The sequence below is a fragment of the Danio aesculapii genome, chromosome 4 (genome assembly GCF_903798145.1).
Source record: "Danio aesculapii chromosome 4, fDanAes4.1, whole genome shotgun sequence".
In the NCBI taxonomy this organism is placed as follows: Eukaryota; Metazoa; Chordata; class Actinopteri; order Cypriniformes; family Danionidae; genus Danio; species Danio aesculapii.
The window spans coordinates 46313688-46385776 of record NC_079438.1 but is presented as its reverse complement, the minus strand read 5'-3'; the positions used below and the strand labels follow the sequence as shown (position 1 = coordinate 46385776).

At 36.6% G+C, this 72089-nt stretch overlaps 2 protein-coding genes, 2 long non-coding RNA genes and 1 pseudogene across 14 annotated transcripts in view; 1 reads left to right on the top strand and 4 right to left on the bottom strand.

Moving 5' to 3' along the window:
• Positions 1 to 16224: 16224 nt before the first annotated feature.
• On the bottom strand, positions 16225 to 22091 carry LOC130222539 (uncharacterized). The gene is made up of 3 exons (XR_008836499.1): positions 21955 to 22091; positions 21273 to 21362; positions 16225 to 16295 (listed from the first exon to the last, which is right to left on the bottom strand). It is a non-coding gene; the product is annotated as an uncharacterized LOC130222539 (long non-coding RNA).
• Positions 22092 to 24300: 2209 nt separating this feature from the next.
• Positions 24301 to 29373, bottom strand: si:dkey-6a5.3 (uncharacterized protein LOC100034415 homolog). Its single transcript, XM_056455833.1, is given in 5 exon segments — positions 24301 to 24661; positions 24663 to 24733; positions 29085 to 29126; positions 29129 to 29154; positions 29277 to 29373. Coding segments are annotated over 5 exon segments (267 nt in total). The 5' UTR covers positions 29297 to 29373; the 3' UTR covers positions 24301 to 24553.
• Positions 29374 to 33816: 4443 nt separating this feature from the next.
• LOC130223537 (pseudouridylate synthase PUS7L-like) lies at positions 33817 to 54016 on the bottom strand (annotated as a pseudogene).
• On the top strand, positions 47924 to 52073 carry LOC130223114 (uncharacterized). 2 transcript variants are annotated; one of them, XR_008836579.1, is made up of 3 exons: positions 47924 to 48167; positions 49353 to 49453; positions 51243 to 52073. It is a non-coding gene; the product is annotated as an uncharacterized LOC130223114 (long non-coding RNA). The 2 variants fall into 2 exon arrangements; XR_008836578.1 differs by lacking the exon at positions 49353 to 49453.
• Positions 54017 to 62750: 8734 nt separating the features above from the next.
• The window catches only part of grip1 (glutamate receptor interacting protein 1), a 351292-nt gene continuing 341953 nt past the window's right edge, over positions 62751 to 72089 (bottom strand). For 5 of the 10 annotated variants that reach the window (XM_056455827.1, XM_056455822.1, XM_056455826.1 and 2 more), the window contains 6 exons: positions 70767 to 70805; positions 70376 to 70487; positions 70182 to 70226; positions 65665 to 65898; positions 65435 to 65581; positions 62751 to 65357 (listed from right to left, as the gene is read on the bottom strand). In XM_056455827.1, coding sequence (XP_056311802.1) covers positions 65094 to 65357; positions 65435 to 65581; positions 65665 to 65898; positions 70182 to 70226; positions 70376 to 70487; positions 70767 to 70805 — 841 coding nt within the window. In that variant the 3' untranslated portion in view covers positions 62751 to 65093. The remainder of the gene's footprint in view (positions 65358 to 65434; positions 65582 to 65664; positions 65899 to 70181; positions 70227 to 70375; positions 70488 to 70766; positions 70806 to 72089) is intronic. The other 5 variants (XM_056455824.1, XM_056455832.1, XM_056455829.1 and 2 more) reach the window with 3 other exon arrangements.

Here is a 72089-nt window from a genome sequence, read left to right as displayed (position 1 = left end):
CATTATCCTTCATCAACATAAGATGACATACAGTATAGTGTCTATTTGACAGGTACAATATTGAAGACTGCAGCTCTACTAAAGCTCACTAATTGACTTTTAAACAAGGATAAGTGCAGATTTATGCTGCTTTATAATATAAATATCACAATATTCTCTCTCAAATAAACTATAAACATAAACTCTATCAGCGACATTAGCAGGAAACATGTAAACAATCAGATAATACTTCATTAAGCTGAGGAAAGCTTCATTCATGCTTGTTTGTCAGACTCCACTGTTGAACATGTTGAAGATTAAAGACAGCATCAACATCAGCTCTGATTCTTACAGTGTTCAACTCATTTCATCCATCACAACAGAAATATCCATCAACTGACAGACGAGCTGTATTCATAACACCAGAAACTATTAATCAACGCTCTTTATAAAGCGCAAAAGCTGTTTCTAGAGCCCGTGTCAGTCATTTTACAAGCAGAAAGAGAACTTTATAGGAACTGATACTTACAGGTGAGTCTCTTCAGTCGATTCCTGCACTTGATCGCAGATTCTGCTGCTTTAATCTGTTGTTGAGCTGGAATATGTGCTGTTTAAACACATTAAGAGTCTATCGCTAAGCTGTCATCTGTAAATGATGTATTTAAAACAAACTGCAGATGTTTTGTTTTGGTGACTGTCATCTGTCATCACACGCTGCTTCCTTGTTGTCAAACAAACACCTGAAGCTGTGAGTCAGACTGAACGTGAAGCCGCTTCCGCCACCTAGTGGAGCGGATGAAGAACTGCAGTTTACTAATTATAATTGTGCACTCAAAAATGCTTCAGATTGGGTCACTAACTATATTATTAAAGTCGCACATGCTTAAACATTTTAACACTAAAATATCAAATTCCATATCACAAAAACAGAGCAAAACAATACTAAATTGTACAGATGTGGTGTTTGAACCCCTAACTCCACCACAGCCTCATTTTCAACCAAGGTATGTTTGTCCAGTGGAGCCACACTCACTACTGCAGGTTAACACACTTTGCTGGATGTAATACAGCTTGTTGGCTTTAACATAAGCTATAATGGGACTTGAACCCAGGATATCTGAGTTTTAAACAATCTCTTTATCGCACACACCACAGAGGATGTGAAGATGTTTTATATTTTGATGTTTAAATGTTTAGTTCAGCTTCAACACTGATAATAATTCAACATCAGCAACAGCAGGACTTGAACTCAGGACTCTGTGATAAACACACAAGACTTTTATCAGCTGAGCCACTGAGTCTGACACATTCTGCTGTTTTTCTGTCTCAGTTTTATCCTGAGATTTGTTTTCATAAACAATAATGTGAAAATGCAGGATTGTAAATCAGACTTTGATGATCTGCAGACGAGCGATCATCCACTGAGCCACAGACATTTCAGTAATTTGCTTTTTTATTATTGTTAGTAAGTCCAGTTTAGCTAACACTGATAATAATTCAGCATCAGCAATATTGAGAGCTGAACTCTGGTCTTGTTGACTTTCCTGCTGCGCCACTGAGATTGAGGCTCTCAGATGTTTTAGACTCAGGTTTAAGTTTGGTCATGAGACTACATTGAAGAGCAGCTGAAAGACTGATTAAACACATGAATAACAGGAACACACGAGAGCAGATCAGTGTGTTGATGAGCGCCACCTTGTGGACAATAAGTCTATCTGCATTTATACATGAAAACAGCAGGACTTTTAAAAACAGCTGTGTGATCCTGATCCTGCTGAGCCGCTCTCCTGAGTTTAGCTGCAACCCTAAATAAAACGCAGCAGCTGCAGCTAATCAAGGCCTTCAGCATCACTAGAAACTCCAGACTGATGTGCTGCATTGTTTATGACAAAGAGAATATTGATTATTTACTTAAAAATCATTTTAATAAATAATGAATTGTTAACTTATTATGTTTGTATTAATTGCCATTTACACATGTTAAAATCTTGAGTTTTACCAATTTATAATACTGTATAACTCAGATCTCTTGTTTTAATACATTGAATAATGTTTTCTTCCTATATCAGTTTAGTCACTCAAATCAAAGCTGAACTGAACCACTGTCCTAAACATCATTAAAATAAACACATCAGCAGTCCAGTAGCGTGAAGCTGGATTAGCTGGCTTGATGGTTAACTTTCAGTTTAGTTTGCACAAATTTGGGGTTTTAGGTAACATGAAGGGAGCTTGACCTTATTCTGCTTTTTCAAAATGAACAATACAGAACATCAAAACTTAGCAACAAACAAACTAAAGTAAAACTCACACAGTTTATAAATCAAATACATAAAACAATCATAAATAAACATATAAGAAGGGAGGAGATACAGTATAAACCAATGGGGGAAAACAAAGACAATCTTTTAGATGCAAATAACTAAAGAATTCTTCATTGGTCATGTTATATTTAGGCAGCTCGACTTCAATCACTCTTTATTGTCATGATATCATGAAGCAGCTGAGCTGAACTCCCTTCATGGCACCTAAAACCCAGAATTAGTGCAAACTAAACTGGCTAGCCACTCATCTGGCTTCACGGTACAGGCTCCACATCTCCACAATATGAGTGAATGCTGTGATGTGTTTGAGATGGGGATGATGGTGTCTCTCTGAGCTCTAAAACCGTGTCCAGAAGGGTTTCTGCTTTTGCCTGCAAAAAAAAATTGCTCCACTATCTCTTCACCAGATGTTTAGGTTCTCATTAATCCCTTTCTAGAGCAGTGACTCTCCAAAAAGTAAACGATAGTAACGACATGTTGAACACAAAAACACAAGTGAGAAATGTTAGCTGTCCATCATTGCAGTGCATGTCTGTCCACATGCTTCTGAGTCAGACGCTCCAAACACATTGCTTATTCTGCAGAGAAAACACAGGAGGAAATCAGATCATTACTTCAATTTACTGTAGAGAAAATGACTAGAAAAATAGACTGAATATAAAAAGGTGAGGGTTAGTAAAAGATTACGTAGTAATTGTTAGCTAAAAATCAAACTGAACCCTTAACACAGCACAACTGTGAAAAGTGTCTATTCCTATCAAAGCATTTGTTTTGTATGAAGTGGTTAAATTAGATCTCATGTCTTGTTTTCTGCAGAGTTTATAGAGAACCGTCTGCACATGTTGTCAAACAGGATGTGTGTCAAACAGGTAATTTTGTCCTCTGAAGGGTACTTTAAAGTAAAATAATCATGGTCCCCATACTGAAGTATTTTCCTAAATGGAAGTGCTCCAAACAGGCCACTTCAGAACTGATGGGCCAACATGATCCTGTGCACAGGCTCGTACCTTACCTATAGATGTATCTAGAGTGACAATGTTATCCATCACCCCTGCTGAAAGAAAGCATATGCAGATGAGGTAAAGGTTTTGAAGCTGGTTTATGCTGGTTTTTTGCTTGTCAGGACCAGCAGATGAACAAGCTAACATCTACCTGACCTATCTTGCACTAACATCAACAGAAGGTGCGAATAGCTGAGAATCAGTTCCCTCTTGTGGTCAATAAGGTTATTATCCACATCACAGTTTTTTACAATTGTTTTGCCACAAATTTCCGATCTCTGGTGTCAATTTTCAAAACTCTAGACACAAAATTCACCATTGTCAAAGTTGCACATTTCTGCAAAACTCTCAACTCTTTTTTCAAGTACTTGGATACAACACACGCAAGTCAAAGATACTTTGTTCATTAAACTAAGATCACCTTTTCAACTGAACACAATTAAATATCAAATTGATCCTTTTCAAAATGCAACTCACACATTACATTAGAAATAAATGCGTATTCATTTACTTAACATGATGTTATTATCAACTGATACAAGCACTCAAACTGACAAATAACTGTTGTATTACTCTTGATGAAAACTGATGTACAATATTACATGTTTAGATGATGAACGTTTCAGGATAGATCAAATGACATCAGTTACCACATCAGTGACCCAACTGGACTACATTATCTATAGATTTTATCTTCATCCTCATTTCATATTTATGGTTTCTTTGTTCTATCCATGTACCACTTTTACAGACCATGTTTTCATATTTGACATTACTGTACTGTGTGTAAGAAAGCCCAATCACAGCAGATCAATGTCAGGCCTGGATTCACATTGACAGAAGGTTGAGTAATGAAAACGCCACTGTGATGTAGAGGAGAACCTGTGACCAAATCCACAAGACCAGACTGATGGAAACACAGATCCCAAAATAGAAATCTGATATATGGAAATATATGGAAATTACATATGTGACATAATGAATTTTACATATATAATATGTCATACATGTCGAAATATTGCCATTTTTTAAACTATTAGAATTACAAATATGTAGATATGTTACGTAAATATATTATCTATATATTGCCCCTACAAATGTATTACCTATAATTTGTATAGGTGTCCATATGGCTGTACATGAACACACACACACACACACACACACACACACTGTATATGTATTATATGGTTGAAAAAATGTACACAGTGATTTTTGCACTATTTTGACAAATTATGGACAATTATGAGATTTTATTTACAGTATGTGGAATCCAATTGTAATTTGCATATGTTGTCATATATCATACCATATATCAGCTATATGGGGACGTGCAGTGAGAAAAAAGTTACAGTAAACCTACATTATGATGGAATGAATAAAACTAGTTCAGTGTATTCACTGTCTGTACTGTTCCCTCTACACTGATGTATAAACCATAATAATGAAACCTGAATCATACATTTTAAACAACAGTATTTAATGATTGTTAAAGATTGTGTATTGAAATGATGTGCATCTTGTGTGCTGGTGATCTAAAGTTCTGTTCCTGTAGTATTTGTATGATAAAAGGATCATGTGAACCAATGATCCTGCAAATGCAAGACTTCGTTAAGATAACAAAGGCAGCATGCAGAGTTTTTAACACTGGAGAGCCTGTGTTAAAAGTAGTGACTGTTTAGAGTTTTGAAAATTGACTTTAGGGTTCGGAAATTTGTGGCAAAACAATTAAAAAACTGTAATAGCCTACTGGGAAAAGCAAATCTGTGGCTTAATCCTCATAACTTCTTCACAACTTTTCTTCTTCAGCTAACCCGTGTTTAACCATGACAGTCAGGTTACTTGCTTGTAGTTGAATGTAATGTAACTCATACTAAAATACCAGATGATTTCAGCATTTGTGGCCTTTTCTCTTTTTTGACAGATCCTGATTACTCAAATAACTGTCAACTTTTAACTCAAGACTAAGCAGTTTTTTTCTATTTGACAATTACAATCCTCCAACAGCACTTAAAGCATCCAAAAGGACAGTTAGAAGATCTTGTGTCCAGTGTTGTGTTTGTCCAGATGACTCTCTAAATGCTAGCCATTTTAGCAACCTGTCTTAACCCAGTTCCTCTGAGAGCTCATTACTGAAACAGGGTTACCGATAGATTCTATGCTCATCTAATAATTCAGATGCTCGAAAAACTGACAGATTCATTCAGTAATAAAGAAGAAATAATTGGTGCACGCTCACCTGCAGCAGAGCAAAGCAGACAGCCACTTCTGCTCGAAGATTGATACACTTGATGACCACAAGAGGGACCCAGGGCAGATACACTCTCAGAAAAAAAGGTCCACGGTGGTACAAATAATGTTCCTTAAGGTTTTATACTTTTGTAAAAGGTTTACCTTATATGGTACAGAAAAGGCCTCTTGTTATTCTGTTCTGTGCCATTCATAGGATAATTACAAAAGTGTTGGACAACTCCTTTATTACAATATCTGAAAATTATTACTGGAAAGACAAAGTGATATTATGAATAATGTCTATAATAAAACATGAATCATCATTTAAAATCATATGCTTAAAGGAAACTCATGAACATTATTTATTAAATTCTGTAATACAAAACTGTTAAACATAAAACTATAGGTACTCTCAGAAATAAAGTTACATGAGCTGTCACTGGGGTGGTACCTTTTCAAAAGGTACACGTGTACTTAAAGGGTCTATATTGGTACCTCAAACGTATTTATTAGTACCTAAAAACTTTGAGGAACAATTTTGTACTTTTTAGGTACTAATATGTACCCTTGAGGTATTAAAATAAGGTACAAATTTATACCTTTTGAAAAGATACCACCCCAGTGACAGCTCATCTACCTTTATTTCTGAGAGTGAAATAAAACTGAAATTTTGATAAATATTCGGTGAGTATTTTCGGATAAATACAGTTTCATTATTGATATCCACACCTTTAGGCAGACCTTTTACTATTCTAAAACTAATCAAACATTGTGCATACTCTCATTTCAGTACTCTTGCATAATTATATTCCTATTTTAAAATTAAGTTAACCTTTAAGTATTACAAAGATATTGTGTGACAAATGGAGAACAAAAGCGTGTTTTATTGTACAAGGGAGAATGTATTTCTGAAAAAGAAAAAAATTAGGAAAAAAAACTTGAAAAGAAAAACAAAGAAAAAAAGGTTTACTGAAAATATAGCGACACATTTTGGATATACAGTAGCAAAAGGTCTTTAAATAGTTCTTGCAGGAACACATTTGACACTGTTAAGGTACAAGAATAAAGGTCTAAAAAATAAATAATCTTTTTCTGCTATAATGTGAATATTGCAAGTGTAAGATTTGATGTGCTCTTGATTGTAAAATCTTTAATATTCTTTTGATTGTAAAATGTTTAGCATATGTAATAAAAAATGAGCGCAATAGAAGCAAGCATATAAATACGAACAGTAGGTGGCGACATGTACCAACCCGCCAGTGAAATAAAAAAGTAGAAGACCGATCGCAGAACTTTAACTGCAGTTCTTCATCCGCTCCACTAGGCGGCGGAAGCGGCTTCACGTTCAGTCTGACTCACAGCTTCAGGTGTTTGTTTGACAACAAGGAAGCAGCGTGTAATGACAGATGACAGTCACCAAAACAAAACACCTGCAGTTTGTTTTAAATACATCATTTACAGATGACAGCTTAGCGACAGACTCTTAATGTGTTTAAACAGCACATATTCCAGCTCAACAGCAGATTAAAGCAGCAGAATCTGCGATCAAGTGTAGGAATCTACTGAAGAGACTCACCTGTAAGTATCAGTTCCTATAAAGTTCTCTTTCTGCTTGTAAAATGACTGACACGGGCTCTAGAAACAGCTTTTGCGTTGATTAATAGTTGCTGGTGTTATGAATACAGCTCGTCTGTCAGTTGATGGATATTTCTGTTGTGATGGATGAAATGAGTTGAACACTGTAAGAATCAAAGCTGATGTTGATGCTGTCTTTAACCCACAGTACTCAAAAAGGGATATTTGTTGTTTAACAGTTAAGCATGTATGAAGGTTTTCTCCGCTTCTATAGAGGATTTTCAGACTTTGTTTACATGTTTCTTGCTGAATTCACTGTCAGACATTTAGAAGTAATTAATTGTTGGTTTTTGCTTTATGTTTAGTTTTTGAGCTAGTAGCATTCTGATATATTAATAATAAGCATGAAAAAACTTTTGTTAAACGGCACTGTTTTTTTATTGCACTGAATATTTTATTAAGATGACTGTGGATATGTCATCTTATGTTGATGAAGGATAATGTTGGTGAACTCTGATGAATTCTGCTGTTTCAGATGTGCTTTTGTAGTAAAGTCTTTATTTGTGTGTTTCCTCTCCAGAATGAAGGTTGTGTTTGGACTGTACAGCCAAGAGAAACGGAGCTCTGGGACATTTGACAGCCATGGACTGTAAGGACGGACGTCTGCTGCTGGACAGGTGAGACCCGCATCTTGTGTTTGAGGTTTGGTGTATCGGTTACTATCCTTTTCTTTCTGGAGGGTCGTCCCTCTGGAAAGGAAATGATAGTAACCGAAATGGGAGGAGAAGGGACGGGGGTCCAAAATTTTATACAGCCAAATTTAATTTTGTAGTAAAAAGCAGCATAACCCCTGCTGTACACGGCCTCGTAGGTCAGGGTGGGACCCGACCCATCCCACCCCTTCTTTCACACATATCGCAGCGATCTGGCTGGGATTGAACCAGCGACCTCTTAACCCACAAGGCATTGCTCTACCACTGAGCCACAGATCACATACAGAGTGATGTGCTGGAACTTATATTTGACTATTCAAGTGAACATGAAAACATTTAAAGCTTGAGTGGGGTTTGAACCCAGGTCTCTTTGATGAGAGCACAACAACCTTCCCCACAGAGATCACGTGTTCATCCAGTGGCACCACTGTGTCTCTCACAGTTACCTGAGGAGTTTAGGAAAGTTTGTCTGATAAAATGGCATTTATTTCATGTTCGCAATAGTGAGATTTGAACACAAGTCTTATTTACAACACTGCAACGCTTTAACCACTGAGCCATAGATCTCCTTACTGCACACATGCTGGAACTTATATTTCACCCTGATTTTACTAATATCCTGTTAAAACTACAACTGCAGTGGGATTTGAACCCACAACTCCATCAGGAGAGAGCGTATGTTTAACCACATGCACCACAGGGACTTTCACGATTGTGTCTGGTGTTTCAGACACTTTGTTCTGTTTATCAACATCAGAAGTGGGGTTTAAACCCATTACCTCCATCATCAGAGAACATGTTTAATCATTCGCACCACTGTGACTTTTCACATTTATGGGTGTTTTTTAGATATTTAGTTGGATTTAAGATCATTTATTTATCACATCTAGAAGTCAGATTATAACCCGCAACTCTAGAGACAGAGAACATGCGTTTACCAACATGCACTACTGTGACTTTCACACTGACAGCAGCAGTTTTGGACACTTTGTTGCATTTATTGACATCTTTCATCACATTTAAAAGTGAGATTTAAACCCAGGACTATCAAGAGTTGGATTTAAAAGTGTAGTTCAATTTCCAGACTTCAGTAAAGACGGTGTGGGAGACTTTAATACTCTTTTTCATTCAGTTTGTGTTTCTGCATCTTCATAATTCTTCATTTCAGCTTTAGTTTAGTCAAATAAATGTTGTATTATTATCTGAATCACAGAGTTTGTCATTTGCCTTGAAGCTTCTTGTTTGCTGAAAGTCCTTAATGAACAGCCTCAGGTGTTTCTAATCAGGTTGCAGGTGAACTGGAAAGTGGCTCTTCAGGATCAGGATTTTCCTAAAGGAAAGCTCTTTGTGTTTCAGTCTTCATGTGTTTATGCAGATCCACTGATTGTCCACAAGAGGGAACTGAAACACTGATCTGATCTATCAGCTTTTCATTTTAGTTCAGTTCAGTCTTTTAAAACTGAGACCCTCCTTTGGTAAGTTATTAAACTGGATGATGTGCCATTGAAAGAACCACACAGGAAACAAAGATGTTAAAATAAAATATATTTACAGTCATTTTTAAACATTTTCAATAATAATATTGTTTTGTGTTGCACCACTCCAAACAAGCTTTAAAATACTTATCAAATCTAAAATGAAATCAGTGTTTCAGTTCCCTCTTGTGGACAATCAGTGGATCTGCATCAACACATGAAGACTGAAACACAAAGAGCTTTCCTTTAGGAAAATCCTGATCCTGAAGAGCCACTTTCCAGTTTACCTGCAACCTGATTAGAAACACCTGAGAGGGGTAATTAAGGACTTTCAGCAAACACGAAGCTTAGCAATTAACCAGCAATTAACCAGCAGTCAACGTGAAAGTCACTGTGGTGCATGTGGTTAAAACACATGCTCTCTCATGATGGAGTTGTGGGTTCAAATCCCACTGCAGTTGAAGTTTTAACAGGATATTAGTAAAATCAGGGTGAAATATAAGTTCCAGCATGTGTTCAGTAAGGAGATCTATGGCTCAGTGGTTAAAGCGTTGCAGTGTTGTAAAGAAGACTCGTGTTCAAGTCTCACTATTGCAAATATGAAATAAATGCCATTTTATCTGACAAACTTTGCTAAACTCCTCAGGTAACTGTGAGAGACACAGTGGTGCCACTGGACGAACATGTGATCACTGTGGGGAAGGTTGTTGGACAGAATTGGGTTCAAACCCAGCTCTGCTTTCTTCTTACACAGAGAGTACTGAAATAATAGTCAAATATAAGTATCAACATGTGAGTTATCCTGAGAAATGTGGCTCAGTGGTAGAGCATTGTGCTGTGGGGAAGGTTGTTGTGCTCTCATCAAAGAGACCTGGGTTCAAACCCCACTCAAGCTTTAAATGTTTTCATGTTCACTTGAATAGTCAAATATGAGTTCCAGCACATCACTCTGTATGTGATCTGTGGCTCAGTGGTAGAGCAATGCCTTGTGGGTTAAGAGGTCGCTGGTTCAATCCCAGCCAGATCACTGCGATATGTGTGAATGTGGTGTGAAAGAAGGGGTGGGATGGGTCGGGTCCCACCCTGACCTACGGGGCCATGTACAGCAGGGGTTATGCTGCTTTTTACTACAAAATTAAATTTAGCTGTATAAAATTTTGGACCCTCGTCCCTTCTCCTCCCGTTTCGGTTACTATCATTTCCTTTCCAGAGGGACGACCCTCCAGAAAGAAAAGGATAGTAACCGATACACCAAACCTCAAACACAAGGTGCGGGTCTCACCTGTCCAGCAGCAGACGTCCGTCCTTACAGTCCATGGCTGTCAAATGTCCCAGAGCTCTGTTTCTCTTGGCTGTACAGTCCAAACACAACCTTCATTCTGGAGAGGAAACACACAAATCAAGACTTTACTACAAAAGCACATCTGAAACAGCAGAATTCATCAGAGTTCACCAACATTTTCCTTCATCAACATAAGATGACATATCCACAGTCATCTTAATAAAATATTCAGTGCAATAAAATAACAGTGCCGTTTAACAAAAGTTTTTTCATGCTCATTATTAATATATCAGAATGCTACTAGCTCAAAAACTAAACATAAAGCAAAAACCAACAATTAATTACTTCTAAATGTCTGACAGTGAATTCAGCAAGAAACATGTTAACAAAGTCTGAAAATCCTCCATAGAAGCGGAGAAAACTTCATACATGCTCAACTGTTAAACAACAAATATCCCTTTTTGAGTTCTGTGGGTTAAAGACAGCATCAACATCAGCTTTGATTCTTACAGTGTTCAACTCATTTCATCCATCACAACAGAAATATCCATCAACTGACAGACGAGCTGTATTCATAACAGCAGAAACTATTAATCAACGCTCTTTATAAAGCGCAAAAGCTGTTTCTAGAGCCCGTGTCAGTCATTTTACAAGCAGAAAGAGAACTTTATAGGAACTGATACTTACAGGTGAGTCTCTTCAGTCGATTCCTGCACTTGATCGCAGATTCTGCTGCTTTAATCTGCTGTTGAGCTGGAATATGTGCTGTTTAAACACATTAAGAGTCTGTCGCTAAGCTGTCATCTGTAAATGATGTATTTAAAACAAACTGCAGATGTTTTGTTTTGGTGACTGTCATCTGTCATCACACGATGCTTACTTGCTGTCAAACAAACACCTGAAGCTGTGAGTCAGACTGAACGTGCAGCCGCTTACGCCGCTTAGTGGAGCGGATGAAGAACTGCACTTTACTAATTATAATTGTGCACTCAAAGATGCTTCAGATTGGGTCACTAACTATATTATTAAAGTCGCACATGCTTAAACATTTTAACACTAAAATATCAAATTCCATATCACAAAAACAGAGCAAAACAATACTAAACTGTACAGACGTGGTGTTTGAACCCCCAACTCTATCACAGCCTCATCTTCAATCAAGGTGTGTTTGTCCAGTGGAGCCACACTCACTGCTGCAGGTTAACACACTTTGCTGGATGTAATGCAGCTTGTTGGCTTTAACATAAGCTATAATGGGACTTGAACCCAGGATATCTGAGTTTTAAACAATCTCTTTATTGCCTACACCACAGAGGATGTGAAGATGTTTTATATTTTGATGTTTAAATGTTTAGTTCAGCTTCAACAATGATAATAATTCAACATGAGCAACAGCAGGACTTGAACTCAGGACTCTGTGATAAACACACAACACTTCTATCAGCTGAGCCACTGAGTATGACACATTCTGCTGTTTTTCTGTCTCAGTTTTATCCAGAGATTTGTTTTCATAAACAATAATGTGAAAATGCAGGATTGTAAATCAGACTTTGATGATCTGCAGATGAGCGATCATCCACTGAGCCACAGACATTTCAGTGATTTGCTTCTTCATTATTTTCAATAACAATAACAAGTCTAGTTTAGCTAACACTGATAATAATTCAGCATCAGCAATATTGAGAGCTGAACTCTGGTCTTGTTGACTTTCCTGCTGCGCCACTGAGATTGAGGCTCTCAGATGTTTTAGACTCAGGTTTAAGTTTGGTCATGAGACTACATTGAAGAGCATGTGAAAGACTGATTAAACACATGAGTAATAGGAACACACGAGAGCAGATCAGTGTGTCGATGAGCGCCACCTTGTGGACAATAAGTCTATCTGCATTCATACATGAAAACATCAGCAGGACTTTTAAAAACAGCTGTGTGATCCTGATCCTGCTGAGCCGCTCTCCTGAGTTTAGCTGCAACCCTGATTAAAAACAGCAGCAGTTAATCAAGGCCTTCAGCATCACTAGAAACTCCAGACTGATGTGCTGCATTGTTTATGACAAAGATAATATTGATTATTTACTTAAAAATCATTTTAATAAATAATGAATTGTTAACTTATTATGTTTGTATTAATTGCCATTTACACATGTTAAAATCTTGAGTTTTACCAATTTATAATACTGTATAACTCAGATCTCTTGTTTTAACACATGAAATAATGTTTTCTTCATACATCAGTTTAGTCACTCAAATCAAAGCTGAACTGAACCACTGTCCAAAACATCATTAAAATAAAGCACATCAGCAGTCCAGTGACGGGCCTGTAGCGTGAAGCTGGATTAGCTGGCTTGATGGTTAACTTTCAGTTTAGATTGCACCAATTTTGGGTTTTAGGTAAACAGGAAGGGAGCTTGACCTTATTCTGCTTTTTCAAAATGAACAATACAGAACATCAAAACTAAGCAACGAACAAACTAAAGTAAAACTCACTCAGTTTATAAATCAAATACATAAAACAATCATAAATAAACATATAAGAAGGGAGGAGATACAGGATAAACCAATGGGGGAAAACAAAGACAATCTTTTAGATGCAAATAACTAAAGAATTCTTAATTGGTCATGTTATATTTAGGCAGCTCGACTTCAATCACTCTTTATTGTCATGATATCATGAAGCAGCTGAGCTGAACTCCCTTCATGGCACCTAAAACCCAGAATTAGTGCAAACTAAACTGGCTAGCCACTTATCTGGCTTCACGGAACACGCTCCACATCTCCACAATATGAGTGAATGCTGTGGTGTTGTTTGAGATGGGGATGATGGTGTCTCTCCCTGAGCTCTAAAACCGTGTCCAGAAGGGCTTCTGCTTTTGCCTGCAAAAAATAAATTGCTCCACTGTCCCTACCCCAGACGTTTAGGTTCTCATTAATCCCTTTCTAGAGCAGTGACGCTCCAAAAAGTAAACGATAGTAACGACATGTTGAACACAAAAACACAAGTGAGAAATGTTAGCTGTCCATCATTGCAGTGAATGTCTGTCCACATGCTTCTGAGTGAGACGCTCCAAACACATTGCTTATTCTGCAGAGAAAACACAGGAGGAAATCAGATCATTACTTCAATTTACTGTAGAGAAAATGACTAGAAAAATAGACTGAATATAAAAAGGTGAGGGTTAGTAAAGATTTATTAGTAATTGTTAGCTGAAAATCAAACTGAACCCTTAACACAGCACAACTGTGAAAAGTGTCTATTCCTATCAAAGCATTCGTTTCATATGAAGTGGTTAAAGTAGATCTCATGTCTTGTTTTCTGCAGAGTTTATAGAGAGAACCGTCTGCACATGTTGTCAAACAGGATGTGTGTCAAACAGGATATTTTGTCCTCTGAAGGGTACTTTCAAGTGAAATCACAGTATGGTCCCCATATTGAAGTATTTTCCCAAATGGAAGTGCTCCAAACAGGCCACTTCAGAACTGATGGGCCAACATGATCACGTGCACAGGTTCGTACCTTACCTATAGATGTATCTAGAGTGACAATGTTATCCATCACCCCTGCTGAAAGAAAGCATATGCAGATGAGGTAAAGGTTTTGAAGCTGGTTTATGCTGGTTCTGACAGGACCAGCAGATGAACAAGCTAACATCTACCTGACCTATCTTGCACTAACATCAACAGAAGGTGCGAATAGCTGAGAATCAGTTCCCTCTTGTGGTCAATAAGGCTATTCACATCACAGTTTTTTACAATTGTTTTGCCACAAATTTCTGAACTCTGGTGTCAATTTTCAAAACTCTAAACACAAAATTCACCATTGTCAAAGTTGCACATTTCTGCAAAACTCTTAACTCTTTTTTCAAGTGCTTGGATACAACACACGCAAGTCAAAGATACTTTGTTCATTAAACTAAGATCACCTTTTCAACTGAACACAATTAAATATCAAATTGATCCTTTTCAAAATGCAACTCAAACATTACATTAGAAATAAATGCGTATTCATTTACTTCACATGATGTTATTATCAACTGATACAAGCACTCAAACTGACAAATAACTGTTGCATTACTCTTGATGCTTGGAAACTGATGTACAATATTACATGTTTAGATGATGAACGTTTCAGGATAGATCAAATGACATCAGTTACCACATCAGTGACCCAACTGGACTACATTATCTATAGATTTCATCTTTATTCATCCTCATTTCATATTTATGGTTTCTTTGTTCTATCCATGTACCACTTTTACAGACCATGTTTTCATATTTGACATTACTGTACTGTATGTAAGAAAGCCCAATCACAGCAGATCAATGTCAGGCCTGGATTCACATTGACAGAAGGTTGAGTAATGAAACCGCCACTGTGATGTAGAGGAGAACCTGTGACCAAATCCACAAGACCAGACTGATGGAAACACAGATCCCAAAATAGAAATCTGATATATGGAAATTACATATGTGGCATAATAGTTCATATGAATTTTACATACATAAAATATGTCATACATGTCGAAATATTGCCATTTTTTAAACTATTAGAATTACAAATATGTACAGATATGTTACGTAAATATATTATCTATATATTGCCCCTATAAATACATTACCTATAATTTGTATAGGTGTCCATATGGCTGTATATGAAAAAATGTACACAGTGATTTTTGCACTATTTTGACAAATTATTGACTATTGTTAGATTTTATTTACAGTATGTGGAATCCAATTGTAATTTGCATATGTTGTCATATATCATGCCATATATCAGCTATATGGGGACATGCAGTGAGAGAAAAGTTACAGTAAACCTACATTATGATGGAATTAATAAAACTAGTTCAGTGTATCCACTGTCTGTACTGTTCCATCTACACTGATGTATAAACCATAATGAAACCTGTATCATAAATTTTAAACAACAATATTTAATGATTGTTAAAGGTTGTGTATTGAAACGATGTGCATCTTGTGTGCTGGTGATCTAAAGTTCTGTTCCTGTAGTATTTGTATGATAAAAGGATCATGTGAACCAATGATCCTGCAAATGCAAGACTTCGTTAAGATAATGAACGCAGCATGCAGAGTTTTGTGTTAAAAGTAGTGACTGTTTAGAGTTTTGAAAATTGACTTTAGGGTTCGGAAATTGTGGCAAAACAATTAAAAAACTGTAATAGCGTACTGGGAAAAGCAAATCTGTGGCTTAATCCTCATAACTTCTTCACAACTTTTCTTTTTCAGCTAACCCGTGTTTAACCATGACAGTCACGTTACTTGCATATAGTTGAATGTAATGTAACTCATACTGAAATTCTCTCTTTTGACAGATCCTGATTACTCAAATAACTGTCAACTTTTAACTCAAGACTAAGTAGTTTTTTCTATTTGACAATTACAATCCTCCAACAGTACTTAAAGCATCCAAAAGGAGAGTTAGAAGATCTTGTGTCCAGTGTTGTGTTTGTCCAGATGACTCTCTAAATGCTAGCCATTTTAGCAACCTGTCTTACCCCAGTTCCTCTGAGAGCTCATTACTGAAACAGGGTTACCGATAGATTCTATGTTCATCTAATAATTCAGATGCTCGAAAAACTGACAGATTCATTCAGTAATAAAGAAGAAATAATTGGTGCACGCTCACCTGCAGCAGAGCAAAGCAGACAGCCACTTCTGCTTGAAGATTGATACACTTGATGACCACAAGAGGGACCCTCAGATAGACTCTCAGAAAAAAAGGTCCACGGTGGTACAAATAATGTTCCTTAAGGAACGGTTTTATACTTTTGTAAAAGGTTGTACCTTATATGGTACAGAAAAGGCCTCTTGTTATTCTGTTCTGTGCCATTTATAGGATAATAACAAAAGTTTTGGACAACTCCTTTATAACAATATCTGAAAATTATTACCGGAAAGACAAAGTGATTTTATGAGTAATGTCTATAATAAAACATGAATCATCATTTAAAACCATATGCTTAAAGGAAACTCATGAACATTATTTATTAAATTCTCTAATACAAAACTGTTAACATAAAACTATAGGTACTCTCAGAAATAAAGTTACACGAGCTGTCACTGGGGTGGTACCTTTTCAAAAGGTACACATTTGTACTTAAAGGGTCCATATTGGTACCTCAAAAGTATATATTAGTACCTAAAAACTTTGAGGAACACTTTTGTACTTTTTAGGTACTAATATGTACCCTTGAGGTATTAATATAAACCTTTAAGGTACAAATTTATACCTTTTGAAAAGATACCACCCCAGTGACAGCTCATCTACCTTTATTTCTGAGAGTGAAATAAAACTGAAATTTTGATAAATATTCGGTGAGTATTTTCGGATAAATACAGTTTCATTATTGATATCCACACGTTTATGCAGACATTTTACTATTCTAAAACTAATCTAACATTGTGCATACTCTCATTTCAGTACTCTTGCATAATTATATTCCTATTTTAAAATTAAGTTAACCTTTAAGTATTACAAAGATATTGTGTGACAAATGGAGAACAAAAGCGTGTTTTATTGTACAAGGGAGAATGTATTTCTGAAAAAAGAAAAAATTTAGGAAAAAAAACTTGAAAAGAAAAACAAATAAAAAAAACAAGAAAAAAAGGTTTACTGAAAATAAAGCGACACATTTTGGATATACAGTAGCAAAAGGTCTTTAAATAGTTCTTGCAGGAACACATTTGACACTGTTAAGGTACAAAAATAAAGGTCTAAAAAATAAATAATCTTTTTCTGCTATAATATGAATATTGCAAGAGTAAGATTTGATGTGCTCTTGATTGTAAAATGTTTAGCATATGTAATAAAAAATGAGCACAATAGAAGCAAGCATATAAATACGAACAGTGTAGGTGGCGACATGTACCAACCCGCCAGTGAAATAAAAAAAGTAGAAGACCGATCGCAGAACTTTAACTGCAGTTCTTCATCCGCTCCACTAGGCGGCGCAAGCGGCTTCACGTTCAGTCTGACTCACAGCTTCAGGTGTTTGTTTGACAACAAGGAAGCAGCATGTGATGACAGATGACAGTCACCAAAACAAAACACCTGCAGTTTGTTTTAAATACATCATTTACAGATGACAGCTTAGCGACAGACTCTTAATGTGTTTAAACAGCACATATTCCAGCTCAACAACAGATTAAAGCAGCAGAATCTGCGATCAAGTGCAGGAATCGACTGAAGAGACTCACCTGTAAGTATCAGTTCCTATAAAGTTCTCTTTCTGCTTGTAAAATGACTGACACGGGCTCTAGAAACAGCTTTTGCGCTTTATAAAGAGCGTTGATTAATAGTTTCTGCTGTTATGAATACAGCTCGTCTGTCAGTTGATGGATATTTCTGTTGTGATGGATGAAATGAGTTGAACACTGTAAGAATCAAAGCTGATGTTGATGCTGTCTTTAACCCACAGAACTCAAAAAGGGATATTTGTTGTTTAACAGTTGAGCATGTATGAAGTTTTCTCCGCTTCTATAGAGGATTTTCAGACTTTATTTACATGTTTCTTGCTGAATTCACTGTCAGACATTTAGAAGTAATTAATTGTTGGTTTTTGCTTTATGTTTAGTTTTTGAGCTAGTAGCATTCTGATATATTAATAATAAGCATGAAAAAACTTTTGTTAAACGGCACTGTTATTTTATTGCACTGAATATTTTATTAAGATGACTGTGGATATGTCATCTTATGTTGATGAAGGATAATGTTGGTGAACTCTGATGAATTCTGCTGTTTCAGATGTGCTTTTGTAGTAAAGTCTTTATTTGTGTGTTTCCTCTCCAGAATGAAGGTTGTGTTTGGACTGTACAGCCAAGAGAAACAGAGCTCTGGGACATTTGACAGCCATGGACTGTAAGGACGGACGTCTGCTGCTGGACAGGTGAGACCCGCACCTTGTGTTTGAGGTTTGGTGTATCGGTTACTATCCTTTTCTTTCTGGAGGGTCGTCCCTCTGGAAAGGAAATGATAGTAACCGAAACGGGAGGAGAAGGGACGAGGGTCCAAAATTTTATACAGCTAAATTTAATTTTGTAGTAAAAAGCAGCATAACCCCTGCTGTACATGGCCCCGTAGGTCAGGGTGGGACCCGACCCATCCCACCCCTTCTTTCACACCACATTCACACATATCGCAGTGATCTGGCTGGGATTGAACCAGCGACCTCTTAACCCACAAGGCATTGCTCTACCACTAAGCCACAGATCACATACAGAGTGATGTGCTGAAACTCATATTTGACTATTCAAGTGAACATGAAAACATTTAAAGCTTGAGTGGGGTTTGAACCCAGGTCTCTTTGATGAGAGCACAACAACCTTCCCCACAGCACAATGCTCTACCACCGACCCACATTTCTCAGTATAACTCACATGTCAACACTTATATTAGACTATTATTTCTCTCTGTGCAATAAGAAAGCAGAGCTGGGTTTGAACCCAATTCTGTCCAACAACCTTCCCCACAGAGATCACGTGTTCATCCAGTAGCACCACTGTGTCTCTCACAGTTACCTGAGGAGTTTAGCAAAGTTTGTCAGATAAAATGGCATTTATTTCATGTTTGCAATAGTGAGATTTGAACACGAGTCTTCTTTACAACACTGCAACGCTTTAACCACTGAGCCACAGATCTCCTTACTGCACACATGCTGGAACTTATATTTCACCTTGATTTTACTAATATCCTGTTAAAACTTCAACTGCAGTGGAATTTGAACCCACAACTCCATCATGAGAGAGCATGTGTTTAACCACATGCACCACAGTGACTTTCATGTTTGTGTCTGGTGTTTCAGACACTTTGTTCTGTTTATCAACATCAGAAGTGAGGTTTAAACCCATATCTTCATCATCAGTGAACATGTTTAATCATTCGCACCACTGTGACTTTTTGCATTTATGGGTGTTTTTTTAGATATTTAGTTATATTTAAGAACATTTATTTATCACATCTAGTAGTCAGATTATAACCCGCAACTCTAGAGACAGAGAACATGCGTTTACCAACATGCACTACTGTGACTTTCACACTGACAGCAGCAGTTTTGGACACTTTGTTGCATTTATTGACATCTTTCATCACATTTAAAAGTGAGATTTAAACCCAGGACTATCAAGAGTTGAATTTAAAAGTGTAGTTCAATTTCCAGACTTCAGTAAAGACGGTGTGGCAGACTTTAATACTCTTTTTTTATTAGGTTTGTGTTTCTGCATTTTCATAATTCTTCATTTCAGCTTTAGTTTAGTCAAATAAATGTTGTATTATTATCTGAATCACAGAGTTTGTCATTTGCCTTGAAGCTTCTTGTTTGCTGAAAGTCCTTAATGAACAGCCTCAGGTGTTTCTAATCAGGTTGCAGGTGAACTGGAAAGTGGCTCTTCAGGATCAGGATTTTCCTAAAGGAAAGCTCTTTGTGTTTCAGTCTTCATGTGTTGATGCAGATCCACGGATTGTCCACAAGAGGGAACTGAAACACTGATCTGATCTACAAGCTTTTCATTTGAGTTCAGTTCAGTCTTTTAAAACTGAGACCCTCCTTTGGTAAGTTATTAAACTGGATGATGTGCCATTGAAGAACCACACAGAAAACAAAGATGTTAAAATAAAATATATTTACAGTCATTTTTAAACATTTTCAATAATAATATTGTTTTGTGTTGCACCACTCCAAACAAGCTTTAAAATACTTATCAAATCTCAAATGAAATCAGTGTTTCAGTTCCCTCTTGTGGACAACCAGTGGATCTGCATCAACACATGAAGACTGAAACACAAAGAGCTTTCCTTTAGGAAAATCCTGATCCTGAAGAGCCACTTTCCAGTTTACCTGCAACCTGATTATAAACACCTGAGGCTGTTAATGAAGGACTTTCAGCAAACAAGAAGCTTAGCAATTAACCAGCAATTAACCAGCAGTTAACGTGAAAGTCACTGTGGTGCATGTGGTTAAACATACGCTCTCTCATGATGGAGTTGTGGGTTCAAATCCCACTGCAGTTGAAGTTTTAACAGGATATTAGTAAAATCAGGGTGAAATATAAGTTCCAGCATGTGTTCAGTAAGGAGATCTATGGCTCAGTGGTTAAAGCGTTGCAGTGTTGTAAAGAAGACTCGTGTTCAAGTCTCACTATTGCAAACATGAAATAAACGCCATTTTATCTGACAAACTTTGCTAAACTCCTCAGGTAAATGTGAGAGACACAGTGGTGCTACTGGACGAACATGTGATCTCTGTGGGGAAGGTTGTTGTGCTCTCATCAAAGAGACCTGGGTTCAAACCCCACTCAAGCTTTAAATGTTTTCATGTTCACTTGAATAGTCAAATATAAGCTTCAGCACATCACTCTGTATGTGATCTGTGGCTCAGTGGTAGAGCAATGCCTCGTGGGTTAAGAGGTCGCTGGTTCAATCCCAGCCAGATCACTGCGATATGTGTGAAAGAAGGGGTGGGATGGGTCGGGTCCCACCCTGACCTACGGGGCCATGTACAGCAGGGGTTATGCTGCTTTTTACTACAAAATTAAATTTAGCTGTATAAAATTTTGGACCCTCGTCCCTTCTCCTCCCGTTTCGGTTACTATCATTTCCTTTCCAGAGGGACGACCCTCCAGAAAGAAAAGGATAGTAACCGATACACCAAACCTCAAACACAAGGTGCGGGTCTCACCTGTCCAGCAGCAGACGTCCGTCCTTACAGTCCATGGCTGTCAAATGTCCCAGAGCTCCGTTTCTCTTGGCTGTACAGTCCAAACACAACCTTCATTCTGGAGAGGAAACACACAAATAAAGACTTTACTACAAAAGCACATCTGAAACAGCAGAATTGATCAGAGTTCACCAACATTATCCTTCATCAACATAAGATGACATACAGTATAGTGTCTATTTGACAGGTACAATATTGAAGACTGCAGCTCTACTAAAGCTCACTAATTGACTTTTAAACAAGGATAAGTGCAGATTTATGCTGCTTTATCATATAAATATCACAATATTCTCTCTCAAATAAACTATAAACATAAACTCTATCAGCGACATTAGCAAGAGACATGTAAACAATCAGATAATACTTCATTAAGCTGAGGAAAGCTTCAGTCATGCTTGTTTGTCAGACTCCACTGTTGAACATGTTGAAGATTAAAGACAGCATCAACATCAGCTCTGATTCTTACAGTGTTCAACTCATTTCATCCATCACAACAGAAATATCCATCAACTGACAGACGAGCTGTATTCATAACAGCAGAAACTATTAATCAACGCTCTTTATAAAGCGCAAAAGCTGTTTCTAGAGCCCGTGTCAGTCATTTTACAAGCAGAAAGAGAACTTTATAGGAACTGATACTTACAAGTGAGTCTCTTCAGTCGATTCCTGCACTTGATCGCAGATTCTGCTGCTTTAATCTGCTGTTGAGCTGGAATATGTGCTGTTTAAACACATTAAGAGTCTGTCGCTAAGCTGTCATCTGTAAATGATGTATTTAAAACAAACTGCAGATGTTTTGTTTTGGTGACTGTCATCTGTCATCACACGCTGCTTCCTTGTTGTCAAACAAACACCTGAAGCTGTGAGTCAGACTGAACGTGAAGCCGCTTGCGCCACCTAGTGGAGCGGATGAAGAACTGCACTTTACTAATTATAATCATGCACTTCAATATGCTTCAGATTGGGTCACTAACTATATTTTTAAAGTCACACATGCTTAAACATTTTACCTCTAAAATATTAAATTCCATATCACAAAAACAGAGCAAAACAATACTAAATAATAGTACAGACGTGGTGTTTGAACCCCCAACTCTATCACAGCCTCATCTTCAAGTTAGGTTTGTTTGTCCAGTGGAGCCACACTCACTGCTGCAGGTTAACACACTTTGCTGGATGTAATGCAGCTTGTTGGATTTAACATAAGCTATAATAGGGACTTGAACCCAAGACTCCACAGTCTTAAGCAATCTCTTTATCTCGCACCACAGAGGATGTGAAGATGTTTTTATTTTGATGTTTAAATGTTTAGTTCAGCTTCAACACTGATAATAATTCAACATGAGCAACAGCAGGACTTGAACTCAGGACTCTGTGATAAACACACAACACGTTTATCAGCTGAGCCACTGAGTCTGACACATTCTGCTGTTTTTCTGTTTCAGTTTTATCCTGAGATTTGTTTTAATAAACAATAATGTGAAAATGCAGGATTGTAAATCAGACTTTGATGATCTGCAGACGAGCGATCATCCACTGAGCCACAGACATTTCAGTGATTTGCTTCTTTATTCTTGTTAGTAAGTCTAGTTTAGCTAACACTGATAATAATTCAGCATCAGCAGTATTGAGAGCTGAACTCTGGTCTTCTTGACCTTCCTGCTGCGCCACTGAGATTGAGGCTCTCAGATGTTTTAGACTCAGGTTTAAGTTTGGTCATGAGACTACATTGAAGAGCAGCTGAAAGACTGATTAAACACATGAATAACAGGAACACATGAGAGCAGATCAGTGTGTTGATGAGCGCCACCTTGTGGACAATAAGTCTATCTGCATTCATACATGAAAACATCAGCAGGACTTTTAAAAACAGCTGTGTGATCCTGATCCTGCTGAGCCGCTCTCCTGAATTTAGCTGCAGCCCTAATTAAAAAGCAGCAGCTGCTAATCAAGGCCTTCAGCATCACTAGCTCCAGACTGATGTGCTGCATTGTTTAAGACAAAGATAATAATCAAAACAATTTATTTCAACTGTTGAATTATTGATTATTTTTTTATTAATTGTCATTTACACATGTCAGTGTTCTGGTTTTGACTTTGATCATATATTTTACTGACCATGTTTATAACACTGTATAACTCAGACACTTGTTTTAATACATGGAATAATGTTTTCTTCCTATATCAGTTTAGTCCCTCAAATCAAAGCTGAACTGAACCACTGTCCTAAACATCATTAAAATAAACACATCAGCAGTCCAGTCAGGGGCCTGTAGCGTGAAGCTGGATTAGCTGGCTAAACCATTATGTTTAAGTTTAGTTTGCACCAATTCTGGGTTTTATGTAGGGCTGCAGGATATTGGGAAAATCTGACATTGCAATATTTTGTTTTTCTGCTATATATACTGCAATAAGAATATAATTTCACACAATAAGAATAATAATTGTTTTCCCCATGTTCGCGTGCACTATAGGTGAATTGGGTAAGCTAAACAGTCCGTAGTATAGGCCTATGTGTGTGAATGAGTGTGCTTGGATGTTTCCCGTGCAGCTTTTAGCAGCTGGAAGGGCATCCGCTGCATAAAACATATGCTTGATAAGTTGGCGGTCCATTCCACTGTGGTGACCACAGGTTAATAAAGGGACTAAACTGAAAAGAAAATGAATGAATGACTAATAACTTGAATCTGGAACAATTTTGATTGTGATGATTTTGTCGGGGAGTGAATCTGCATAAAATATAATAAACATATGACAAGCATAAACTATTAATATAGAAGAAATATACAAATGATATAAACAGTGCTTTATTGCTTTCTGGAGAGTCTAACAGTACTGAGGGACAGAAATTAAAAGATCAAATGTAAAATATTGCTTTATAAGGTAAAACCTTTCATTAAAGTTATCCTTAAACTATTCAACAACATCCCATCTTGTCTTAGGAACATTTTGAAACACTTTTCTGATACACTTCAAACATTGACTCCTTTAGTCTTCAGTATAAAAATAATTCAATGCAATTATTCTTTGTTAACGCTACACATTTGATCATTTGAACTCTGTTTTCTGGTTAATCACAATCCCGACTCAACATAGAAAATCCTGTGATGTCACTATAGCAGATTTTCACATTGCGATGTCGATGCTGAAACAATATAGATTTAAGTAACATGAAGGCAACTGGACTTCCATCTCTCTTTGTTGGCATCATGGACCAGCCGAGCTGAGCTCCTTCATGGCACCTAAAAACAAGAATTGGTGCAAACTAAACTGAAACTGAACTGGCTAGCCACTAATCTGGCTTCATGGCACAGGCTCCACATCTCCACGATATGAGTGAATGCTGTGGTGTGTTTGAGAAGGGGACAGCGGTGTCTCTCCCTGAGCTCCAGAACTGTGCCCAAAAGGGCTTCTGCTTTTGCCTGCAAAAAAAAAAAACAAAACAAAAAGTGCATTAAACAATTGCTCAGTCATCTCTTCCACAGATGTTTAGGTTCTCATTATTCGCTTTCTAAAGGACTGACCCTCCAATAAACCCAATAAAGGGGGTTGGCGAGCTCTGATGTACAAAGGGACTAAAGCTGAAGGAAAATGAATGAATGAATAAATATAATATTTTAATAATAATTATATAAAATATTAACTTTTAAAACAAACACAAATTAATCAGATGATTTGGATTAGTTTGGAAATCACCCACATGTCAATGTCATGCTTTCACATGCCAGGTGAAATATTCATGTAGCAGATAATAATAATGTAAAGTTCACCCGGTTGGCCCAATGGAGGTGTCCACTGGTGGATGAAGGTTTACTGCGTGTTCGGCCTTTCCAGTGCACAGTGTTGTTTCAGTTCAACTTTAACTCATATCTGACTCCAATTTGAATATGAGGTGGTTTAGAATATTAATATATTGATCTTTCGTTTTATCTGACTCCAATCAGAAAACAAACCTTTTGTCTTCACTCGTAACTATTACATTTGTTAATTCGAGTGCTCATGTCGCTCAGAGCAATCGCCCCCAGCCGACAGCATCCCTCACGGTCACACTCTCGTCAGTCTTGATTATTAAACAGGTAATTGACTATTACTTTTAGACGGCCGCTCCTATGCTTGGTCATTCTAAAATATTTTTGATTAGTCCCCCTTGGATGTACACCCTTGAGTAAAGACAATATTTTCTAATCAGAGGTCAAGGTCATTATTATAAACGTAACCGACTACTGTTCTCTATAACAGTTTTGGATTAGCCAAGCTCAAGCTTTCCCATGTACACTTAATTTAGAATAATATTACTTTCAAACAAGGGTTGGGTAACTTATCCAGGTTAGTTGTGCAAGGCCTTGTTCCCCTAGATGGAATTAACCCACTTTCCACCTAAATACACTTGAATCAATATCAAGAGTCAGTCAGATCCCTAAAATACAATTAGTGTGCCCAATGCTCCATCTCAACTGGATTTCAGTCCGTCTACTGAGAACAGTCTACTGAGAGCAAGAACTGCAGAAACAAGGATACAGCGTAATCTACTAAAATAAATAATTACTATTAATAATTATTAAAATAAGTGCGCTCAAACATAACAATTTAATAGTCAGGTAAATATGAAACAATCAATACAAGACATCAAATTCTCATAGATAGATCTAAGATCAAAAGATGCATACCTGACTTCAAGATATACATAGGATAGAGCATGAGAGCTCCACACTATGGGCTGGTCTGGTTACAGAATCGACCCGAACGTTTTGAAGCTTTCTCTTAAGTAGTCAAACCAAGGGTCTCGTTCAAGGTGGGGTGTGTGTGTGTGTGTGGGACAACAAAAGGCATTTGCATTTAGTGGCATGTTAGATCTGACGAGTTTCTGCCTATAGGGAACAAATTAATTATAGTGAACATTCCCGCATTTCCACCTTGTGAGGTGTAGAGCAGATTCTCTATGTGTTTCCAGCCATGCTTGTATTGTCAAAGACATCAAAGTATCTGTGATATCTCAAATCTTACAATATATAAATGGTAAATAATCCTGTAGCAGTTGCTTTTATCCTAAACGTTTTTTTTAAAGTGAGAAAAAAATAACCTATCCATCCACATAAGGAGAAAATATTTTATAAATAAAGAATTAAGAGCACACATAAGAATCTGAGCATTGTGCTTAAGTGTTGATAATGCCGTTTGTCACAGAAATAATGATAACCATGAGGGCAGCACGATTCTTTCTCAAATTTTACATTAATTAATTACATGAATTAAAAATTCACATTTTTTCTCAATGGGAACTGAGACTGCGGTTCTCTCACACAATTCTCGAATTAACAAAGTGTTCTTGTTCATGTACACTAACTATCAACATTTAAATTTTCCCATAGAAACACAGACTCGTACAATAGAGATTTATAATTGATTGCTGAATAAATAGTGGCTTGTTATTGTGTGATCGTGACCAATAAAACAGTGATCCAGCATGATCTGAAATACATCACCATCATTCAGGCCCATAGCCAGCCTGGTTAAAAGGTTGGTTCTTTTTTTCTCAAAAAGTGGACATTTTGCAGTTATTCGCCTTATGTTCTACTTAATTATGAGATTTAAATACTGCATTTTAGAGACATTTTAAGAACTATTTTTAGCTGGATTAGCTTGTCGGATTGTCATCATAACCACACGTTTTTAGGTACCAAAAACATTTGCTAAATATATAAAATAATGAAATATGAAAAAAAAAATTTAAATACTAATTTGTTACATCATATATCATTAGAAAAAAAAGGAGTTTTTGTAAGCAAAATTACATTTTGAAAGTGCATGGATAACCTAGCCTAAATAGCCTAAAAATGAACTTTAATATGGGCCGCTTGTGGAGCTTCAAACTTTTCTATTGTTTTTTTTCTTTCTAGAATAAGGTCCAAGATTCAGAATAAAATATTCTCCTGCACAACTCGATGTTGGACTTATGAAAAATAATTGTTTGCATTTAATAGAGGCCTTTGATGGGTTATTTTCACAATATATGATGTCACAGCAGTCAAAAAAGACAAATGAGCTCATGTATGGGGTTTCCAAATATGTTGATATTCTGAGTAACTGTACATATTGTAGTAAGGATGATGAAACTTTAATATATTTATTCTGAATGTGTGAATTTGTTCAGAGATTTTGGTTCGACCTATATCATTATTCAAACACCCCTCCTACCTTTACACAATCTTTCGTTTAAAAGATATTATTTGTTATTACTCAGAATCTTGACATAAATCTAAAGAATTTATCTTCAACGTTTTTATCTTGTTTGGATTTTTTTTTTTTTTTAACATAAACAAAAATGCATGGCTGCAATCACTACTTTTCGATTGAAGTTGACTCAATGCTCAAATCTTTTTGTATGTGCAACAACAAAAACTGTCAGATTCTTGGTTCTATATGAAGAACTGTTGTCTGTTGACTCTGGTTTGACTTAGATAGCTTTCTTGTAATGCTCTTAAGTGATTTATTTTCATACACTTTTATACAGTTGTAATTTACTTACCCATTTCTTTGCTTTGTTGGACTTTTTTCTTTCTACAGCTAATGTAGCTTGTATTTTCCCTCTTTTGTACCTCTCTTATATTGAGTATTGAACCTTTTATTAGTGGAGGGTGGGTTTTTTCGAACCACCCAAACACCTCCTGGCTACGGGCCTGTCATTACAATGGGATCTCATTCAGATGGTGATTTTATTTTTATTTTTTGTGATAAATATTAGATATTTGTAAAAAAAATAATAATAATGTAACAATGTTATCTATCACCCCTGCTGAAAAAATAATATGTTGATAAGGTTTAGGTTTTGTTGCTGGTTAGGACCAGCACATGACTATGACCAGGTAAAACCTACCTTCCTTCCATTCTGACTTATCTTCCACTAACATTGACAGTAGGTGAGCTTCAGTTCCCTCTTGTGGTCATTGAGTTTATCCATTACAACTTCTCTTCAACTAACCTGTGTTTGACCATGGCTGTGACATTCCTAGCATATACACTTATACTGATACTTACATTGGTGGCCTTTAAAACTCACGTCATAGACATTTTAACTCAAGGCTAAGCGTTTTTATATTACATTTTATAGACACTAAAACAATTGAATAATAAAATAAACTAAATTATTTGGAAAAAAATAACATCTTACATTATTAAACTTTTAAATTTCATCTGTTAAACAGAATTTACAGAAATAATGTGTGTGAATGATGTTCTTGAAAAGCTGCTTTGCAAACAGACAGAAGTGCTCAAAACACCACATGCTGGTGACAGAACAGTGTTCAACACCTCTCTCTCTCTCTCTCTCTCTCTCTCTCTCTCTCTCTCTCTCTCTCTCTCTCATTATTGGTACAGCGTATTGCCGCTTTAAGTCAATCGAAAGCAATGAATAAATGTATTTATTTACCTTCATTTCGCGGAGTCATGTCATTTGACGTGAGGAAAAACATTAAAAATCAAACAAAACAATGTTTATGTGGGTGCAAAAAAGTCAATCACAACACTCCAACAATAATCATACCACCCAAAAGGAGTGTTGAAGATCTTGTGTCTCGTGTTGTTTGTCTGTGTTTGTCCACATGACTCTCTAAACACTGGCCATTTAGCGACCTGTCTTACCCCAGTTCCTCTGGGAGCTTGATTACTGAACCAATATTTTACAGATAGTTTCTACGTTCATCTAATAATTCAGACGCTCAAAAAGCTGACAGATTCGTTCAGTAAATAAAGAAGAAATAATTGGTGCACACTCACCTGCAGCAGAGCAAAGCAGACAGCCACTTCTGCTTGAAGATCGATACACTTGATGACCACAAGAGGGACCCTGCAGATACAATGCGTGAGAGAATGTTTGTTTGTTTATTTACTTACTTAGAAAAAAATGTTAATCACTAAACACATTCAGTCATATGCAGGAGGGCCTATTCAAGCTAGATATTTAATGACAGTCGATAACTGGAAGTCATTTTCCGTCTGTTCTGTAGAAAGTGTGCAGTTCTTCTTCCGCTCCGCTAGAGGCGCAAGAGACCTCACGTTCAGCACGAGACTCACCTTTGGCTCTGAAATTAACACGACGCTTGACCACAGTCAAAACAAAGCTTTCTGACCGTTTTAAAGATATAAAAGTAAATTTCCTGCTGGTGACGGTCAGTGAGAGCCTTTAAATGTCACTTAACAGCACACATTTCAGCCCTTCAGGCAAAAACACGCAACTATCCCCGGATAAAGTGCAGGAATGCCGGACACTCCATCACCTGTAAGTAACTCTACACTTCTGTCGTTAAAAGATTATATAGCAATGCTTAATTTGCATTTAATCGTTAATGACGTTTGTATTGAGGTAATTCCTGTAAAGTTTATCATGTAGAATAATAATATTAAGCAGTAGTGCTGTTTGTTTTTGCATGCAGTCTAATGAATTCATGTTTTCACCTGCATGATACCATCATGACATCTTTATTTTTTAAGCTTCTGGTTATTATTCATACAGAATTATTGATTTGTATATCCAGTTTCATGTTATAAACTTTAATATATACTGAAACATGTTTAAATTGTACAAATTTTCTCATCAACGCAACTGCATTGGTTAAAATTAAACCAAGCACTGTAAACTAGTTACCATTTGATTGTGTTATGTGGCAATATTATCTTCTTCTTGTAAACCATGTTGTGAATGGTACTAAAAGAAACATAATATAGAAAAAAATATTTGAATAGATAAAAAAAAAAATCATGTAATACATAGAGCCTTTAATGCTTGACACACCTGAAACTTGTCTATAGCACTTGTTCACTACTGCTCTTATAGTTTTGTAAATTGCTTCCTTGTCCTCATTTGTAAGTCACTTTGGATAAAAGCGTCTGCTAAATGACTAAATGTAAATGTATTTCACTGCTTGAAAATAACAAAATAGGCACGCAAGTAATGAAATGGATCTAAAATAATAATAATATAACTTTAAATGTAATAGTGCTGATATGCAATATAAAAAATATACAAATAGAAATTCTTAATTTTATTTATTTATGTATGTATTTCTCCTTTAATAAATACATAACTTCAAATATATAGTGAAATAATGTTTTTTTTCCCTTGCAGAGTTTGTGTTTGGACACATGGACAGACAGTCGCTGTAATTATGCTCATCTGCTCATCATGCTAAGGTAATTTGTCTGTAATTTTCTGTTATTTTTTCTTTGTTATTAAAAAGCCTAAAGACTCGATGAATGTGTGTTGTAGGATGGTTCACACAAAAAAAGCAATCATAACTTTCTCAATCTCATGTCATTCTTATTGGAACATGGAAAAATATTTTGTATCAAGTTATTTTATTTATTTTTTTGCACTGTGGATATTTTTTCTCCACTGATTTCCTTGTCATTCAGGCTTGTAAAGATATGGTGGTGAACAGTACCTATCAGTAGCTGTCCATGAGGTGTCCAAAATTATTTACCTGCAGCACATATTCATCTTTTCTACACCATTATTAATGAAGATATAACGATATTCTTATAATTGCGTGGCCTGTAATGCATTTTTTATTAATATCATGGGCTACATGTGAGCAAAAAAAACAAAAAAACGATTCAGCCAAAATAATTTTTGGACCATTACATACTCTTCTGCTCTTGTTTACAACTGTAGCATTTCATTGTAGCAAATATGATGTCAGTAATCATATTTTACAGTTTTAAATTCTGAATATGTCTTTAAATAATTAGAATATTATTATTATAATACTTAATGCTTAAATACTTACAATTAATTGAATGACTTTAATTTTAATTATTTTAGACCATTTATTTGTAATTACATTAAATAATTAAATAGGTTTAAAATGAAAATATGTAGTTTTACTTTTTTTTTTTTGCCAAAACTTTTATTTTTTATCGAATTAAATATTTTTTTTTTTATATAAACCTGTGGAGGAGTTGTATCTTTAAATAAAACAAACGAACAGTTGTTAGTATGAGAAACGGGTGGTCCAGCGGTCAGAGCTCCCGGTTGGAGATCCAAGCCTGTCGCAGCAGACCAGGGTTCAAATCACCACGCTGATAGTAGTTTGAGGAATTTTTGCCAAAAAATGGGTTTTTTTTTCAAAAAAAAACTTTTTTTTTTTCTCTTTCAGCTCCACCTCCTCATCTTTCTGCTCCGCCCCTCTCTGCTCCACCTCTTCCTGCTCCGCCTCTCTCTGCTCCGCCTCTCTCTGCTCCGCTTCTCTCTGCTCCGCCGGTGTCTGTCTCTGCTCAGCCTCTCACTGCCCCAGGTTTGTCTGTGCCATCACCGCTCTGTTGTCTTACCGCCTCAGGTTTGTATGTGCCTTTACTGCTCAGTTGTCTTACCGCCTCAGGTATGTTAGTGATCTGGTCCGTGTTTCACAGTGTGCTTGTGTCTCCGCCCTCTGTTCCGCCCTGTCCTGTTATACCGCCCCAGGTATTTTCTTTGGTGTACTCCGCACACCTTAGGTGGATTCCGTACCCACGATTCTCCGTAACCTTGTCCGCAACCAACGGGTTTAGCCAGTAGTGCCATTCTGGCTTTCACAATGACACTTGCTTTTTGGCTCATTTTGTTTTGTTTAATGATGGCAATTTAACTAAAGCAATAGTGAGGTTTGAACTCGGGTCTTCAAGACGAAAGCCTAATGCTTTATCTCCTGAGCCACTGAAGCTCAGGTGTTTGAGACCTGTTTTTGAGTATATCTAGCTATACTTTATGCTGAGTTTGGATTAAAAAAATCGTAGCATTTGTGGGATTCGTACCCATACGTTTAAGTATAGTAACGGAGTATTCTCCCACTGAGCCACAAGCTTAGTGATGAGTTTAGTTTTTCTTTTTGCAGTTTTATCAGCTGTATAGGAATTTTATAAAAGCAATAGTGGGATTTGAACCCGGGTCTCCAAGATGAAAGCTTAAAGGTCTTACCACTGGGCCATTGAATTTTTAAAGTAGAAAGCTTTTGGACAGGGTTTTGATAAAAGCTTTAGTTTATATGACGAAATTTTAGTTTAGAGTTATACATTTGCAAAAGTGGGATTTGAACCCGGATCTCCAGGATAAAAGAGCAAAGATTTTACCACTAGGCCATTGAAGCTGGGGGAAACAGCTGTTTTGAACAGGGTTTTGTTAAAAATGTAGTTTGTAAGGCCAAAAATGTTTAGTTTATAGAATTATATACCTGCAATAGTGAGATTTGAACACAGGTCTCTATGAAGAAATGTCAAAGATTTTACCACTAAACTATTGAATCTTTTGGCTTTATGTGGTTTTGGTCAGGGTTATGTTGAAAGCTTCAATTTGTTTGACCAATACTGTTTAGTTTTTAGCAAAAGTGCTTGCATCAGTGGGGTTTGAACATGGGTCTCCAAGATGAAAGTTTGAAGATTTTACCACTGGGCCATTGAATATAAGGGCTTGATGTTGTTTTGGACAGGGTTTGGTTAAAAGGTTTAATTTATATGATTAATTATTATTTTTTTAGTTTGTTGGGTTAAACAATTGCATTAGTGGGATTTGAACTTGGGTCTCCAAGTTGAAAGCTCAAAGATTTTACCACTGAGCCACTGAGTCTCAGTTTCGCCCTTTATTTTGAACGTCTCTTTTATAGACAGCTTTTAGAAACAGTATTTATTTTCTAAATCTAACAACAAATGCTCATTCAGAAGAGTTTTTGGTCTCACAGCTTCAGTAGCTCAACTATTAAACCATCAAGTTTTAAATCTTTGAGACCCGGGTTCAAAACCCACTCTTGCAGAGGTATTGAGTCTGAGATTTGTTTAGGACACAGTTTTGTTTCATTTGTGTTTGTCTGTTTTATAACACACATAGGAAGTGGCGGACTGTCAAGTATGATTAGTCATACTCGAAACCTGCTTTTGATTTATCCAAGCCCTGCCAGGATTGAGCATGCAACCCTTCAATTACAAGTCCAAATCCCTAACCATTAGGCCACAGCTGCCCCTTATAGACCACTATTGTTGCATTTGAAACTCTTCTCATTCATTTTTTTATTAGGAGTTTATGTACAATATTTAGTGGATGAGCAGAAGTGGATTTGAACCACTTTTAATCACTTTATGTTGAATTATTGAGCTTGACGTTACATTTAGACAAACATTGTGAAATTTAAACGTGACGTTTGAATGAGGACTTTGAAATATTATAAAAATAATGTTCTTTTTGTTGTAACTTTAGGATCTGTTTTCATTTCTTGAACCATGCATTGCCTCATAAGCCTTTACAGATGTACAGGCTGATATTTCTCTCCTATTTTTTTAATCACTTCTAGATGAGCTTGTGATTCATTGAACACAGCTGGCAGATCCTTTATGGTTCATCAGTCCTCATGTCAGTCTGATCAACTGCTTCTGAGCTGGACCTGAGAGAGACATCTAGTGCTCAATGCTGAAATTACAGCTCATTCACAAACAAATGAGTGGAATATTGTCCCAGGTAAGGTAAAAAACACAATCATCATGACAATTGTAAATAAACTTTTTATTAAGAATACAGCTCCTCATATTTGATGTTTTTTAGTCTGTAAACACTTTTAATCAGTGCCATTGAGTAACCTATGAAAGATTATTCTTCATAATCTCTCCGAGACACACAGTAGCGTAGCAGGACGCCTCCAGGTCAAAGTTTAGTGACAGTGTGTGTTAGACTCGTCTGATGGACTCGTCTGCAGGCTATATGTGATGTTCTGTGGCTTAGCGAGCAGCGGTCGATAACATCCAGGAACGTTGAGTTTAAGGGGAGTCACTCTGAATCGGCAGCACTCTTAACCGTCCTGAGCCAATCGGTCTTGATACCATTGACCCAAAAGGTTTTCTGGATACTTGACACTATTTCCTGGCATAGGAAGAATCACCTGGATGAAAAACCACAGAGACACAGTAAGAGACTGATGGGTAAGAGTTACTGTAGACATACAGAGCAAATAAAGACATCTGAAACAGTACCTGGTCTAATGAGAAAACCTCATTCTTCTCCTCATCTGAAGTCACAACATGGATCTACAGCACAGAAAACGAATCAAAATGAATAGAAATGCCACAAATAAGGACAAGAAATAATAATACAAATGTACAAACATACTACATACATGCATTTATGTACACCCACTCTTCTTTAATAAAATATTTGAAAGAGATTTATGCATGTTTAATTTATATATTCATTTTTTTAATACTTCTTTACAAAGTAGACTCAAATGAATAAACAAATGTTTCTTAAAATTGTATTTCAGGATAAATGTTAGGATATTATTAGCCTTAAATTTACACTGAATATAGTGTGTGTTTATTTAAAAAAATTATATCATTTCTATGATTTATTTTACCCAATTCAAACAAAACACAAACCATTCCTGGCTATTATTTAGCAGTAACTAATCAGTGCCAAGCTCTCTTTGGCATTTCCTGAACAAAGAGAACAGTTAGTAGTTCTTGGATGCACTGAAACTGAAATATATTAAGCAACAATGATCAGCAGGTGTTGAAAAATCACCAATATATGGTTTAGCTTATGTTCATCTATTTTGTACAGCACATTGCCTCAATCATCAGTTGTGTTTAATTGTGCTTTATAAATAAAGGTTGATGATCAATATACATCTGTGGCTGAACTATAACTATTTTAGCTATCAGAATCCCATCCCTCACCTGTGTGAAGAAAAATGACGTTAGCCTTGTTCTGGAGGCATCGTCATCCTCTGGGGTGAAGAACGCTTAAGCTGAACCTCCAGACACTCTGCAATTAAAAAAAAAAAAATTTCTGGCACCATCTTGTGGCTCTTCCCAAGTACTTCATAATCACATTAAAATACCGAAATAATTAGATGAAGTAAAAGAAAAAAATAACAAATATTGGGAAAATCCTTTACCGCTCAGGAGAGATCTTGGACCACAGCACTCATGTGTTTATCAGGAAAAGTTCCCAACCTTTTCTTGATCATCTGAACAGGGTTTCACTTTCAGTTTATTAGTAAAATACTCCAATTCCCTGATCCTGCTGAGCCGCTCTCCTGAGTTTAGCTGCAACCCTGATTTTTTATTCAATAAGAGTGCTTGAACAATAACAGAAAGGCATTATTACTTTTAAATTACCCAAAAGACTGAAATAACAATCAATTTACAATCACAGTCTGTCCTTTCACATTAATAATAATAACAATACAAAAATATACATATTAATAAATACAATAATAAAAACAACTGAAATAAATGATGAATAAGCATCAGGGGACTTGAAGTTCTCTAAATATTGATCCTAAATCTTCTATAAAGTAATATAAATATCTTGCTTTTTTTACTTTTAATCACTCTGAATGTCTTATAATGCATCAGAAATTCTTCTTTATACTTCAGTCCTGATTAATCACTAATCTGGCTCATGGCACAGGCTCCACATCTCTACAATGAGTGAATGCTGTGGTGTGTTTTGATACAGACGGCTGAGAAAACACTCAGCCTTGGGTTAGAAACAGATTACGCTTTAAGTGTGTGTGTTCTATTTGAATGTGGATCCGTTTCACAGGTCTGGAGTCAGCTCTAAACAGTCTAGTGTATGTCAGACGTTTATGCTTAAGATATTGTTCAGAATTGTACGCACGAACCCCACGTGGAAATTTTCCTAGTCTATCTGTGCTTTAACCAATCAGGTTAGAACACCAATATGTGTGATGCAGTTAATGACGTTATGTGAGAGTATAATTGTTATTGATTGGTGATTGTAAGCAGAGCGGCATAGGAACTCATTGTGAGCGTTGAAGCTGGCTTCTGCTGATGAAACTGCAAACTATCTTCAGTAAACTTTATTTATTTATTTGAAACTCTGACTCCGGCGCTTCTTCATCTGACAGACTGGTCATTCTTTGGTTTAAACTGTAAACCAGCCCTACAATTTACTCACCCTTCACTTGTTTCAAACACAAAAGAAGATATTTTGAAGAAAGCTGAAAACCTGTAATCATCGTCTTCATTTGTTTTTCCTCCTATGGAAGTCGATGGTTACAGGTTTCCAACTTTCCTCAAAATACCTTCTTTTGTGTTTGGAACAGCCTGAGGGAAAGTAAGTAGAGTACATTTTCATTTTTGGATAAACTATCCCTCTAAGCATTGTAAAATGTCCTGTTAGCGCTTGCATCATCTCCCACTATACATTCATCTGCTCTCAATATCAGTCAAAGTAAAATAACAATATAAAATGTTTGTTTTGATGCACAAGATGCTGGCATAGATGACATTTTTTACTCAGATAATTGTTGCAATTATGATTGATTATTTTTAGCGTAGTCGTTTTATTTCTATGACAAACGGCATTATACAACCTGCAGATATTATTATGTGTGAATTTCTATCAACAGTAGAAACTAGGGCTGCATGATATTGGGAAAATTTGACATGGTGATATTTTGTTTTGCTGCGATATATATATTGCGATAATGATATAATTTCAGCAGATGATTTGAACAGCTTTATTTGGAAAGATTTCTTTAATTTAGATTGACTGGGATGATCAAGTCTTCTCCTATGCAGTGCATAAAATATAAAGATAGTGAAAGATGACTTCACTTTTGTCATATTATATGTTTTCTTGCACAGCTGGATGTTAATGTTAAAATAATAGTTTGCATTTAGTGGAGGCCTTCGTTGATGGGTTATTTTTACAATTTAAGATGGCATAGCGGTCGAAATAAGACAAATGAGCTTATGTATGTTACAATACTGGACCCTTTATCAGTGGGGGGTGGATCTTTCGAACCACTTGAACACTGCCTGGCTACGGGCCTGTTGTTACAATGAGATCTCATCCAGACGGTGATTTTATTTATTTATTTGTGATAAATATTATATATTTATGAGAGAGAAAAATAATGTAACAATGTTATCTATCACCTCTGCTGAAAAATCATATGTTGATAAGGTTCAGGTTTAGTTGCTGGTTTAAGCTGGTCAGGACCAGCACAAAAAATCTACATTACCTTACTTCCTATCTAACTTATCTTCCACTAACATCAACAGCAGGTGAGCTTCAGTTCCCTCTTGTGGTCTTTGAGTTTATCCATTACGACTTCACTTCAACTAACCTGTGTTTGACTATGGCTGACTCTTGCATATAGACTACACTTACACTGATACTTACATTGGTGGCCTTTAAAACAAACACACGTCATAGACATTTTAACTCAAGTCTAAGCATTTTTATATTACATTTTTATAGACAATAAAACAAAATGAATAATAAAATAAACTAAATTAATTAATGACAACATTTTACATAATTAAACTTTTAAATATCATCTGTTAAACAGAATTTACAGAAATAATAATGTGTGTGAATGATGTTCTTCTTGAAAAGCTGCTTTGCAAACAGACAGAAGTGCTCAAAACACCACATGCTGGTGACAGAACAGTGTTCAACAACTCTCTTTCTCTCTCTCCCTCTCTATCTCTCCCCCCCCCCCCCTCTCTATTTATTTTAGCAGATGAGCCCCAGTCAAGATTATTGCCACAACATTTTGCCGCTTTGAGTCAATCGAAAGCAATGAAACAAAACAACGAAAAATAAATAAACCAAACAAAACAATGTTTATGTGGGTACAAAAAAGTCAATCACAACACTCCAACAATAATCAAACCACCCAAAAGGAGTGCTGAAGATCTTGTGTCTCGTGTTGTTTGTTTGTGTTTGTCCAGATGACTCTCTAAACACTGGCCATTTAGCGACCTCCGTTACCCCAGTTCCTCTGAGAGCTCATTACTGAACCAATATTTTACCGATAGTTTCTACGTTCATCTATTAATTCAGATGCTCGAAAAACTGACAGATTCGTTCAGAAATAAAGAAGAAATAATTGGTGCACACTCACCTGCAGCAGAGCAAAGCAGACAACCACTTCTGCTTGAAGATCGATACACTTGATGACCACAAGAGGGACCCTGCAAAAACAATGAGTGATAGAATATTTGTTTGTTTATTTATTTATTTACGTACTAAGCAAAAAAAAAATGTTATTCACTAAACACATTTACTCATATGCAGGAGGGCCTATTCAAGCTAGATATTTAATGACAGTCGATAACAGGAAGTTATTTTCAGTCTGTTCTGTAGAAAATGTGCTGTTATTCTTCCGCTCCGCTAGAGGCGCAAGAGACCTCACGTTCAGCACGAGACTCACCTTTGGCTCTGTAAACAACACGACGCTTGACCACAGTCAAAACAAAGCTTTCTGACCGTTTTGAAGATATAAAAGTAAATTTACTGCAGGTGACAGTCAGTGAGAGCCTTTAAATGTCATTTATCAGCACACATTTCAGCCCTTCAGGCAAAAACACGCGACTATCCCCGGATGAAGTGCAGGAATGCTGGACACTCCATCACCTGTAAGTAACTCTACACTTCTGTCGTTAAAAGATTATATAGCAATGCTTAATTTGCATTTAATCGTTAATGGCGTTTGTATTGAGGTAATTCCTGTAAAGTCTTTCATGTAGAATAATAATATTAAGCAGTAGTGCTGTTTGTTTTTGTATGCAGTCTAATGAATTCATGTTTTCACCTGCATGACAGCATCATTACATCTTTATTTTTTAAGCTTCCGGTTATGATTCATCCAGAATTAATGATTTGTGTGTCCAGTTTCATGTTTTAAACTTTAACATATATAATGATACATGTTTATATTGTACACTTTTCCTCATCAACGCAACTGCATTGGCTAAAATTAAACTAAGCACTGTAAACTAGTTACCATTTGATTGTGTTGTGGCAGTACTCTCTTCTTCTTGTAAATCATCTTATAAATGATACTAAAAAAACTAAATATAGAAGTAAATATTTATATAGATATAAAATCATGTAATATACATAGCCTTGAATGCTTGACATGGATTTTACTGCATGAAAATAATCAAATAGACATGCAAATAATGAAATAGATCTAAAATAATAATATAACTTTCTATATAATGCTATTTATTCCCATGATTCAGTATAGAACTTTTAACAGTCTATAGTGAGATTAATTCGTCAGTTGTCATGTTTTACACTTTTAAATTCTGAATATGTCTTTAAGTAATTTTAAGTATTTAAGTATTATAATAATAATATTTTAATAAAGTCGTTCAATTAATTGTAATTATTTTAGACCCTTTATTTGTAATTACATTAAATAATTGAACAGGTTTATAATGAAAATATGTAGTTTTACTTTAAACATGAATGTTTTATCCAATTTTCCCTTTTTTTTTTTTTATAAACCTGTGGAGGAGTTGTATCTTTAAATAAAACAAACGAACAGTTGTTAGTATGAGAAACTAGTGGTCTAGTGGTCAGAGCTCTCGGTTAGAGATCCAAGCCTGCCACAGCAGACCAGGGTTCAAATCACCACGCTGATAGTAGTTTGAGGAATTTTTTGCAAAAAAAAGAGTTTTTTTCAAAAAAAAAAAAATTTTTACCTTTTTCTTTTTTGGCTCCGCATTCTCTTCTCTCTGCTCCGCCTCTCTCTCCTTGCCCCGCCACTCTCTCCTTGCCCCGCCACTCTTTCCTTGCCCCGCCACTCTTTCCTTGCCCCGCCGCTCAGTTCAGCCTACTTTACTGTATTACCGCTCCAGGTGTGTCCGAGCCGTCACTGCTTTGTCTTACTGCCCCAGGATTGTCCGTATTTTTGCCTTACCGCCACAGGTATGTCTGTAATCTGGTCCGTGTTTCACTGTGTGCTCGTGAGCCTTTGGTTTCCGCCTTCTGCTCCGCCCTCTGTTCTGTCATACCGCCCCAGGTATTTCCTTTGGTGTACTCCACACACCTGAGGTGGGTTTCGTACCCACGACTCACCGTAACCTTGTCCGCAACCAACGGGTATAGCCAGTAGTGCCATTCTGGCTGTCACATTGACACCTGCTTTTTGGCTCATTTTGTTTTGTTTAATGATGGCAATTTAACCAAAGTAATAGTGAGGTTTGAACTCGGGTCTCCAAGAGGAAAGCCTAGTGCTTTATCTCCTGAGCCACTGAAGCTCTGGAGTTTGAAACTTCTTTTTCAGTTAATTTAGTGATACATTATTCTGAGTTTATAAGAAAGAAAGAAGATAGTAACTGTGGGATTTGAACCCATACTGTTAAGTGCAATAACTGAGTATTCTCCCACTGAGCCACAGGCTTAGTGATGTTTTTAGTCGTTCTTTTTGCAGTTTTATCAGCTGTATAGGAATTTTATAAAAGCAATAGTGGGATTTGAACCCGGGTCTCCAAGATGAAAGCTCAGTGGTCTTAACACTGAGCCATTGAATCTGGAGTCTTGCAGTGCTTCTAGAGCTGGTTTTGATCAAAAATTTGTTTATTTGACTAAAAAATTTTAGTTTTCTGAATCAAACACTGGCAATAGTGGGATTAGAACCCGGATCTCCAAGATGAAAACTCAAAGATTTTACCATCGGGCCGTTGAATCTGTGAGCTCAGGAAGAGTTTGGACAGGTTTTTGTTGTAAGCTTTAGTTTATATGACTAAAAATTTTTACCTTACAGAGTTAAACATTTGCAATAGTGGGATTTGAAACCGGGACTCTTAAGAGGAAAGATCTAAGATTTTACCACTAAACTATTGAATCCGTCAGCTTTATGGGGGTTTTGGACAGGGTTTTGTTGAAAGATTTAATTTATTTGACCAAAATTGATTAGTTTTTAGTTAAGCACTTGCATCAGTGGGATTTGAACATGGGTCTCCAAGTTGAAAGCTCAAAGATTTTACCACTAAGCCACTAAGTCTCAGTTTCACCCTATGTTTTGAACGTCTCTTTTATAGACAGCTTTTAGAAACAGCATTTACAGGTTTATAAAACTAACAACAAATGCTCATTATAATATATATGAAGCTCACAGCTTCAGTAGCTCAACTATTAACACATCAAATTTTAAATCTTTGAGACCCGGGTTCAAACCCCACTCTTGCATAGATATTGAGACTAAGAGTTGTTTAGGACACAGTTTTGTTTTATTTGTGTTTGTCTGTTTTATAACACACATTTATGAAGTATCATCAAGTATGATTACCCATACTCAAACCTGCTTTTGATTGATCTAAGCCGGGATTGAGCATGCAACCCTTCGATTACAAGTCCAAATCCCTAACCATTAGGCCACAGCTGCCCCTTATAGACCACTATTGTTGCATTTGAAACTCTTCTCATTCATTTTTTTATTAGGAGTTTATGTACAATATTTAGTGGATGAGCAGAAGTGGATTTGAACCACTTTTAATCACTTTATGTTGAATTATTGAGCTTGCCGTTACATTTAGACAAACATTGTGGAATTTAAACGTGACGTTTGAGTGAGGACTTTGAAATATTATAAAAATAATGTTCTTTTTGTTGTAACTTTAGGATCTGTTTTCATTTCTTGAACCATGAATTGCCTCATAAGCCTTTACAGATGTACAGGCTGATATTTCTGTCCTATTTTTTTAATCACTTCTAGATGAGCTTGTGATTCATTGAACACAGCTGGCAGATCCTTTATGGTTCATCAGTCCTCATGTCAGTCTGATCAACTGCTTCTGAGCTGGACCTGAGAGAGACATCTAGTGCTCAATGCTGAAATTACAGCTCATTCACAAACAAATGAGTGGAATATTGTCCCAGGTAAGGTAAAAAAACACAATCATCATGACAATTGTAAATAAACTTTTTATTAAGAATACAGCTCCTCATATTTGATGTTTTTTTTTTTTGCCTGTAAACACTTTTAATCAGTGCCACTGAGTAACCCATGAAAGATTAGTCTTCATAATCTCTTGCCTCCGGGTCAAAGTTTAGTGACAGACAGTGTGTGTTAGACTCGTCTGCAGGCTATATGAGATGTTTTGTGGCTTAGCGAGCAGCGGTCGATAACATCCAGGAACGTTGAGTTTAAGGGGAGTCACTCTGAATCGGCAGCACTCTAAACCGTCTTGAGCCAATCAGTCTTGATACCATTGACCCAAAAGGTTTTCTGGATACTTGACACTATTTCCTGGCATAGGAAGAATCACCTGGATGAAAAACCACAGAGACACAGTAAGAGACTGATGGGTAAGAGTTACTGTAGACATACAGAGCAAATAAAGACATCTGAAACAGTACCTGGTCTAATGAGAAAACCTCATTCTTCTCCTCATCTGAAGTCACAACATGGATCTACAGCACTGAAAATGAATCAAAATGAATAGAAATACCACAAATAAGGGCAAGAAATAATAAAACAAATGTACAAACATACTACATACATGCATTTATGTACACCCGCTCTTCTTTAATAAAACATTTGAAAGAGATTTATGCATGTTTAATTTATATATTCTTTTTTTAATACTTCTTTACAAAGTAGACTCAAATGATAAAAATGTTTCTTAAAATTGTATTTTGGGGTAAATGTTAGGATATTATTAGCCTTAAATTTACACTATATATAGTGTGTGTTTATTTTAAAAATGATATAATTCCTATGATTTATTTTACCCAATTCAAACAAAACACAAACAGTCACAAGCTGTTTCTGGCTATTATTTAGCAGTAACTAAATCAAGGTCCTAACCCGTGGAGCGCTGAGCTCCTCTGTGGCATCTTTGAGCCCTTTTACAGACTCAGCCCAAACCAGATCGCCCTGAACAGGCTTAAAGCCTAATTTTTGCTGCTTGGTTCCACACTCTGCTGCAGTAGGAGTGAAGGTAGAAGACCCTCATGCTGTGGGGTAAACTGAGCCAACCACAGGTGCAACCCTCCTGTCCACTGCCGTACTGGTGGAGCGCCTGCAGCATGAGCCGCTCTCTGGCTTTATACGCTGGCATCAGTGCCACTCTCTCCTTGGCATTCCCTGAACAAAGAGAACAGTTAGTAGTTCTTGGATGCACTGAAACTGAAATATATTAAGCAACAATGATCAGCAGGTGTTGAAAAATCACCAATAATATGTTTTAGCTTAATGTTCATCTATTTTGTACAGCACATTGCTCAACATCAGTTGTGTTTAATTGTGCTTTATAAATAAAGGTTTGATGATCAAATATACATCTGTGGCTGAACTACAACTATTTTAGCTATCAGAAATCCCAGCCCTCACCTGTGTGAAGAAAATGACGTTTAGCCTTGTTCTGGAGGTCATCGTCATCCTCTGGGGTGAAGAACAGCTTAACTGAAGCCTCCTGCTCAAACACAGTGTTTCTAACAAAAGCCGGAGCATCACATATAACTGATCAAGGGAAATGACTCTATTACCATATTCTCCTTCAACAGCGCAAGCCCTACTTGATCTGCTTGGACACACGATCCACTTCCAAACCGCTGAGGACCATAATAATTCACAAAGCCTTTGTTCTGGAAAATAAAAAGTCATATTTTTGTAGTTCTGTGTGTACATTTCTTCATGAAATGCTGGTAAACATGCGCACATTCTAACTTTACACACTCCAATTTTAGGATCCCACATCCCCATCCCCATCTTATCTTTTAGGCACTGTTGTTCACATCCTTTTTCTCCACATTGCTTCTTGTTGATGAGACAGAATAAATACTTTGCAATACATTTGATGATTTAAGTTTTAGAAAGCAAATTGATATTTTACCAAATTGGTCAAAGTGAATGTAAAGTGTACAAATGCATACACACAATACACATAGAATGAAACTAGTTTTTTTATTTAGTTTAAATTGTTAGACTAATATTTAAAGCTTTGTACTCAAAGGCTCTTTAACTAAACCCTCATCACTATGAATATTTTGCAATATACACTCTGCTATTAAAAAAAAATTTCTGGCACCATCTTGTGGCTGTTCCCAAGTACTTCATAATTACATTAAAATACCGAAATAATTAGATGAAGTAAAAGAAAAAAATAACAAATATTGGGAAAATCATTTACTGCTCAGGAGAGATCTTGGACCACAGCACTCATGTGTTTATCAGGAAAAGTTCCCAACAACAGTTCCACCTTTTCTTGATCATCTGAACAGGGTTTCACTTTCAGTTTATTAGTAAAATACTCCAATTCCCTGATCCTGCTGAGCCGCTCTCCTGAGTTTAACTGCAACCCTGATTTTTTATTCAATAAGAGTGCTTGAACAATAACAGAAAGGCATTAATACTGTTAAATTACCCAAAAGACTGAAATAACAATCAATTTACAATCACAGTCTGTCCTTTCACATTAATAATTAAAACAATACAAAAATATACATATTAATAAATACAATAATAAAAACAACTCAAATAAATGATGAATAAGCATCAGGGGATTTGAAGTTCTCTAAATATTGATCCTAAATCTTCTAATAAAGTATATAAATATCTTGCTTTTTGACTTTTAATCACTCTGAATGTCTTATAATGTATCAGAAATTCTTCTTTATACTTCAGTCCTGATTAATCACTAATCTGGCTTCATGGCACAGGCTCCACATCTCTACAATGAGCGAATGCTGTGGTGTGTTTGAGAACAGGACGGTGGTGTCTCCTCCTGAGCTCCAGAACTGTATCCAGAAGGGCTTCTGCTTTTGCCAGCAAAAAAATAAAAACGCTCCGCCGTCTCTTCCCCAGTTGTTTTGGTTCTCACTCTTCCCTTTCTAGAGGAGTGACCCTCCAAAAAGAAAATGATGGTAACCGACATGTTGAACAACACAAACACAAGTGAGAAATCTTCACACACTGACACATATATTTCAGGAGTAACTTCATAAATCACACCACAGTCAATAAAAACAGTTTTAGATCACCCACACCACAGCTAAAACTGAAGAATCTGTCATCATTTTGAAGGATTCGGATCCTTTTTGCATCATCCTGTTTCTCATTATCTTTATTAAAAATGATTATTTAATGAGCATTTAACTTTGAAATGATTTGAACTAATGAATAAGTTAACACACTGCTCTATGTAAGAATGTTCAGTGCATTTGCCTGTCTCTGTGTAACTTTTTTAGGAGCCACCAAACTAGGTCAGAGGTCACAGAGACCTCGAGTGGAACTGAGGGCTGAAGACTGGAAGCAACTGTCTCTATTGTTATTTAGTTGATACTATCTAAAATGTCTAAAGTGATTTTGCTAGAAATTTTCCTAGTCTATCTGTGTTTTAACCAATCAGGTTAGAACACCAATATGTGTGATGCAGTTAATGACGTTATGTGAGAGTATAATTGTTATTGATTGGTGATTGTAAGCAGAGCGGCATAGGAACTCATTGTGAGCGTTGAAGCTGGCTTCTGCTGATGAAACTGCAAACTATCTTCAGTAAACTTTATTTATTTATTTGAAACTCTGACTCCGGCGCTTCTTCATCTGACAGACTGGTCATTCTTTGGTTTAAACTGTAAACCAGCCCTACAATTTACTCACCCTTCACTTGTTTCAAACACAAAAGAAGATATTTTGAAGAAAGCTGAAAACCTGTAATCATCGTCTTCATTTGTTTTTCCTCCTATGGAAGTCGATGGTTACAGGTTTCCAACTTTCCTCAAAATACCTTCTTTTGTGTTTGGAACAGCCTGAGGGAAAGTAAGTAGAGTACATTTTCATTTTTGGATAAACTATCCCTCTAAGCATTGTAAAATGTCCTGTTAGCGCTTGCATCATCTCCCACTATACATTCATCTGCTCTCAATATCAGTCAAAGTAAAATAATATAAAATGTTTGTTTTGATGCACAAGATGCTGGCATAGATGACATTTTTTACTCTGATAATTGTTGCAATTATGATTGATTATTTTTAGCGTAGTCGTTTTATTTCTATGACAAACGGCATTATACAACCTGCAGATATTATTATGTGTGAATTTCTATCAACAGTAGAAACTAGGGCTGCATGATATTGGGAAAATTTGACATGGTGATATTTTGTTTTGCTGCGATATATATATTGCGATAATGATATAATTTCAGCAGATGATTTGAACAGCTTTATTTGGAAAGATTTCTTTAATTTAGATTGACTGGGATGATCAAGTCTTCTCCTATGCAGTGCATAAAATATAAAGATAGTGAAAGATGACTTCACTTTTGTCATATTATATGTTTTCTTGCACAGCTGGATGTTAATGTTAAAATAATAGTTTGCATTTAGTGGAGGCCTTCGTTGATGGGTTATTTTTACAATTTAAGATGGCATAGCGGTCAAAATAAGACAAATGAGCTCATGTATGTTACAATACTGGACCCTTTATCAGTGGGGGGTGGATCTTTCGAACCACTTGAACACTGCCTGGCTACGGGCCTGTTGTTACAATGAGATCTCATCCAGGCGGTGATTTTATTTATTTATTTGTGATAAATATTATATATTTATGAGAGAGAAATAATAATGTAACAATGTTATCTATCACCTCTGCTGAAAAATCATATGTTGATAAGGTTCAGGTTTAGTTGCTGGTTTAAGCTGGTCAGGACCAGCACAAAAAATCTACATTACCTTACTTCCTATCTAACTTATCTTCCACTAACATCAACAGCAGGTGAGCTTCAGTTCCCTCTTGTGGTCTTTGAGTTTATCCATTACGACTTCACTTCAACTAACCTGTGTTTGACTATGGCTGACTCTTGCATATAGGCTACACTTACACTGATACTTACATTGGTGACCTTTAAAACAAACACACGTCATAGACATTTTAACTCAAGTCTAAGCATTTTTATATTACATTTTTATAGACAATAAAACAAAATGAATAATAAAATAAACTAAATTAATTAATGATAACATTTTACATAATTAAACTTTTAAATATCATCTGTTAAACAGAATTTACAGAAATAATAATGTGTGTGAATGATGTTCTTCTTGAAAAGCTGCTTTGCAAACAGACAGAAGTGCTCAAAACACCACATGCTGGTGACAGAACAGTGTTCAACAACTCTCTTTCTCTCTCTCCCTCTCTCTCTCTCCCCCCTCTCTCTCTATTTATTTTAGCAGATCAGCCCCAGTCAAGATTATTGCCACAACATTTTGCCGCTTTGAGTCAATCGAAAGCAATGAAACAAAACAACGAAAAATAAATAAACCAAACAAAACAATGTTTATGTGGGTACAAAAAAGTCAATCACAACACTCCAACAATAATCAAACCACCCAAAAGGAGTGCTGAAGATCTTGTGCCTCGTGTTGTTTGTCTGTGTTTGTCCAGATGACTCTCTAAACACTGGCCATTTAGCGACCTCCATTACCCCAGTTCCTCTGAGAGCTCATTACTGAACCAATATTTTACCGATAGTTTCTACGTTCATCTATTAATTCAGATGCTCGAAAAACTGACAGATTCGTTCAGAAATAAAGAAGAAATAATTGGTGCACACTCACCTGCAGCAGAGCAAAGCAGACAGCCACTTCTGCTTGAAGATCGATACACTTGATGACCACAAGAGGGACCCTGCAAAAACAATGAGTGATAGAATATTTGTTTGTTTATTTATTTATTTACGTACTAAGCAAAAAAAAAAATGTTATTCACTAAACACATTTACTCATATGCAGGAGGGCCTATTCAAGCTAGATATTTAATGACAGTCGATAACAGGAAGTTATTTTCAGTCTGTTCTGTAGAAAATGTGCTGTTATTCTTCCGCTCCGCTAGAGGCGCAAGAGACCTCACGTTCAGCACGAGACTCACCTTTGGCTCTGTAAACAACACGACGCTTGACCACAGTCAAAACAAAGCTTTCTGACCGTTTTGAAGATATAAAAGTAAATTTCCTGCAGGTGACAGTCAGTGAGAGCCTTTAAATGTCATTTATCAGCACACATTTCAGCCCTTCAGGCAAAAACACGCAACTATCCCCGGATGAAGTGCAGGAATGCCGGACACTCCATCACCTGTAAGTAACTCTACACTTCTGTCGTTAAAAGATTATATAGCAATGCTTAATTTGCATTTAATCGTTAATGGCGTTTGTATTGAGGTAATTCCTGTAAAGTCTTTCATGTAGAATAATAATATTAAGCAGTAGTGCTGTTTGTTTTTGTATGCAGTCTAATGAATTCATGTTTTCACCTGCATGACAGCATCATTACATCTTTATTTTTTAAGCTTCCGGTTATGATTCATCCAAAATTAATGATTTGTGTGTCCAGTTTCATGTTTTAAACTTTAACATATATAATGATACATGTTTATATTGTACACCTTTCCTCATCAACGCAACTGCATTGGCTAAAATTAAACTAAGCACTGTAAACTAGTTACCATTTGATTGTGTTGTGGCAGTACTCTCTTCTTCTTGTAAATCATCTTATAAATGATACTAAAAAAACTAAATATAGAAGTAAATATTTATATAGATATAAAATCATGTAATATACATAGCCTTGAATGCTTGACATGGATTTTACTGCATGAAAATAATCAAATAGACATGCAAATAATGAAATAGATCTAAAATAATAATATAACTTTCTATATAATGCTATTTATTCCCATGATTCAGTATAGAACTTTTAACAGTCTATAGTGAGATTAATTCGTCAGTTGTCATGTTTTACACTTTTAAATTCTGAATATGTCTTTAAGTAATTTTAAGTATTTAAGTATTATAATAATAATATTTTAATAAAGTCGTTCAATTAATTGTAATTATTTTAGACCCTTTATTTGTAATTACATTAAATAATTGAACAGGTTTAAAATGAAAATATGTAGTTTTACTTTAAACATGAATGTTTTATCCAATTTTCACTTTTTTTTTTTTTATAAACCTGTGGAGGAGTTGTATCTTTAAATAAAACAAACGAACAGTTGTTAGTATGAGAAACTGGTGGTCTAGTGGTCAGAGCTCTCGGTTAGAGATCCAAGCCTGCCACAGCAGACCAGGGTTCAAATCACCACGCTGATAGTAGTTTGAGGAATTTTTTGCAAAAAAAAGAGTTTTTTTTTCAAAAAAAAAAAATTTTTACCTTTTTCTTTTTTGGCTCCGCATTCTCTTCTCTCTGCTCCGCCTCTCTCTCCTTGTCCCGCCACTCTTTCCCCTTGTGCCGCCTCTCGCTTTCCTTGTCCCGCCTCTCAGTTCAGCCTACTTTACTGTATTAGCGCTCCAGGTGTGTCCGAGCCGTCACTGCTTTGTCTTACTGCCCCAGGATTGTCCGTGTTTTTGCCTTACCGCCACAGGTATGTCTGTAATCTGGTCCGTGTTTCACTGTGTGCTCGTGAGCCTTTGGTTTCCGCCTTCTGCTCCGCCCTCTGTTCTGTCATACCGCCCCAGGTATTTCCTTTGGTGTACTCCACACACCTGAGGTGGGTTTCGTACCCACGACTCACCGTAACCTTGTCCGCAACCAACGGGTATAGCCAGTAGTGCCATTCTGGCTTTCACATTGACACCTGCTTTTTGGCTCATTTTGTTTTGTTTAATGATGGCAATTTAACCAAAGCAATAGTGAGGTTTGAACTCGGGTCTCCAAGAGGAAAGCCTAGTGCTTTATCTCCTGAGCCACTGAAGCTCTGGAGTTTGAAACTTTTTTTTCAGTTAATTTAGTGATACATTATTCTGAGTTTATAAGAAAGAAAGAAGATAGTAACTGTGGGATTTGAACCTATACTGTTAAGTGCAATAACTGAGTATTCTCCCACTGAGCCACAGGCTTAATGATGTTTTTAGTCGTTCTTTTTGCAGTTTTATCAGCTGTATAGGAATTTTATAAAAGCAATAGTGGGATTTGAACCCGGGTCTCCAAGATGAAAGCTCAGTGGTCTTAACACTGAGCCATTGAATCTGGAGTCTTGCAGTGCTTCTAGAGCTGGTTTTGATCAAAAATTTGTTTATTTGACTAAAAAATTTTAGTTTTCTGAATCAAACACTGGCAATAGTGGGATTAGAACCCGGATCTCCAAGATGAAAACTCAAAGATTTTACCATCGGGCCGTTGAATCTGTGAGCTCAGGAAGAGTTTGGACAGGTTTTTGTTGTAAGCTTTAGTTTATATGACTAAAAATTTTTACCTTACAGAGTTAAACATTTGCAATAGTGGGATTTGAAACCGGGACTCTTAAGAGGAAAGATCAAAGATTTTACCACTAAACTATTGAATCCGTCAGCTTTATGGGGGTTTTGGACAGGGTTTTGTTGAAAGATTTAATTTATTTGACCAAAATTGATTAGTTTTTAGTTAAGCACTTGCATCAGTGGGATTTGAACATGGGTCTCCAAGTTGAAAGCTCAAATATTTTACCACTAAGCCACTAAGTCTCAGTTTCACCCTATGTTTTGAACGTCTCTTTTATAGACAGCTTTTAGAAACAGCATTTACAGGTTTATAAAACTAACAACAAATACTCATTATAATATATATGAAGCTCACAGCTTCAGTAGCTCAACTATTAACACATCAAATTTTAAATCTTTGAGACCCGGGTTCAAACCCCACTCTTGCATAGATATTGAGACTAAGAGTTGTTTAGGACACAGTTTTGTTTTATTTGTGTTTGTCTGTTTTGTAACACACATTTATGAAGTATCATCAAGTATGATTACCCATACTCAAACCTGCTTTTGATTGATCTAAGCCGGGATTGAGCATGCAACCCTTCGATTACAAGTCCAAATCCCTAACCATTAGGCCACAGCTGCCCCTTATAGACCACTATTGTTGCATTTGAAACTCTTCTCATTCATTTTTTTATTAGGAGTTTATGTACAATATTTAGTGGATGAGCAGAAGTGGATTTGAACCACTTTTAATCACTTTATGTTGAATTATTGAGCTTGCCGTTACATTTAGACAAACATTGTGGAATTTAAACGTGACGTTTGAATGAGGACTTTGAAATATTATAAAAATAATGTTCTTTTTGTTGTAACTTTAGGATCTGTTTTCATTTCTTGAACCATGAATTGCCTCATAAGCCTTTACAGATGTACAGGCTGATATTTCTGTCCTATTTTTTTAATCACTTCTAGATGAGCTTGTGATTCATTGAACACAGCTGGCAGATCCTTTATGGTTCATCAGTCCTCATGTCAGTCTGATCAACTGCTTCTGAGCTGGACCTGAGAGAGACATCTAGTGCTCAATGCTGAAATTACAGCTCATTCACAAACAAATGAGTGGAATATTGTCCCAGGTAAGGTAAAAAAACACAATCATCATGACAATTGTAAATAAACTTTTTATTAAGAATACAGCTCCTCATATTTGATGTTTTTTTTTTGCCTGTAAACACTTTTAATCAGTGCCACTGAGTAACCCATGAAAGATTAGTCTTCATAATCTCTTGCCTCCGGGTCAAAGTTTAGTGACAGACAGTGTGTGTTAGACTCGTCTGCAGGCTATATGAGATGTTTTGTGGCTTAGCGAGCAGCGGTCGATAACATCCAGGAACGTTGAGTTTAAGGGGAGTCACTCTGAATCGGCAGCACTCTAAACCGTCTTGAGCCAATCAGTCTTGATACCATTGACCCAAAAGGTTTTCTGGATACTTGACACTATTTCCTGGCATAGGAAGAATCACCTGGATGAAAAACCACAGAGACACAGTAAGAGACTGATGGGTAACAGTTACTGTAGACATACAGAGCAAATAGACATCTGAAACAGTACCTGGTCTAATGAGAATACCTCATTCTTCTCCTCATCTGAAGTCACAACATGGATCTACAGCACTGAAAATGAATCAAAATGAATAGAAATACCACAAATAAGGGCAAGAAATAATAAAACAAATGTACAAACATACTACATACATGCATTTATGTACACCCGCTCTTCTTTAATAAAACATTTGAAAGAGATTTATGCATGTTTAATTTATATATTCTTTTTTTTAATACTTCTTTACAAAGTAGACTCAAATGATAAAAATGTTTCTTAAAATTGTATTTTGGGGTAAATGTAAGGATATTATTAGCCTTAAATTTACACTGAATATAGTGTGTGTTTATTTTAAAAATGATATAATTCCTATGATTTATTTTACCCAATTCAAACAAAACACAAACAGTCACAAGCTGTTTCTGGCTATTATTTAGCAGTAACTAAATCAAGGTCCTTACCTGTGGAGCGCTGAGCTCCTCTGTGGCATCTTTGAGCCCTTTTACAGACTCAGCCCAAACCAGATCGCCCTGAACAGGCTTAAAGCCTAATTTTTGCTGCTTGGTTCCACACTCTGCTGCAGTAGGAGTGAAGGTAGAAGACCCTCATGCTGTGGGGTAAACTGAGCCAGCCACGGGTGCAACCCTCCTGTCCACTGCCGTACCGGTGGAGCGCCCGCAGCATGAGCCGCTCTCTGGCTTTATATGCTGGCATCAGTGCCACTCTCTCCTTGGCATTCCCTGAACAAAGAGAACAGTTAGTAGTTCTTGAATGCACTGAAACTGAAATATATTAAGCAACAATGATCAGCAGGTGTTGAAAAATCACCATTAATATGTTTTAGCTTAATGTTCATCTATTTTGTACAGCACATTGCTCAACATTAATCGTGTTTAATTGTGCTTTATAAATAAACTGAAATTAAATTAGAAAATGGTTTGGAACAAAATGAAGGTTTGATGATCAAATATACATTTGTGGCTGAACTAAAACAGTTTTAGCTATCGGAGAAATTATGAACTTGTTGATGAAATAAATTTGATGATTCAAGTTTTAGAAAGCAAATTGATATATCATATATTGGTGACTGTGAATGTAAAGTGTACATAGGCATACACATAATACACATAGAATAAAAATTGTTTTTATTATTTTTTTTAGACTAATATTTCAAGATTAGTACTTTGAGGCTCATTAAGTAAACCCCTGCTCACTGTATATGAATATTTTGCAATATATGCACTGCAATACTAAAAATGATATTATGGCACCATCTTGTGGCTCTTCCCAAGTACTTCATAATCACAGTGAAAATGCCTAATAATTCAATTTAGAAAAGAAAAACTTTATCAGCTTTCTGTTTACCGCTCTGGAGAGATCTTTTTCACCACCATGGCCTGGTAAGTAATGGCTCTCTTGTCTTTAAGTCCTGTATTAGTGAAATCAGAGGGAAGCACTCTGAGTACTGCAACCATGTAGCTGATGGCCTCCAGAGTCTCCAGATTTTCCTTCCGCAGAGTAAAAGCTGATAGGAAAAGTGGATTGTCATCTAAGATTGGTTTTTACATGCTGACAAGAGATGTTTCTTCTTCACTCACCTGTGTATAAAACAGGAAGTTGAGGAAGAGGAAGTTGAATCGAACCGCTCTGTGGACCACAGCTCTCATGTGTTTATCATAAAAAGTTCCCAATGACAGTTCCACCTTTTCTTGATCATCTGAACAGGGTTTCACTCTCAGTTTATTAGTAAAATGCTCCAATTCCCTGTTCACACGTGGACCCAGGATTAGATCCAGATCAAAGCAATCCTGATTTAAACTGTGTCATCTGGTTTAGATGGTATTAATTTATCAATCCTTTTGGTAGCTTGAGAAGATCTTTCTTCTTTAGTATTTACACTGTTAAGAAGTCTATTGGTGTCTATCTCAATAACAACAAAATCTTGAGGTGAGTTTTTTTTTTATCGTTCCATGGAAGCCTTCATGGTCAGAAATAAAGCAAGAAAGAGTGTTTCTCTCCATTATTGAGTCCTGAACGATAAAAAAACTTTGTGATTAAGCCACTCGACTATTTTAGTGGTTTTATACTTGGATATACATGTTGTTTGCATATATATCGAAATCTTTTGATTCGAGGGTGTTAACGTTACGATTATTATACTAAACAGTCGAAATATTATTGCAATGGCTCGTGTTATGTAAAAAGAGGAATAAAGCAGATTTTTAACGAAAATCTAGATTTGTTTACGTATTTCTTTACTCACCCGCGTGCTGTTGTTGTTGTTGGTTGTTGTTTCCGCAACACGTGGTCGCTGTCTTAATGGCGCAGTAGCGCAGAAGACGAAGTGCAGTGATGTGCTTAAGTTGCGTATCTTAGTTTTGTTTAGTACTTTGTTTATATATTGTGTATTTATTTCTCTTATTATAATAAGAAGCAGATACAAAATGTTATGTAATAGGCTGTTTTTTAAAAACTTGACGGTAAAATTAAAAAAATTGTACTATTCATTAATATAATTTAAGATTTAAAAATTATTTTAGAGTTTCAGTTTATTTTATCAATTTTAATTTTTAACTGTGTGTACTTATCTAAAGCCATAAAACCTAAACATTGTTACTTGGATAAATAAGTTAAAGATTTTCATAAATTTTTTTTAAAATAAATAATAACTAAATATTAATATTATTTAATATTAATAATATTTAATATTAAATTAAAAGTTAACAAAAATAAAATATGTCAATAAACAAAACTGAAAACAATATAAAATTAACTAAATTACAGTATCAATGAAAAAGTATAGTAGCACCTTAATGAAACCAAATTAATATAGGTCGACATATATCAATGTCAATATCAGAAGGATTCACAGGTGCGAGTCGGACTCGCTTGTAGCTAATCAATGTATCATTAGCTAGACGGTGTAATCAAACTGGTTCGCGACTCCGTTTGAATTAATTGAACAGCTCGCGCACGCGCTTAATAGTTTAAAAGAGCAGCTAAACTATAGCGATACAAACATAGAGTACAAAAACACTGGAAAGTTTAAATATTCACCCACAACCCATTGAAAAGACGACTGAAGTGCGTTGTATGGCTTGTTATTGATAAAGAAGATCAATACCTGCAGACTGCAGCGTGTGAACGACTCATCAGGTATCAGCATTTTTCAAACAAACAAAACTAAGAATAGATACATAGATAAATACGGCACATGCCTGACTATAATCATAAGTATGTCTATATATAATCGGTATACATTATACAATACCATATTTGTTTGTTTTTTACATCATATACATAGATGTGAACTTGATGTAACGTTTTACTTTGCTAATTAAGCATATGGGGACATCCTGTACATTTCACATCATCAACAACAACAACAAAATGCCAAAACCATATGCTTTCTCAGTAAAATGACTTGGAATTATTTTGTGCACTGTATTTCATCAGTGTAACATCTGCTACTTGGCAGGCTTGATAATTAAACACCATTTTGATTTTGGGAAAGCATGTTTTTTTCTGTTGAATTTGTCAGCTACAGTGTGTTGAACAAACTTTATATTCTGAATAAATGCTACACTTGAAGAAAAAAAGGGTTTAAGAGCTCTTATGTGCACTATGTTTTAAAATAAGAATACTTGGTGACACTATTTTAAGATGTCCGTGTCATAGTGTAACTATTCATTTAACTAGTAAGCATTATTAATAAATCACATGCAGTTATCATGTGGTTAGGGTTAGAATGCAGGTTAGTTGCATTATTAATTGTAATTACTATAGTAGTTATAGTTACTAAGTACTTGTACTAACATGTGTAACAAGGACATCCTAAAATTAAGTGTAAGCTAATATTTTTTCAGATAACAATGTAATATTCTCATCAAGATCCCCAAGGAAAGGACATTTATTCACAATGCAGCACTAAATTTTTGTTTACAGAAAACAAAGAAAAGATTATGTAATTTTACATAGAAAGAAAAACACCCAAGCTTGTGGATGTAATAGCAGCATAATAACACACACTAATGAGCTTAAACATTATGACTACTTACTTTAGTACTTTGCTCTGCATGCTTCCAGGCTTGGTCTCTATAGCACACTCCAGCATACCACAGATACTCAACTAAACTGAGGTCTGCAACATTAGGGGCCAGGGCAACACCTTGAGCTCTTTATCATGTTCTTCAAACCATTCCTGAACAATGTGTGCAGTTTGGCAGGGTGCATTACAATGCTGAAAGAGGCCACTTTGACCACTCATGCTCATCTGTCAAATTTATATCCGAATGAATAGTTAAATTCAGTGTTTTCCAGCAGAACATTGCCCAGGGCACTTTGGTGCCATCACTTTTCAGTTAAATAATACACACTTACACGTGACTTAAATGTGATTTTAACCCTTCTTCTACTGCTCCAAGGTACACTAGCCACTTTGAACAATGCTCATCTTAGGTGCTTGACATGAGCATTGGGTGCTCTCCGCAGATCACCCAAAGTTTTTACCACTGCTGTCCTAGAGCAACTCATAAGCCTTGCCATTTCAGATGTACATCCCACAGTCACTTTACCATAATAATCAATCCCTTGCCAAAGCTGTTCAGATCTGTCCGTTCCTCCAGCATCTTAATTTCATCAGAACCAATGGTTCTAATTTAACCAGACTTTAATATGTGGTCTTTTTTAGGAGATTCATCCATCCATTTGAAATGGCTTATCCCGGGCCAGATCGTAGGGGCAGCAGGTTCACCAGTCCCTCAAACATGTCCTGAGCCTTCTCCAGATTCTCTTCCTGGTGGGACATTTTCAGAACATCTCGCCAGGTAGGTGTCCAAGATGTTCATTTAGTCCATGATGTTCAGTTAGTGCAGTCAGTACATTTTAAACGCTTCAAGTCTTTGTGAACCTTATGGACCAGGGAGAGTCCACATGTACATGGATATTTCTTTTTAATAAATTTTGTTTTTCTCATTTAAAAAAGCACGCAAATGTAAAACATGCCATATATCACTGTCAAGAGCAGTGGTCTCAAACTCAATTCCTGGAGAGTGACAGCTCTGCAGAGTTTAGCTCCAACCAGCTCCAACTCACACCAGCTTAATAGTATCTAGTAGTCTTGAACACCTTGATTAGTTGGATCAGCTGTGCTTGATTGGGGTTGGAGCAAAACTGACAGGAGCAATAGGTTCCTTTATAACCCTACTAGCCAATCAGAAGCCTGAAAAAAGTTTTTAATTGCAATTCTACTGTCTTGCCTCATGCAAATAAAGAAGATATCAATGTGTATTATGATGTCACAAGCCAAGTTTTATTGGCTGTCAGGGTTATGCAATATATCAAAATTATTGAAATATTGCAAATGTGCATATATTAATAAAAGCACAGTTCTTGCTATGCTTTCTTTTCTCTTAAATAATATAAAACATGTTGGTTATAACATTTGGATTATTATTACCATATTATTGCATATCAAATATTCCATTATTTACCAAACTATTGCATTTTTCTTCAATATCGCACAGCCCCACTGGCTACACAACCTGAAATTCTCAAAATATTCATCCAGGCAGGGGTTTACAAAAGGCTTTGGCTTCAGTGACGAATGACTAAACCACAGAGAAAAGGCAACGATGTAGACAGTCCAGTCCCCACAATGTGGACATTAAGAACATTAGTTTTAAGTCAAAATGCATTTTCTAATATCAATCAACAATCATCACCAGTCATCACCACTCAATCATTAATAGAATGCAGTCAGTACATTTTTAATGCCTCAAGTCTTCTTTAATCTTAAGGGATAGTCCACACGTACATAGATATTCCTTTTAATAAAATACTTTTTTATAATCCAAACAAGCACGCAAATGTAAAACATGTCATGTATCACTGTCAAGAGCAATAGGTTCCTGTATAACCCTACTGTCCAATCAGAAGCCTGAAAAAAATGTTATAATTGCAAATTCAAATAACTCTTAACAGCAAATGTGACAAGTCGAGTAGTTTTGGAGAAGCTGCTTTGAATTATAAATAGTTTATCGCTGTATTAGCCAATCAGAATTGTACTGGCCAATTAAACTTATTATTATACTAGGCAATTGCAAATGTACTGCCTTACCTCATGTAAACAAAGTAGATAGCGATGTGTATTCTGATGTCACAAGCCAGGTTTTATTGGCTACTAGGGCTGTGCAATATATCAAAATTATTCAGATTATCAGAAATGTGCATATATTAATAAATCACTATTCTAGCCATGCTTTCTTTTCTTTTAAATAATTTGAAACATGTTGGTTATACCATTTATATTATTATTACTATATTATTGCATATCAAATATTCCATTGTTTACCAAACTATTGCATTTGTCTTCAATATCGCACTGCCCTACTGGCTACACAGCAACAACACTGCAACCTGAAATTCTCTAAATATTCATCCAGGCAGGGGTTTTCTAAAGGTTTTGGTTCGGTCCTCTTGATATTGCATTTATGTGAAGACCAATGGCTAAACCACATCGAAAGATCTGAGGTGTGGACAGGCCTTTCATACTACTCAATGTAAACATTAAGAACATTAGTTTTAAGTCAAAATGCCCTTTCTATTACCAATCAATAATCATCATCAGTCGGTTTGGGCTTTCCTCACATCAGAGCAAGCCTATTACACACAGAACCTTGGGGACTTGAATTAGTATACGTCTAAATTCTTTTTTTTTACTCCAAATGTCTTAATTTAAATTTCCCAACAGGTATGCAGAACAATCCACACAGTCTTCTGTCATCTATTTTTCCGTTCTCCGAGGGGTTTCTTGCACCTGCTTCCTTTTCTTTGTGGTGCTAATCAGCTCACGCACGTCTGTTAAAGGCCCCGCAGAGATCTCCACCTCATTCTTAACCAACACATGTTCGTCTTCATTCTGCTATTTTTAATATTCCGCTTATTTTATAACCCCAGCAGTGGTCACAAAAGTAATTTACTTCAGGCTTAATTACAACCTCATCTCCAAAGACAATACTGTTGCCTTCCCCCCCCCCCTCTCTCTCTTTGTAGACTGGTATTACCTATGGGTTTGACCATGTAATGACATGCCCATGGGATTCGAATAGTGCCAGAGTTCTTGCAGAAGCTGCTTGCAGCCTCTCCTGGGCATGCTTTAACAAAATGCACCACTGCCCGGTACTTTCCCAAAGGAGCTTGAGGTGGAAGGCAGCTCTTTATGGAGTCCACACACAGCATTTCATTAAAGTCAATGTGGAGCCAGCCTCAGGGACATAGCCACATAATTCATTTGGAAGTACAGTGTCTCCTGCATCCCCTGTATCTGTTCCCGGGTGTTTCCGAGTAACCTTTTGGCTCCTTGCATTCAGGGGAAGCTTTCTATCACATTATTTCTTTCATATGGCACAGAGTGGTGCCTCATTTTCTGTTCCAATCCTTGCATTTCCACCATTTCAGCGGTCTGAAAAATCATTAAAACCATCTGCAGTCAAAACGATTCAGCTTATGTTTAATTTTAAGGTGAATATGTAACAGATGGTGCAAAAAATGATACTTAATTTCCAACATATACCATTCATCTTCATTATATTGTGCAATTCTTGTTATGCAAAGCAGGCACATGTAAAGCTTTTGAAAAAAAAAATTGCAATTGTAATTGAGTCTCCACTCTGAGTGATCACCAGATGGCGCTGTCACTACTAACAGCAAACATGGCAAGGAGTGGAGTTTTGGGGAAGCTGCTGTGAATTATAAGTAGCTTATCGCTTGACAAGCTACAGTTTCAGGCTTGCGGAAAAGGTTCAGGCGAGCGAAGGCTTAATGGTTATGTTTCTGAGCTTCTAAAAGAAGAGTTAGTGAGATCGATCGCACTCCATCAGCACTGTATGCTTGAGTGTGACACTTACCACCTGCTTGCTCAGGAAGACAATAGCTGCAAATGCTGCTACAGTCACTTTGAATAGAGAGCATGTGGTTGCTAAATGGCAGAGGATCAGCAAGTGCACAGACCGGGCTTATTATCTTCGAGAGTCATTTATAAGTTATCTTCATATTCCATACACTTCTTCGTCTTAGTAAATGGATATGCATATTTGGAATTTTCTATATGCATGTTTTTGATCATATTGGGAGCAATTAATCCTCGCATGTATTTTATAGGTTTTTCTTACGTTGTAATTTTAATTTTAAAAATCGAATCTTTCAGGCTAGCGCTGAACAATATATCATTTGAGCATCAATATCGCAATGTGTGCATCTGCAAAAGTCACATCACAGGATTAGATTATTTATCAAAGATTAAAAAATAAAGATATTATTAAAATATATTTATTCAATGATGATCATGTTATTTTAGTTTGTTTAGTTTCTATACTATAAAGCACAGTTTATTTAACTTTTATTTTTGTTATGTTGTTTATATATGTGTGCAATTTATTATATTTTATGCAAATGCACCGCTTAGAAAAACACTTGATCTAAATGAAAGTCTTTCCAAAAAGAGCTGCTTAAATCATCTGGTAAAATTATTTTCTTGTTGCAATATATATCACAGCAAAACAAAATATCGCAATGTCATATTTTTCCAATATCGTGCAGCTCTACTACAGTCTATTTCTTGACATTTAAAAATCATGTCTTGATCAAATATCATTGGGTAACAAAGCTGACATGACATACTTATTTACAAATCATTGTTAATGCAATATAATTATGTTTGTGATATATAATATGTAGTATATATGTTACTAATACATTTTTTTAATTAACATGAGCTGATTTTGGACTAACAAAGAACAGTTTTGGATTTATTAACTATTAAGTAAATCCTTAGCTAATGCATTAAATATTGTTACTAATTAGACTATGTAAATTGTTACAATATATACAAAACAAGAGCATAAAATGTTCCATTATGAACCTTTTCATTTAGCAAAAACCATTTTTTTTATCATTTAAGATGTTCTTCACACTAAAAAATAAGTTATTTCGATAACTGTTTGCCGAAATGTTCTTTGGGGAACAAATGGTTCTTCTGAGCTTCCCCTCTGGACCCTTAGTTGTGGTTAATAAAACAAATTGAGCTACATAATTTATAAGAATTAAACATCATTAAACCATTTTTAATAACTGTAACGTTTTGACATTTAACACTTAAATGTCAATCTAATCACTTAAAGGTTGTTGTGGATATGTAGAAGCAAAATACAACAGAAGAACAGAACATTATTTTGCTAATTATTTTGGCATTTATAAAGGTGAAAGACTTTGTCAGAAATGACCTCGTTTTATCCTAATATAGTGCACTGTTTTGAGGGGACAGCCATTTGTTGTGGCGTTCAAACCACAGTGCACTTATTCAATCCCATATTGAGTTTTAAGAAAGAGCATGCAACAAATGTAATCATCTATTGGTGAGTACACATATATGGTGAACATCATGCTAAGATATAGTGGCCAATTTTTGTTACAGCCAGATATCATTAGCTTCATTTAGACCTGGTATTTTCATCAATCTGATCACAATCGGATGACACTAAATATAGGTATAAATGCTGTCTGAAAAGTTGAGTATGACTGCTTTTGACCACTTTCAAATGTGATCTAATGCATTAGATTGAATTGCTTATGAGATGTAAATGCTCAATCTGTGAAAATGTGTTCGAAGTGAAGTTTTCAAACTAATTTCAAGAGGAGCACGTGCTATGATTGACTGCAGCTGGCCACTCATCTACATTCACTAGTTAGCCAATCAGATTAACCCCAACTCACTATAAGTAGCCTAGCTAGAACTACTCTCTTATCTTCGTTTTCCGAAGAAACCCCCCATCCACCCCATCTCCTCCTCCTTTCTACCTCTTACCACGGGGAGCTCTCGAGAACCACCTGATCTCGTACTCCCCGCATATGCTCTATAGACCAGGCGGGAGCCCTGGGCTCACCTATCTCCGAGCTCAGGGTTCTCTCCCGGGACAGCATGCCAAACCTGCTAACAGTTGTCAAACAATATCTAAGTGTGAACTCTTGAAATGCCACTTTCTTAAAGGACTGGAGCTGATACGGATTAACATATAGCAGTTTTGTTTTTATTAACTAACTTTCAATTAATTAACTTAACAAAAATGCTGTAGAAAATGAATAGTTATGTTTTGTTTAGATATTGCATTAAATATTGTTAACTAATTGGACATTGTGTATTACTATATACACTCGTACAAACAAAAATTATTTAACAGCAAAAATTATTTAAAATTTAACATGTTTTTTTACAAATAAAATAAAAACTAGTTATTTCTAATGTTAGTTATTTGGGGAACCAAATGGTTCTTCTATCAAGTAGATGATACTAAATAAAGGTGTAAATGCTGTCTGAAATGTTTTGATATTGACCGCTTTTGACCATGTGGTCAAATGCATTTGAGCAAATTGCTTTCGAGGTGTAAATGCTCAATCCATTAAATTTGTTAGAAGTGCTGCAAAATCACCTGCTTTCTACCTGCTGACCAGCACATGATCATTATAGGATGTGTTGCAAGAAATCCCACGAATCAAAGTATTCATACCTTGCCATGTTGATTCAAATCACACAGATTTTGATCAGAATTTGCTTTCGCCTCAGGTGGAAGGAAAACGTCTTGCAAAACCTTTTATCTGAAAATAAAACCTATAATTAAACACACCTGTGCGATCTAATTAAGTCCTTCAGGCTTGTTTGAAACCTGCAGGTAGGTGTGCTGAAGCAGGGTTGTAAACTAAACTCTGCAGGACTACAGCCCACCAGAAACTGAGTTTGACACCCCTGTTTTATAGTGATTGAAAGGGAATCATTAGCTCTTTTCTTATAACCACACCATAAGTCAAATGGGATCAAGAGATCATTTCAGTGTCATCTCTCCACTCTGTATGTTGTTTTATTGTTTCTCTGTTCGTCGGCCATACAAAGGATTACAGCTGTAGGAATCCCCAAATTTATACATAGACGATAAACATCATGCTAACAAAGTATTAAATTTTGTACAAAAATACTTTACAGCTCATAATACCTGTCCATTAGAAATAAAAATACAATATTTCAGGGACATAACTGTGACATTGAATCATAAAGTCATTGTATACTGAAAATGGACACCCACTATTTTAACTGGCAGTGCTTGACTTCACTAAACATTTCCACAAATGGAACATAAAAATGGGTTTGCTTTTTTCTCTCCGCTTGACCGGAGTGTATTTGCAATAACACAGTGAAGTGTCGTGACAAACATAGGTCAAGGAAAGCGTTGTAATGAAAGTGACAGCTAACTCTTGAATCAAGGCTTAGAAACCATAATTCAACACATAGCAATTATGCATTTGAGACATATCTCAGTGCATGAGTTTGGGGAATGAACCCGTACCTGAAGGCTTATATAAAATAAAAAGACACCAAAAGACACCTTGTCATCATCGCCAGACTTTCTCCATCAAGTGGGCTTGATGTGGTTTTTGTTGGGTTCAGTAGCAGAACCACAATGTGCCATTGGAAAATGGTGAGTAGACAGGATCTTTGAGCACTGACAACGAAGGTGACGTCACTCAATCAAAAGCACAGTTTCACACGGGTGGGTGAGGGTCTTCATTGCCATTAGCAGCTTTCCTATGGCATATTTTGTTTGCTAGTCTTATTTCTTTTCCAAGTAGAGCTACAAAATGTGATGTGTAGTGGTCTACCACATATGGTAGAATGAATCCACTCTCTCATGATTTGACACTACTTTTTTTCTCTTTACAAATGCGTGCCCTTTGGGCTTACACAGTCTGAAAAAAATGTCAGATGAAACATAGAAAACCATAACAGTACCATATACAAATTACCATAATGATTTAAAACTACTTAAACAATGGAGGGAAGAATACAAAAGTCTTTTCAGGATCTTTTTTTCTCTCTCATGGATATCAACCCCATGCTTGTGTTTTTGTCATAAGTGGGTACTGCAAATTTAAGCATATGAGATGAATTTGTTCATCATAATATTCTCATTTATCACAGACAGTGGAGTAAACAGTATGCAAGTACCTACTTGAAAGCCTGTCGTTTTCATTTAGGAGATTGATGTTGGAATAAATAAGCTGTTCTGTCCTTTGGGCCAATGATGGATTTCCTCAAAAATTGGGGCGAGAGTCTGGAGACCACAGACCTACGGCGATTAGCTAACAAAGTACAAAGAGTTTCCAAACCCGAATGACCTTCTCTGTGCCATCAATCTGCTTCAGTATATGGTCGATAGCGACCTCATGCTAACCAGCCATCGCTCAAAATCACACACATCCCTTATAAATCATCCACCTCTGTTCATAAAAATAGACATCTGTCCAATTTCAAGATAAGGTGCCTTTGTGCCACCCTCTCCTTATGAGTGACATTGGAATTCATGTTTGTGATGATATAGCAGGCAGAGAACCAAAACGTGGTGTTTTCCGTATAGCCAAGCTCTTTTTTTTTTTTGGACAGAATTACTACAAAATATTCGCATTAAAAGGTCTCATGCATTAGGCTATAACCCACATTCAGTCACAATTGAAAAATGGCTACCAAATTCATTGTGCTGATAATTTTTTCCCCCCATTCGGCTGTATCTCTTCTCATATCAAGAAAAAAGGGACCAGCTCTGACCTTGGCATCAGATAGAAGGAAATACACAGACATACACGATACACACTTGTGTTTCAGTATCACAAAATAGGAGGGTCGACGGTTGCGTTTGGGACGTGGGACTTTGACAGACTGTGGAGGGTTACGAAATAAAGTCTTCGGACACTCACGCACACTCATTCAAACTCAAACACGGACGATCACAGAGTGGCCAGTCCGATATTGTAAGTAGAAGTCTCATGTGTTGCTTTTATGCATCTTTTGCTTCTTTTTTAGTCCTCCTTAAAACTAGTGTTTATTGGCAATAAAAATCAGGGATGGCACTGTTTCAGGTTTCCCTCCCCCCACAATTTGGTTTTCCAAGAGGTCAGTGTGGTCTTTGCCGCTTTTTCACAGGGTAAAAACACCCAGCTTGTCAAGAAAGGACCTATGTCATGGTGGTTCATGCTCTGACTTAGGAAAGGGACTAGGTGTGCTATAGGGCAAGGCCCTCTTGTTTTCCTCCACTAGAGGAAGCCGTTTTGGGAGGGGAGGGTTCGGATTAGCACCATGAGGAGAAATGCTCCACTGCAGGCACCTGGGAGGAGTTCTGCTATAAAGTCTTTGTGGGGTCTCTGTCCTCTAGTCCCGCTATTGTGGAGTTGTGCTGGCCCTGCTCCAGCACTGCGACCGGCTGTTCGAGAGGGTCTCCAGTGTCAGTCCAGTTCACCATCTCATCATTGGACAATGGGTTCAGTTCTGAGAGCTGTGAAGAAACTGGGTTCCGGCTTATGACTAGATCCAGCTTGTTTCCAGACTCCGCTATTAGGGGAACCACTAAGCAGCAGTCAAAGTCTCTAGTACGAACGTGGTTAATCTGTGGCACAAAACAAGGGAAAATTAATCACACTTTCTTCTCTACTTTACTCCTTATTGATTCTGACAGTGGCTCACCTGTAGCAGCCTGTCGTATGGCTTTAGGCCTCCAATTTCAGCAGGACCTCCTGGACGGATATTATTAACATAAACCCCCTTCTCCAGGACTCCATCGGACACGCTAAACCCAAAGTCCTCAAGATCAGAGTCTTTCAAAAGACTCACCTGTGAATGTGGTGGGAGCAGTTACACACAATCAACCGGCTGTAAATGGACTGAATTGATCTAGAAATGATCAATAATCTCACCTTATGAAGCTCGACCGGGGTTGGTGACATGATGTCTTTGATCTCCTGCTTCATTCTCCTCATGGCGAAAGCTTTTCTGCCGACATCAGTGGGCAGCGTGTTGCTGCGGTTGGCCTGTGTGTACTGTGGTTTGTTACTGCCACGTTCCTGAAAGCTGGCCTGACGGCCCAGATGGCTTCGGGTGGGCGCAGGGTCGTGGTTTAGACTTAAAGAGCTGCCCGACATAATGGTGGCCTAGAGGGAAAACCACGAGGAAAAGAGCTGAGTATCAGCAGATATAAGTGCTGAAATGGTTATATGAAGCAAAATACAAATAAAATGCACTTTATAAGTGAAGTCTAGTGTATGCTGCCATTCAAAAGTTTGGGAGTTTTAAAAGAAATAAAGCTTTAAATTCAGTAAAGATACTTTAAAGCTGCTTTTCTGCTGCGTGGTATGACTTGGCTTAGTTTAGTTTGGCTTGTTTTAGTTTGGCTCGGATTGCCTTTCCACTGCAGTTTAGTAATTCCTTATAGTGAATTGAATTACAGACATGTAATTATAGTTGCAGTGCCTTTACATTCTGTGTTGCCTTATGCAGCTCTCGCTAAAAATGCTTCTCAGCTACCAGTGAAGAAGATCTACTGACCATGATACAGCACTCTTAAGTTGTCATTTAAAACGTATAGTACCTTTTGCTGACTATTTATTTAAATCCATTGGGCTTGTCTTAGATGTTGCAGATAGTGATGGTTTTATCTGGCTGTTCAGCGATCTGCTGTGTTTATATGCCACAATTTAGTATTGATATGGCTCTCTTAGGAACGGATGTGTTAATTTATAAAAAAATACAAAGCACAAAACCTCCAAAACTGAGCTGTACTGACTAAGCCATACCATGCATTGGAATAGCATCATAAATTCAGCACGACTGACAGTAAAGGCATTTATAATGTTACAAATGAGCTCTAGTTCAAATAAATGATGCTCTTTTGAATTCTGTATATTAAAGAATCATGAAAACAATGCATCTTGGCTTACACAAAAATATTGATGATAACCCTGTGACAGTGGAGTAGTAATGCTGGAAATGCAGCTTTGCTATCACAGCAATAATATACATTTGAAAAAATGCCTTAAAACAAGACAGTTTGCCTTTGTAAGCATAAGAATCTTCTTTCACAACCCCCAAAGATTTGACTTTTAGTTTGTTGAAGTTACATTGACAGAGAAACACTCATAAACACTCAATAAACATTCAAAGCATTTCATATACAGTTTGTTATGCTTCCTGTTTAGTATGTTACAAGAAGCAAAATGATGATGGACAACGATACACAAACTCTTAGTAACATGCATTTTGACACACTAATGAGTGGATTGAACTGCTTCGACGTCCACCATGGCAAGCCATGGCAGTGATTACACAAACATTATGAACAGTGGGCATTGTTTTGGTATGTTTCTTGGAGTCATTTGAAGATGATCTTCAAAAAGAACCTGGTTCTGGCCTTTTGCTGAAGACACTACTACACAAGACTGAATTTTTCACAACAAAAAAGCCTTGCTGCAGCTCTTCCATCATGCTTTGCATGAGCCCACATGCCTTCGTTATCTTCAGTCCACCGTCATTTGCTAGTTTGTGTGACTCTCACTCAAACCGCACGGAATGGAGATTCCAGGTTAATGACAGGTGACCACACAAAAGAGGGAACTCGTCCAAGCTGATGCATTTGTGGTAAGCAGCGTAAAAATCATTAAACCGATGATCATACATGTAAATCATGCACCTCGACACCACATTCAATCAATTCAGCATGTGGAAAATGAAAACGTGTGACTTTCGTATAATGTTTTTCAGGCCATTTCGAGCTCAGTAGTACATTTATACTGACACAAACCAGAGGCAAACACTTTCATCGAATCCAATTAGGGCCAAAGGGTACATTCAGCGTAAAAGGCTTTTGATTTTATCGTGTTTCCGCAGACAAGTGGGATGGAAAGTGAAGAGCTTTCACAGCTTGTCCTAACGTTGACTACTAAAAGCTTCTCTGTGCCGTTGGCTACACGTGGTCTGCGTTTAACTCAAGGTACCTGATAAAGTCAAGGCAAGCAAATCAATCTGCTTTCATGAAATATTTCAAGGCTGGCCACAAAGCATGTCAAGCACACCATTGTGTGACTTGACAGGTGATTTTATCTACTGTACGAGACTGAGAGAAAATAAAATGCATTTAACGACAGACTAAAGCCAATCTCTAAGCAATTCTTATCAATTCAATCCACACTTTTGTTTCTTTTATATTGTAGTTCACTCATAAATAATAATTCTGCCATTATTTACAGACCCTCATGTTGTTCCAAACCCATATTATTTAGGACTTTAGTTGGGATGTGATCCAATAATCACAAAAGCATCAAAAAGCAGCGCAAATGTCTTCAAGTCTTTTAAACTCGTACAATAGCTTTGTATGAGGTGAAAGATGAAAAGTCTTGTCCTTCACAGCTCTCAAACCTCATCTCGTTTTGCATCAAGCTAGTAAAAACACAATTCCAACTTCGCACCAATAAAATGCACTGAATCTGTTACCTGTATTTCACCGTTACGCCTGAGCAAATCATGAGCGAATGCGAGATGCTGAGGTTGATGAGAGATGCTGGGATACTTTCAGGCAGAGCCAAGTGTGGCAATATTTCCATTCTTATTGGCATATTCAGTTCTCGTTAGAGTCATGCATCCCACTAGATGAGGATCTGCTTTATAGTGGGAAGAAAACTGCAATGAGAAACTCAGTCGCTTATCAGACTGATATCAGTGTGTCCCTGCGCCGTCAGAGCATATTTTCTTCACAGCAGGCCTTGCTGTTAACAGGCGAAGATGTTTTTCTCTTGTTTTTCTGAACAACATCATGTGAAACAACAATGTGATAGCCTTAAAATAGACAGAGTTTGCTCATTAGTTTAATGACAGCAACATTCAGTCTTCAGATGGGGTTTTCTATAAACTCTGAATGAATGAAAATGATGTTTATTTATTTATTCATTTATTTTTTTAAGATGGGTTTCACAGGTTCTTGAAGTTTTTTGAAAGCATTACTGCTGATGTGTAATGTTTGTGTGGAAAGACACATTCAAACTATTGAATTGTTATTGTTAAAACTAAATCTATTAATTATTTTTACGGTCTTTTCAATTGATAATAATATGAACATTTTTAATATGATTTTTAGGATGATGAAAATCGTCTTTTGAAAGCTGTTTGGACAGAACTGTGTGTGTCCACAGTCAGATTTTAAGTGATAGAAACACAAGTCTCTCTTTTTTTTTTGAATTTCCTGACATTAAAATAGGATCCCTCCCATTTTGAGGCCCACCGCAACGTGACGTAGGAGTGTGGTTTCCCCGCTCATTGAATTGATTTACAGCCGTATATTAACATCTCCTTAGTAAAGCGTATAATCATATCAACAAGACAGGGCGTGCTCAAAGCAACTGGTATTAAAAGATCTGTTCGCCTCTCTGTGATCATCAATCATCAACAAATGTGATCAAGAATGAGTTTCACGAGTTTAAAACGTTTAAACAATGCATGTTTGTAACGAATTACATTGATTTTACAGTCTTTATCACCACAGCTGCATGTCGGTACAATTATAAAAGACGACAATTCAATCCCGGTTTGAGGACATTAAATCGGGTTTATTTTGTACATAAATATTGTCCATATAGCAGTGGATATTAATTTGTATCCTGTCACATTTGCATGCAAAAACAGTGCAAAATTAAACGTGTGCACTGTGTGTGTGTCTGCTTTGTCCGTTCAGAACTTTGTAACGGCATTATGTTTGTGACTAATCGTTCTCATCGACTCATTAACCTCACAAACTCCTTCATGTCTGTCACTGTGCTGTTTATCTAACGCAGCCTGAGATTGCGGCACACTCTTGACAGGCACTTGGGAATGGTGGATGGGGAGAACTAGCATTAAAGGCACAGGCCACAAAAACAGCTACATAGTGATCGAAGCAGAAAATTTTAATGTTCTAAAAGGTATAATAAATAATCTGAAGGGTGTTTTGAGCTGACACTTTACAAACACATTCTGGAGACATAAAAGACTTTAAAAAAATCTTTAAAAATGGGTAAAATAGGTGCCCTTTAAGTTAAGTAATCTTGTTTTATACTTTGTTAATGTCTTCATAGTTATGACGTTTTATTTTAGTTGTTGTAGTACAGCATCATAAAAGATTTCTCCAACTGTTTTTCTTTAACCTGAACGCGAATGAGCTTGGAACGACATAACTGTGCATAAATGTGGACAGAATCTGGGTGAACTAAGCCTTTACCACATAGTACCGCGTTTTGAATGCACCCCTAGGTTGTGAAGTGGATGCCAATAGTGGTTGTCTGCGAGCCCCAACACCCCAACCCTTTCAAGCAGGCCCCCAGCAAGAGACACTGAGCCCATTAGCACAAGGAGAGCACTTGGGTGCCAGCGCTACAAGCAAAGAGGAAGCCCAAAGAAAGGAAAGGGGTACCAAGATGGCCAGGTTTCTCTTATTCAGAAGCCTGTCTGGCTTGTCCTGGAAAAAGAAGGAGCTGTTACTCAAAACCAAGGGTTGCTACAGCAACATGCAACTGGAAAAAAGTATGGGATAGAGGGGATTGGTGAATGAGCTAAAGTTTGAACATGGGGAGAAGGGAATGGACGTCATTTATTCTCCTAAATTACCTCAAGCTCTCGCAGGATTCCCGATTGACCACACGTCTCCAGATCTTCCAGCGCTTGGGACCAAAAGTTCTCCTCCTGGTCTGGTTCCGTCCCATCGTGGCCCACAGTGAACCTGTTGGAAACACAACGGGACATTTAAATGGTTTTGCGTGACAAATGAATGGTGGCCAATGAGCAGGCAGGCATCACAGTGATGAACGCAAGGCACGACCAATGATCTGTGCAGGCTATGGTGAGGCTCTTTGAAGAGAGAGACACATAGAGGTCGAACACACTGTGATGGGCGGTGATGTCCTGGTGGATTGTGGGGCTTTGGGTTTATGGAGTGAAAGGGCCGGATTGGTTTGGGTTAAGCAGTGCAGGTTAACAGGCACACAGCACTGAACCTCACCTGCTGTCTGAGATTAAACCGGTGGGCAGCGTGGATGCCCTGAAATGAAGATCAGCTTCAATCAATAACACAAACGGCAAACCAGATCACTCAGTCTGTCACAGTGTTTTGGATTTTGTAAACCCCCCAGCTCAAAAGGTAACTGTTTGACGTTTTGGCTGAATTGGATGAATTTGTGCATTTTCATTCATACAAAAATTGTCCATTTTTAGAAGAAAAAACAACCATGATGACACATTCTGCCATGCAAATGCAAAAGACAGTAACTTCGTTTTTGGATGAAAGGACCCTTTAAGCTATATATATATTTTTAAACTTGCCTAAATACCCTATCCTGCCTAGTTAACCTATTTAACCTAGTTAAGCCTTTAAAATGTCACTTTAAGCTGTATAGAAGTGTCTTGAAAAATATTTAAAAATTATTTACTGTCATCATGGCAAAGATAAAATAAATCAGTGATTAAAAAATTTGTTATTAAAACTATTATTTTTAGAAATGTGTTGAAAATATCTCTCCGTTAAACAAAAATTGGGGGAAAAAATGGGGGCTAATAATTCTGACTTCAACTGTGTATATATATATATATATATATATATATATATATATATATATATATATATATATATATATATATATATATATACAGTTACTGCTAAGAATACCATCACATGTTCAGACATGCAACATTTAGCCTAGCACACAACATTGATTTGGATGCTCAGCAAATTTCATGAAAAAGTGTGTCATAACATGTGTATCTTTTGATCTTTTGTGTTTGGTTAAAAATAGTGTTTCAATAAATGGGGTAAAATTTACACTTTATATTTTACACTTTATGTACTTGCCTAAGAAAGTACTCTGTAAAATAGTGCTCCAGGTAATCCTGATGAAGTTCCACCCTTTGTTTTCAACCAATCACTTACTATTACTTGATGAATGTTATGCCAGCTAATAAATATAGATAAGCAAGGCTGCAATGTGCCATCAAATGAAGCCGTACAACCCTAAGAAGAAAACTCAAAGGGCGATCATAACTCTAGTGTCAGCTTAATACTTAAAAAAAAGGCCTCATTTCTTCCTAAGAGCCGCTGGCTTCATTACTGCACACAGGGACTTTATGCCTTTGATCTACAGCACAATGAATCTGAATTACAAATATCCAGCAGTATGAGCTAACAAAGAATAAAGTGAAATCACCCCAGAACCGATCGATCAAAGCTCCAGTAACAGCCTGTTTGACAGTACAATGTGCAGGAAACTGCTCACTTAATATTATGACTGAGACCCACATTTTGGGTTGAAACAAAAAGACACTTGCACAA